The 62,837-nt window shown below is 62.8% G+C and overlaps 12 protein-coding genes across 19 annotated transcripts; 3 read left to right on the top strand and 9 right to left on the bottom strand.

Annotated features, from left to right (window-relative positions):
* Positions 1 to 4,270: 4,270 nt before the first annotated feature.
* On the bottom strand, positions 4,271 to 6,811 carry TOR4A (torsin family 4 member A). Its single transcript, XM_010998885.3, has 2 exons — positions 6,406 to 6,811; positions 4,271 to 5,678 (listed from the first exon to the last, which is right to left on the bottom strand). Exon 2 carries the CDS (start codon positions 5,639 to 5,641, stop codon positions 4,391 to 4,393), a length of 1,251 nt encoding a protein of 416 aa, XP_010997187.3. The 5' UTR covers positions 5,642 to 5,678; positions 6,406 to 6,811; the 3' UTR covers positions 4,271 to 4,390.
* Positions 6,812 to 9,572: 2,761 nt separating this feature from the next.
* On the bottom strand, positions 9,573 to 18,967 carry NELFB (negative elongation factor complex member B). Of its 2 annotated transcripts, none has more exons than XM_031451020.2 (13): positions 18,590 to 18,967; positions 18,121 to 18,284; positions 17,815 to 17,914; positions 17,191 to 17,421; positions 15,467 to 15,652; positions 14,678 to 14,790; positions 14,035 to 14,137; positions 13,753 to 13,848; positions 13,399 to 13,541; positions 13,214 to 13,320; positions 10,777 to 10,918; positions 10,545 to 10,653; positions 9,573 to 10,424 (listed from the first exon to the last, which is right to left on the bottom strand). In XM_031451020.2, exons 1-13 carry the CDS (start codon positions 18,722 to 18,724, stop codon positions 10,278 to 10,280), a joined length of 1,776 nt encoding a protein of 591 aa, XP_031306880.1. In that variant the 5' UTR covers positions 18,725 to 18,967; the 3' UTR covers positions 9,573 to 10,277. The 2 variants fall into 2 exon arrangements, with proteins under 2 accessions (XP_031306880.1, XP_031306881.1); XM_031451021.2 differs by having other exon boundaries at positions 18,623 to 18,966.
* Positions 18,968 to 20,875: 1,908 nt separating this feature from the next.
* Positions 20,876 to 22,277, bottom strand: STPG3 (sperm-tail PG-rich repeat containing 3). 2 transcript variants are annotated; one of them, XM_031451015.2, is made up of 6 exons: positions 22,171 to 22,277; positions 21,920 to 22,077; positions 21,657 to 21,791; positions 21,461 to 21,549; positions 21,107 to 21,380; positions 20,876 to 21,009 (listed from the first exon to the last, which is right to left on the bottom strand). In XM_031451015.2, the coding sequence occupies exons 1-6, from the start codon at positions 22,275 to 22,277 to the stop codon at positions 20,876 to 20,878; spliced, it is 897 nt and encodes a 298-aa protein (XP_031306875.1). The 2 variants fall into 2 exon arrangements, with proteins under 2 accessions (XP_031306875.1, XP_031306876.1); XM_031451016.2 differs by having other exon boundaries at positions 21,107 to 21,248.
* Positions 22,278 to 24,190: 1,913 nt separating this feature from the next.
* Positions 24,191 to 27,512, top strand: CIMIP2A (ciliary microtubule inner protein 2A). The gene is made up of 7 exons (XM_010998888.3): positions 24,191 to 24,303; positions 25,432 to 25,646; positions 25,726 to 25,988; positions 26,075 to 26,201; positions 26,425 to 26,519; positions 26,789 to 26,906; positions 27,284 to 27,512. Exons 1-7 carry the CDS (start codon positions 24,248 to 24,250, stop codon positions 27,370 to 27,372), a joined length of 963 nt encoding a protein of 320 aa, XP_010997190.3. The 5' UTR covers positions 24,191 to 24,247; the 3' UTR covers positions 27,373 to 27,512.
* On the bottom strand, positions 27,365 to 29,826 carry TUBB4B (tubulin beta 4B class IVb). The gene is made up of 4 exons (XM_031451012.2): positions 29,690 to 29,826; positions 29,306 to 29,414; positions 29,118 to 29,228; positions 27,365 to 28,582 (listed from the first exon to the last, which is right to left on the bottom strand). The coding sequence occupies exons 1-4, from the start codon at positions 29,744 to 29,746 to the stop codon at positions 27,522 to 27,524; spliced, it is 1,338 nt and encodes a 445-aa protein (XP_031306872.2). The 5' UTR covers positions 29,747 to 29,826; the 3' UTR covers positions 27,365 to 27,521.
* Positions 29,827 to 33,702: 3,876 nt separating this feature from the next.
* Positions 33,703 to 39,153, bottom strand: SLC34A3 (solute carrier family 34 member 3). Of its 3 annotated transcripts, none has more exons than XM_064490802.1 (13): positions 39,070 to 39,153; positions 38,302 to 38,425; positions 37,924 to 38,013; positions 37,418 to 37,546; positions 37,189 to 37,332; positions 37,004 to 37,115; positions 36,724 to 36,919; positions 36,456 to 36,545; positions 36,272 to 36,359; positions 35,976 to 36,143; positions 35,780 to 35,896; positions 35,581 to 35,705; positions 33,703 to 34,280 (listed from the first exon to the last, which is right to left on the bottom strand). In XM_064490802.1, exons 1-13 carry the CDS (start codon positions 39,151 to 39,153, stop codon positions 33,816 to 33,818), a joined length of 1,932 nt encoding a protein of 643 aa, XP_064346872.1. In that variant the 3' UTR covers positions 33,703 to 33,815. The 3 variants fall into 3 exon arrangements, with proteins under 3 accessions (XP_064346872.1, XP_064346874.1, XP_064346873.1); XM_064490804.1 differs by lacking the exon at positions 39,070 to 39,153 and adding an exon at positions 38,973 to 39,055; XM_064490803.1 differs by lacking the exon at positions 37,418 to 37,546.
* Positions 39,154 to 40,752: 1,599 nt separating this feature from the next.
* Positions 40,753 to 41,223, bottom strand: RNF224 (ring finger protein 224). Its single transcript, XM_031451017.2, has one exon. The coding sequence runs from the start codon at positions 41,221 to 41,223 to the stop codon at positions 40,753 to 40,755; it is 471 nt and encodes a 156-aa protein (XP_031306877.2).
* Positions 41,224 to 43,047: 1,824 nt separating this feature from the next.
* CYSRT1 (cysteine rich tail 1) lies at positions 43,048 to 44,527 on the bottom strand. Its single transcript, XM_031451018.2, has 2 exons — positions 44,306 to 44,527; positions 43,048 to 44,101 (listed from the first exon to the last, which is right to left on the bottom strand). Exon 2 carries the CDS (start codon positions 44,072 to 44,074, stop codon positions 43,685 to 43,687), a length of 390 nt encoding a protein of 129 aa, XP_031306878.2. The 5' UTR covers positions 44,075 to 44,101; positions 44,306 to 44,527; the 3' UTR covers positions 43,048 to 43,684.
* Positions 44,528 to 47,054: 2,527 nt separating this feature from the next.
* Positions 47,055 to 48,938, top strand: RNF208 (ring finger protein 208). Its single transcript, XM_064490801.1, has 2 exons — positions 47,055 to 47,259; positions 47,465 to 48,938. Exon 2 carries the CDS (start codon positions 47,982 to 47,984, stop codon positions 48,777 to 48,779), a length of 798 nt encoding a protein of 265 aa, XP_064346871.1. The 5' UTR covers positions 47,055 to 47,259; positions 47,465 to 47,981; the 3' UTR covers positions 48,780 to 48,938.
* Positions 48,939 to 49,527: 589 nt separating this feature from the next.
* Positions 49,528 to 51,716, bottom strand: LOC105105110 (uncharacterized). Its single transcript, XM_010998880.3, has one exon. It carries the CDS (start codon positions 51,247 to 51,249, stop codon positions 50,362 to 50,364), a length of 888 nt encoding a protein of 295 aa, XP_010997182.1. The 5' UTR covers positions 51,250 to 51,716; the 3' UTR covers positions 49,528 to 50,361.
* A 152-nt stretch (positions 51,717 to 51,868) lies between these two features.
* Positions 51,869 to 60,549, bottom strand: NDOR1 (NADPH dependent diflavin oxidoreductase 1). 4 transcript variants are annotated; one of them, XM_031451008.2, is made up of 14 exons: positions 60,282 to 60,549; positions 59,865 to 59,893; positions 55,850 to 55,947; positions 54,810 to 54,908; positions 54,645 to 54,734; positions 54,334 to 54,543; positions 53,932 to 54,053; positions 53,596 to 53,816; positions 53,394 to 53,501; positions 53,082 to 53,196; positions 52,858 to 53,004; positions 52,640 to 52,758; positions 52,466 to 52,560; positions 51,869 to 52,381 (listed from the first exon to the last, which is right to left on the bottom strand). In XM_031451008.2, the coding sequence occupies exons 2-14, from the start codon at positions 59,868 to 59,870 to the stop codon at positions 52,237 to 52,239; spliced, it is 1,575 nt and encodes a 524-aa protein (XP_031306868.1). In that variant the 5' UTR covers positions 59,871 to 59,893; positions 60,282 to 60,549; the 3' UTR covers positions 51,869 to 52,236. The 4 variants fall into 4 exon arrangements, with proteins under 4 accessions (XP_031306868.1, XP_031306865.1, XP_031306866.1 ...); XM_031451005.2 differs by having other exon boundaries at positions 59,865 to 59,942; positions 60,282 to 60,521; XM_031451006.2 differs by having other exon boundaries at positions 59,865 to 59,942; positions 60,105 to 60,520.
* Positions 60,550 to 60,648: 99 nt separating this feature from the next.
* On the top strand, positions 60,649 to 62,089 carry TMEM203 (transmembrane protein 203). The gene has a single exon (XM_011000015.3). The coding sequence runs from the start codon at positions 60,790 to 60,792 to the stop codon at positions 61,198 to 61,200; it is 411 nt and encodes a 136-aa protein (XP_010998317.1). The 5' UTR covers positions 60,649 to 60,789; the 3' UTR covers positions 61,201 to 62,089.
* The last annotated feature ends 748 nt before the right edge of the window (positions 62,090 to 62,837 follow it).

The raw sequence follows: 62,837 nt of genomic DNA, 5'->3' as shown, positions 1-62,837 counted from the left end.
CGACTTGGAGCTCAGGGGATGGAAAGTCTCTCAGCTGCCCAGGCGAGGATGTAAGAGGAGTCAGGTTCACGGGGAAGGTACAGCTCAGCGGTAGAGCACATGCTTAGCGTGAATGAGGTCCTGGGTTCCATTCCCTGTGCCTCCACTAAAAATAAATAAATAGATCTCCCTCCCCCAAATAATAAAAATAAAAAGATTGTTTTTAATTAAAAAAATTTTTTTAAGAGATGGGTTGGGTTAGGTTAGGTGCTCATGGCAAACTGCCAGCCAATCGGGGAGAAAAATCAAGCACTGGGCATTTGAGGGCACCACTGCAAAAAGAAGCAAGAAGTAAGGAAAAAGAAACATAGAAAGAGGAGGACAACTAAAAGGCACAAGACAAAGTTGCAAAATGAAGCTTAAAACGTGGATGAAAGGATTATAGAAACTTCAGCCGAAGTGGAAGTCAGGACAAGCCTGTAGGGGACACTCCTGCATCCACCATGCATGTCAATTACCCCAAACAGGAAGGGATCTCGCCTACATTCTGGACAGGAGAGCGCCTCTACTAACCATTCCGGAGGAGGAAGGGAACTTCTCTCTTCTTCTCCCAGGATGGCCCAACCTATCAGAGACCACAGTGGCCCAACCTTTGGGGTCCAAAGTATGGGCTCTTTGGTTGTCACAGCCCCTCCCCACCCCCCCTTTTCCCTATAAAAGCAAGTTCTTCCTCCCTGTTTTCTTGATTTCACTGTGGTCTGCCCCAGTTCATATATCCTGAACTATAGTTCCTCTGCTATTTCCAAATAAAGTCGCTTTTGCTGGTAAAATAACTAGCCATTATAGTATTCAAGTTGACATATATGGTGTCAGAAGTGGGATGTGAAGGGACCCTGGAACTGAGTGAGGGACCCACACCAAGCCCCTCAAGCTCATCACTTCTGTGAGTCTCTTCTTGTGGATTCCAAACTGCTCTGTTTGCATTTGAGCTCTCTGACTTTATTCAGGATCTGGAAAAGTTTTGTCCTTTCAGGGAAAAGGTTTCATCTTTTCTGGTTCAAGGCTTCATCCTCGGTGGGTACTCAGTTTTTTTCCGGGGCATGCATAGTGAGATTCTTTTAGGGGGAATCAATCTAACTAGAATCCAGTCATCTGTTTTATTTCTTTTGGAATCTGGGCTAGGACTCCAGCAACTTTCTTGACTTTCCAGGAGAACTTAGGGAAAAGAGATGCTCTGAGGGCAGCCCTCCCCCAGGGACTCTGGCCAGGTTCATGTTTAAAAGCTGTGGACCCTGACATGCTCATTTTTAACTAAGTGGGTCTAACAAATTAAAAGTAATTCAGAATTGCAATGGCCATTACGGGGAACTTCCGATCTTCCCAAATTCGTTTTTTCTTAGGACCTAATTGGAGGACTGTGCTGTAAAATTACACAGAATGAATGGTATATTTTCTTTGGTACCTGCAAGCTTCCAAACATGCACAAAAGTCTAAAATTGCATCTACTGAAAGTAACCAGGCCCTGGGAGAGCATTCCTTTTGCAGTGCGCTCCCGGGAGATGGAGACTCCAAACAGCACACTCCACAGCCTGAAGGTTCTGTGCACTGGAAAAGGCACCTCCAAGAGGACTCTTTCCACCCTCGGCAGAAGGGCCCTACTGGTCCTGTTGACTAAGCCTGTGTCACCAAACTCCAGGGAATGGAATCCGGGATCCAGTGTCACACGTAAAGGAGGCACCAAGCCCCACTGGACCTGCGCCCTGTCTGGCCACCTGAAGATAAAGCCTGTTAGGACCTGGAACAGAGGCTGTCTGGGGCCAGCAGCTTTCCCAAGATGCCCGGACCAGGCCTGTACATCTTGATTTCAATACTGTCCCTCAACTGGCTTCTTCCCTCCCTCCCACGGAAGCACAACACCCTCGCTCATATGTCCCAGGCCCTGGAGAAAGGGGGACCCTCTCTGACTGCTGGATTTGCCACCAGAAACCCTAGCCCGTCCAGGACAGCAAGGGCTCCTGGCTCACCCTGTGAGTAGTCCCACCGAGGTTCCAGATGCTGTTGTCTGTCCAGGTTGTTCTGTGGGCCTGCTTTATAGAGTTAGGGAGCCAAGTCCACCTAAATTTATTCTTTGCTCCAAGTTGACCCACCCCTGGGACAGAAAAACAAGTTCTTTTGAATATTTGCATGAAAAGCTCTGCGGAGTTGCCAATGCAAGTTGAGTGACCTGTGAACTTGCTGACACATCTGTCAGGTAGCTTCTTGTTGTGTAACAAAATCTCTGAGCCTTGCTAAGTGATGCCGGCACCTCTATGCCAATGAAGGAATCTGCAGGTACCATCACTCGTGTGGGGGCTTTATGTGCGTACACCCCCCGTCACACTTCCATATGTGGAAGGTCTGTGAGTGGCCCTTATGTTTGGGCAACCTGTTGCCTTGCTGGCCGGAGAGCACAGGGCAGTGTGCCCCGCCATATTCACTGTCCCGTTCTCCCTACATCACTGAACAGAAGCCTCATATGGATCCGTCCCATTAACCCTTTATAACTGCCTTGAGCGAGAACTTCTAGGAGGCATAAGCAGTCCTGGCTTTGCCTCCGTAGGGACAGCTTTCCCCCCAAGGGTGGGAGTGAGCGCCAGCGAACCAGGGATCAGGAGCCTAGGAGAGCCAGCTGACCCTGGAGCCCGCGCAGTTTCAGCTGGGCGACCGTCACTCCACATTCTGGTCACAGTGGTTTTGGGTAACCACGCAGCCTGTGATCACCTGCTTGCTGAGAGGTGTCTGCAATCGTAAACTCGTCTTGCTGCAAGTGGTTAGATGCCTCTGGGGAAGCAGAGACCCAGTTACATACACTAAAGGGCAAGCACACTGGCCACAGCAAACACCACCCGACATCCCACTGGCTGTTCAGCTGGGTACCTTCATCTCTGGCTCCTGGTTTAGAACCATCTTGCAAACTGGCCAAATCCCCCCACCTCACCCCCTGCCGCCCCCAGGGAGCCCTGGAGCTGAGAGGCATCTGGTCCTTCTGGGCAGGACGTGCCTCCTCCCCACCCTTCCTGTCCTGGACCCAGGAACTGGCCTGCCAGGCCAGCTGCTTCCTGTCCTGGGACAGACTCCAGGGGCAGGAGGGCTCACTCTCCCTCCCCCTCTGACAGACCTCAGACCCCCAGGTCAGCAGAACCACCAGGGAGAGAATGGGTGGTGGGGAGGAGCTCTAATTACACTGGCCCTCTGGGAACCAGCCTGCCAGTGGCTCTGTTGTCCTTGAGGTCCAGGGGAGGGGAGGGGTTGGGCTGAGTTCAGAGGCAGGGGGGCTAGAGCTCCTTGCTCAGCCCACTTCATCCTTGGGGTGTCCCCACTGCGACCGGCCCTCCCCTCAGCCCTCCCTTGGGATGTGTTGTTGCCCAGTTGTGGTGCTGGTGTTCCCCAAGCCCCCAGGCTGTGCCTTGTTCCTGGGTGGGTTGGTCCATGCTGACCAGTGTGCCCATCAGGCGACAACACTGAGGCCTCCCCGACCCTCTTGGGAGCCCATGCAGGAGGTGTCCCAAAACTTGGCACTCACCCTGCCCCAGGCAGTGGGCATGACGCCTGCAATCCTGCTTTGGGAGCCATGGACCTGCAGAGCGAGGGTGGGTGGAGGGGCTGCATGCCTGGAGAGGAGCCGGGACGGCAGGCCCCACTCAGGCCTGGGAAGCAGTGGCGGCCAGGGTTCTGCTTCCCTGCAGTTGAGTCTCCAGGATCCCTACTCAGATGCCGCCCCTCCAGTTCAGCACCTTGGAGCAAATTGGTGGTCAGGGCCCCCAACTTGGACCCATCTCCTGCTGCTGCCACCCTGAGAGGCCCCCTTCCAGAGGAGTCAGGATCCCACTGGATCAGCTCATTGGGTGGAGCCCTCACCTATCCCTTTGCCTGAGGCTGTGAGAAATCCAGGCAGATCCCCCATGATGCTTGCGGTGGAGAAGCATCTGAGACTTTAGGCCCCCAGGGTGAGCACGTGTGCGGAAGGTTGGGCTATGACCCTGTGAGTAGGTGTGTGTGTTGGCTGCCGCTGCATGACCACATCAGTGCTGCAGGGAACCAGCTGTGTGACCCTGGCGTCTGCACCCCCTCTGTGGTCACCCATCCTCTGTATCGTGGGGAAAGGCTGCCCACCTGCTAGAGTGCTTGCGATGTGGGACAGTGGGGCTGAACCGGCAGGTGGCCCCCTGGGGCTGTAGGGGGTTGGAACTGGAAGGAGCTCAGAGTTGACCCAGCCCACCAGCCTCCCCAGGTCCCAGTGTAACCAGCCAGGGGCCATGGACAGATTTATTAGGGGCCTCAGAAGCCTAGGGCAAATCCATAGGGTCCCCTCCCTCCTACTGCCACGCCCCGTCGTGCCTGCCGGCGTCCACTGCGTCCAGCTGCGCCTGGGCTACAAGAGGTTCACCGTGGCCACCACCTGCTTGCAGCCGGTAACGGCGAACTCGCGTCCAGCGACGCGGTGGTAGCTGAGTTGCGCGGCCAGGAGCTCGGCCCGGGCCTGGTCCGGAAAGAAGCCCTCCCCGGCCATCTCATCCCGGAAGCAGTTGACCACATCTCGCTTGTCCAGCAGCAGGAAGGGCACGATGGCTGCGGCCTGCCACAGCGGGTGCTCGCGGACCAGGAGTGCCCGCAGGCCGGCGCGCAGCTCCTCCTCCGCCTGGGCCGCCGCCGCTGCGGCCTGGGCACCGTGGGCGCCGTCTTGGCGCAGCGCCAGCGCGCGGGACGCGTTCTGCAGTACGAAGCGCGTGACCTCCGCGCCACCGGCACCGCTGAGAAGCACGTAGATAGCGTTGTGGAAGTGGTGCGACCGCTGCGGCTGCAGGAAGCCATGCAGCTCGTCCAGCAGCGCCGGCGGCAGGAACTCCACCTCGTCCAGCACCAGGAGCGGGGTCTTCTCCTCTGCCTCGGCCCGCGCCACCACGTCGGCCACGCGCCGCGCCAGCTCCTCGCGGCAGTCCTGCGCTGCGCGGCGCTGGGGGCAGTGGTGCCGCGCGTGGTACTGCAGCACGAGCGCGCCGTCCTCGAGCACCGCACGGAAGTGGCGCGCCAGGAGGCGGCCCACGTGGCTCTTGCCCACGCCGCTGGGCCCGTGCAGCGCCAGAAGCAGCGGGCGGCTGTGCACGTGCGTGGCCAGGTAGTCCCGCAGCAGCGCCACGATGCGCCCCACAGCCGCCGGCTGGCCGAACACGGCGCGCTGTAGCGCCTTCTCCAGCCCGTCGAGGTCATAGCGCAGCGCATTATCGTCCAGGTTCTCGATGGCGTTGAGAACCTGGAAGCCCACGATGGCCACGAGCAACAGCAGGCAGCGCTGTGCGCGGCTCCGGCTTTCCGCGTGCGGCCGGTACTTGCGCGAGGTCTCGGGGTAGAGCACCACGCGGCTGCGCCGGCGCCTCTTTCGCGGCGCCTTCGAGGGCAGCTCCGCTGGGCTGTCGAAGGTGAAGAACTGAGGCTGGTCCAGGTTCGCGCGCGGCGCCCCGGGCACGTAGCCCGGCCCCACGCCCGGCGGTGGGAGGCGCCGCTTGCGCAGGAGGCACACGCGGCGTCGCAGGCGGACCACGGCGCGCACCGGCGCTATCACGCTTGGGCCGGGGACGCCGGGGACCGCGTCCGGGGGCTCCGGGCTGGGCTGGCCGCGGTCCATTGCGCACGGGTGGCGCTCGGCATGCAGGTATTCCTTCCTGCAACGAGAAGACGGGGAGGGTCTCCAGACTTTCGCATGGCCGACTGGGATCCTTTCCCGTGGTCTCATCCCGCGGGGAGGCCCCCCGGAGTGCAGCCCACTGCCCCCAGGCCAGGGCCTGGTCCCCGCCTCGCTGGGCTGGAGGCTCGCCCCCTTGACCAGGAAGCCGCTCCCCGCGGGGCCCCAATGCAAATTGTTCGGGTCCTCCCATAAACAGCCTGGGGCCTTGAGGAAGTGACTGGGGGAAGGGGGTGCGCATCTTCTCGGGCGGCCGCCCTGACTTCCTGGAGGAGGAGTCGGTACCAACCGGGCGCCTATCAGGGGTGAAGCAGGGTCAAAGCCAGACCCCGCCCCTCGCCGCAGCTCCGACTGCCGGGCGCCAGGGGACTTCGGCCTCCCTAGAAGGGGGTCAGGGGAAGCAGAGGCCCAAGCACCCACGAACACTTGGGGGTGGGGGGGCGTTCTGGCTGGAACTTACGCTTTTGAGAATGGGCTCTAGCCCTGACCCCAAGCTGAGCCCAGGCTTCCAGCCCCCAAATTAGGATCCTCCCCACATCCCTCCAGTGAACACACTAATGGAGAGGGTGACAGGGAGCCCCTGAGAGACGGGTGGGGGTGGGGTGAAAAGACGGACAGAAAGGTAAGATCCGGACGAAGGATAAAGCTAGTGAGGAGACAGCTGGAGAAAGGTGCAATGGATGCCCCGGCCCCTGACACCCCCGTACCTGCAGCTGCGTCAGGTCAGGCCAGGCTCTTGCTGGCCCCCAGCCCCGCAGGGCAGCCCCCTGCCCACACCAGACACCGGGCCCTGCCACTCAGGAAGCAGAATGTCCAGGCTTCCTGGTGAGGGTCGAGGTGGGGTCAGGAGCCTCACTGGGTCAGCTCAAGCTTGGAGGGGTAGCGACACCTGCGGGTCCCTGGGGAGCGTCCGGAGCGGAGGAAGCTCTGGGGAGGTTTCCGCTTCTGTGCAAAGGAAGTGAGTCAGGGGTGCGGCACGGGCGGGACTTAGGCTGGACGGAGGCGCCAGAGGGGGAGGCCTGACGGGCTCTCCCAGGTCCCCTGGCCACGGCCATGGGTCACCTACCCTCTGCCCTGCAGCCCTCCCAGTCCTCCAGGCTCAGTCCAGGCCCAGGACACCCTGTGAGGCTGAGGGCCTCGCCTCCCCTAGGATCCCATGTGCCCTTGCACCCCAGTGTACCCTGCACGGACCCCCACCTCCCAGGGTATCTCCTTCACCTGACTCCCCACGGAGTCCACGGAGAAGAGGTGGGGCTAGGTGTGCAGGTTGACTGGCAGCAAGCGCAAAGAGGGCAGGTGGGGTTCTCCGCAGCTGGGGGTTCCCCCAACCCTCCCTGTTCCCCCTTTCCACACCCCACCCTGGGGGCCCACAGAGTGGGGCTTATTTCCTTCTCCTTTTCTACCAGGGCCTGGGGCTCCATCGGCCCCATCTCCCCCTTTCTCTTCCTCTGTACCCCAGCCTCGAGCCCCCCAAGGACAGGCAGCCCACACTGGGACAGAAGCTCTGGAACTTGGGAAGGACCCCCTCGTGTGGCCCAGGGCCCTGGCGGGAGTGCAAATTTGGAAAGAACTTGGGCCAAGAGTTTGCAGATGGAGGGTCTGGACCCTTCCCCGCCACCAGCTTCCTGTGGCCCTGCCCCCACTGCCATTCCTGCCTGCTTGATTGACCCTCAGCTCCTCTCCCTCCGGCCCAACCTGGAAGCCTCTCACCAAAGAGCAGGTCTGCCAGCCAGTAATGCCCCCAAATCAGTCCCGGCTCTGTGCCCAACTGTCCCGCTGGTGCTGGCAGTCCTGAGTACCCCCCAGATTCTACCCTGCCCGTGGCCCCCATCCTCCTGGCATCCCTATGCTTCATCCTCCACACCTTTGCCCACAGGAGTCCCTCTGCCCAGCGAATCTCTCTCCTCTCTCTCAGCTTTCCTCCACCTCCCTGCATGACCCACATCAGGCAAATGGTCATGGGCTCGGGGGTGCCTGTGCTCCCCAAAATATAGAATTCATGGCTTCTTGTCGGCACGTGGGAGTTCCTGTCTGTCCATCTGCCCACTGCCCTGGGGCAGGATCACCACACAGAAACCACTGCTTCTCTGCATCCTCCTCTCCAGCTGGGGGCCTGGCTCCCTGGGACTCGCTGCCCTTCACTGTGCAGGCACTTATGAATACCTCATCCCCCAGTAGCCTGGAGGTGCTTTCAGCCCATACCCAGGCCTTCCAGGGACCAGGACAGAAAAACATCTGTCCAGGCCCCTGCTGGTGCCCCATGGCTCTCAAGCTTCCTATAATGTCCATGTCTTCTGACACAGGGCAGACCCCAGGGGGGACCTTGAAGGCATTGCTGGGGTTGGGGACGGGGGATCAGTCCTAGCTCTGATTGATCAGCAGTTGCTTCTGCCGAACCCTCTAGGGTCCAGAGCCCCATCGCTGCGGGGAAGAGGGGGCTTGTACGCAGGGTGTAGCAGTAGTCAAAAAAGTCCTTCCTCGGAGGGCCTACCCTCAGTGGGGTCAAGGGTGAACCTGAGGTCTGTGCTGAGGCCTTGCCTCCTCTGTGCTTTCTCCCCCGTCTCCAGCGGTGAAGGGGGCCCCAGGACCCCACCTCTCCCTGCTGAAGGACTAATCCCACCCACCCCATGCTCTACTCTGGGGGGCCTCCCGTCACACCCTCATCCAGCGCGGGCCCCGTGATCCAGCCCCAGCCCCGAATTCAGGTCCACGTCTTCAACTTCTTCTCTGTAGCCTCTTCACCTCGCTGCCCACACTGCCAACCCCAACAGCCCATTGGGGCTCCAAGGCTCCCAAACTGCTGGCCTGGAGGTGGACAGGTTCCCCCACCACACACAGGCCCCTCCCCTTACCGAATCCCCAGCGTGGTCGCTCTCTTCCTCAGACCAGACCTCCCTCATTTCCCCACGGCTGCTGGGGTCGCTGTCTGGTCTCAGGATTCCCACCTCACAGCCTCCCAGGGCCCCTGGGCTCAGCTGCCTCCTACCCCCGTCCCTCCCAGGGCTCTCCGTTGCCCATGACTGAAGCCCCCACCCCATCCTTGCAGCTCATACCCTCCACCCAACAAGCCCCCACCCACTGGGGCCTCCAGTCCCTGTTCCCTTCATCTGGGCTGGAGGAGCCTGGCTGCACTGACTGGTCTTTGTCCCGACTGTGAGCCTCAGGTGGGTCACGCGGGTCCCTGTCCATCCACTCACTCGCTCCTCCCACAGCCAAGTTCCTTCCTTGTCCTCTCTCCTTGGCCCCGGCTCCACCCAGTCCTGCCCCCCAGCCTGGGACCTGGCTCCCTGCTTCCTAGAGGAAAAAAGCAGCAGCTGGAAGGGGACCTTCAGCGTCTGTACCCCCAGATCTGCCTTCCCTGCTCCCGGGAAGCCCCGTGGGCCCTGGCACCGCCTGCTCCCACCCACTCCGTGACACTCCAGCCACCCCACCACCCTGTCTACTTTTCACTCACTGGGTCATTGCCACCAAACACAAACGTGTTTCTCCCATACCGGTTCCTGTGGCCCCCAACACCCATGCCCCCAGGTCCCTACTTTCCCCAGTCTTCGTCTCTACCGGGGTCTCCAATCATTCCCTCCTTCTGTCCTTCCACCTGCAGAGCTGTGCCTGTCAAGGTCACGGTGACCTCCACGCAGCCTGACCTCCAGTATTGTCACCACTGACGATGGGAGCTAGGGCCCACCCAGCGCCAAATGAGTCCAGTCTCGTGGCCCCAAGTGCAGCCAGGCCCAAGCCTCACCACCCACGGCTGCTGTCCTGGGCAGGGCTGGGCATCCTGACGGTGCCCACAAAGACAGAAAAGCCAGGAGAGCGGCCACCCAGCCTGCACTGCTGCCAGCCTCGGGCATGCATGTAAACAGCTCACTGTGGATTTACCAAAATGCCTTTTATTTACGTAAGTAAAAGTCTCACTATGTGCAACAGCCGAGACCCTGCAGCCGAGCAAGAAGGAGCAAGCCCAGCGCAGCAGGGTGGGGCCTCCCTCTGCCATGCCTGCTACACGGGGTTGTCACCGGGGAGGCGCTCCTGCAAGAGGGCAGGGCTGGACTTCACCTGTGGCACCTGGCCAGCAACCACATGATCCTGTCGATCTGTGTCAACCCTGCCCACCCGCCTTCACTGCCCGCCTTCACCGCCTCTGGCCTGGGACCCTGCCCTCTCCCCTTGGAAAACGGGTGGCTTTTTTCTAATTTCAACTATTGCCCTTGTCTGACCAGCAACAGCAGAAACCACACCGCAAGGCAGGAAAAAACAGAAGCTCCCGTGGCTCGGATGCCCAGGGCCAGGTGGGGTGTGGCAGACACAGAGCAGGGCCTGCGGCACCACGGAGCCGGCCAGGGGCTCACAGCAGCAGGGACACAGGTCACAGTCACACAGAAGGCACACACTTCCTGGGACCCAGTTCTAGGAGAGGCTGAGGCGCAGAGCAGGGGTGCCCTGCCCACAGGACGGCCCCGGGGGTCTAGCTCAGCCCACCCACTGTGCTGTGAACCGTCCTCTGCCTCTAGGAGAGCCGGGTCCTGGCTCTCACTGGTCCAGGGGCCCCACCCACCCCTGAGCAGCCCCAGGCGGAGCCTCAGAGCACAGCTGGGGCAGACACGGTGGGGAGAGGTAGCTCCAGGGCTGGGGCCTCTGGGGCCTGGGCTGGGCTAGGCTTCCGATGGTCCAGCTGCTCCAGCTTCTCACCGAGCTGGGAATAAAGTTCCTTCACCGCCTCTCCGCTCTGTAGGAAAAGCGCAGGGTTCTGGGGCCGCCCAGGCCGCTTGGTGCATGCGCCCAGATGACACACACATGGGCAGGGTCGGGCCAGCAACAGGGGTGCGGGCTGGAGAGGGGCACTCACCTGGCCCGTGGGCTCCAGCGCCTTCTGCAGGGCTTCCAGCTTGGACGGGGCCACCCGGTGGTGCAGGTGGATGAGGAGCCTCAGCACGTGCCGCTGCACGTTCTCTTTCCTGGAAGAGGCCGTGCGGGGCTGGGCTGCAGGTGCTCACAGAACCACCCACCCTCCCCAACCGTGCCTGGCACTCTGACCCCACCGCCCTGGCTGCCATGGATGTGAATCAAGAGGACGGTACCTCGGGGAGGCGGTGAGGAGGAAGCCGTCGAAGAGGCTGCTGCAGAAGTCCTCCAGGGCGAATTCGTCAGCCAGCAGCGCCAGGTTCCCCGTGAGCAGATGCAAAAAGATGTCACTGAACGCCAGGTCACCAAAGGTCTCCACTGCAAACATGGCAGGCGTCGGCCCAGCCCGGCCTGCCATCCACACACCGCGCCCGGCCCGGGCCCTGGGAATCGTGACAAGATGGCAAAGCAGCACCAGCTTCTGAGGATGGGGGGGCGGACATGGGCCTGGGCGCCAGCAGTGGTGCAGGGCGACAGCACGGGGGTGGGGGAGGGCGTGAGATCCCATCACACACAGCCCTGCCCTGTGGCCAGGGGACCGAGGACTGAGTGGCCTCCAGCAGAGGGAAACCTGAGCAGACCAGTAATTACAGAAAAACAGAGAAGTGCTGTGGGCCGGCCCAGCAAGCCCACCAGACCGCCGCCCGTGCTGGTTGAGAGGAGAGAACAGAGAAAGATGGGCCTTCTTTTTTGAATCTGCACCATCAAAACTCAAAAGAGATAGCCAGAGTAACTACTGAGGAGTCGCACTGGTCACCAGGGACAGGGCTGCCTGTGTGCACAGCCGGCAGGCCGTGTGGGCACACACACCCAGGCAGGTGGCTGTGGCAGCTGCTACAGAACCGCCAACAGGGGACTCTGACCAAGGATCTGAGACGTCCCCTGAGCCCACAGTGCACCCAACGCCGGGCGGGGCCGCGGCACCACGGGGTGTGCCCCACCGCTTAGCTGGCCAGTCCTGGCTGGCCTCACAGTCACCAAGGGATGCCACCACCAAAGTCCCGCCTGGAGAACAAATGCCCCGGTTCAGCCAACAAACCCCAAGTAGCCCTACAGACCGCGAGAGACCCGAGGCAGCCAGGAGAAGCAAGGTGGAGGGGGCCCTCGTCTGAACCCTGATTTGAACAAGCCATCTGCACAAAGATGCTATGACAGTCCTGGGAGCATGGCCACCTCCGGAACCTAGACCCAGAATAAGCTCAGCCGCGGTCGTGGTAGGTTAGAGCATCCATCTTTAGTCGAGATGCCGGCTGGGGCCATCACCGAGGGGACGGTGGCATCTGTGGACCCCACAGAGGTGGGCGATGGGCACTGGGCCTCGCTGCCCCGTGCTCTTTACTTCTGACTTTACCCAAAATCCCCAAAATAAAGACAAAAAATGAAGAGAATGTAAAGCCTGACACCTGTCCTTCCCAGAATGTACTAATAACACAGAGAAACAAGAGCGCCCTCCCTGAATGCGGAGACCTGCAGCCCAGCCCGCCGGCGGCAGCGCGTGCCTGGTGGACACCGATGCTCCTCTCACAGGACACCCCGTTCCCACGGACACAATTCAACAAGACGTGTGCAAACATTTGAAACCGAATAGGAAGGATGAGGCAAATCAAGGTTCCTTTCGACTGCACCCCCGGAAGCCTCCAAAAACAGACACGCTCTAGCCAGAGAGGCGCCCACGCCTGACCCAGAGCCTGCGAACGCGCCACCTAAGCAGGAGGGCGGGGGCCAGTCCTGCACAGCCCGGCTGGGCCCCCAGGCCGCGCAGGGGCCTTGGGTGAGGAGGTGGGAGGGCCAGAGTCAGAGAGAGACCCGAGGACGGGAGAAGCGGGAGGCTGGAGGAGACAGGGAAACGGGACCCTCCCTGGAGTCTCCAGGAGAAGCCAGCCTGCCCGCACCTTGACTTTAGCCCTGGGAGAGTCCTTGCAGACTTCTGACCTCCAGCACCACAAGAATAAGTTCGTGTTGTTCAGTTAGATGGCGGCTGGGCAAATTAACACCCACAAATACAGCATCCTCCACACAGGTAAGTCAGGAAACAGCACGTGCACCACCGTCAGACACATTGATGATTCAGAAGCACCCTTAGCAAGTAACGCGTGAGACCTTTACGCAAAAAAAAGCCACAACATCCCAGAGAAAATCTGTGAGGAGGCCCTGGACCTGCTGTGTGGCGGGCAGGCTGGGTGCTCCCAGAAGCTCCTACCCCGACTCAACCTGCAGCTGACTCTTGAAGGGATCCACTCAGACCCCTCCCTCTTCCTCCTAGCGTGTGGCAACACCTCTGCCCCCACCCGGCTCGGCCAGAGGTTCCCAGGGAAGCGGCCTCCTCACCACCTTGCTGGCGGGGCTCTCTCGATTGTCTGAGGACTTGAGGGACTCCACCCCCCTCACCAGTTAGGAAAAGGTTATGGTGGCTCTTCCACAAATGTGGACTGTGATGAGAAGAGGGTGCCTGTGGAAGGGCACCGCTGAGTTCCTGCCGCTTTTGTACCCGAATAAGCACCGGGGACAAAGACCTAGCGCGGGAGGCAGGCAGTGGGCAGAGGGCAGGCAGGACGAAGGCGCTGCCCACAGACTCCCGGAACCCCGCAGACGCCCCGAGCCCCGCAGACTCACCCAGCCCCGGCAGCAGGCGGAGGAGCGCGTTCTTGTTCCTCTGCTTAGTGATGTGCAGCACGTAGTACAGCCCCACCTCGCAGGCCATGCGCTGCTCCTGCAGGAACCTGCCCCCCACCCCACACCTGTCAGCCCTGGGGAGCACCACTGCCACCCCCCCGCCCAGTGGCGCCCGGAGCCCGTACTTAGTGAAACTCTCTGGGAGCGTGTTTGGGTATGTGACCGGAGCTTTCTCCTCAGCCGGGAGCTTCTGATCCACGTTGAAGGTGTGGTCGTCCACCACGAAGGACATCAGCGTGGGCAAGAACCTGGTGATGAGCTCCACCTCCTGGGGCGGAGGCCAGAGAGCTCTGTCCTGCACCGTCCCTGGGCCTCGCCCCCTTCCTCCATCGGCCTGCCTGCCCCTACCCCGGTGTGGGCCTGGGGGCAGGGCCTCCTTCCCAGCCCCCGCAAGCGCCACCCTCCTCCTCCTCCTCCTCCTCTTCCGCTGCCGGTGGGGCTGAGAAGGCAGCAGGAAGGACCCCCGCTGGTCCTGTTACCAGTCTGGGCTCCTTGAAGACCTGGCTGTCGATCATGTCCCACGCCCCCTGGCCCAGCGCCAGCAGCCGAAGCAGCAGCAGCAGGTCAGGGCTGTCCTGCAGGGACACGGGCCTCAGCAAGCGCTCACCTGAGCCTCCCTTACCCGGGACTTCCGCTCTCTCACAGGCTCCACCTGCCCTCTGCTGGTCAGACGTGTGCCCACCCAGGCCAGCGCAGACCTGGATGCCTGGGGTTCGCACCCACATCCACCAGAGCCGGGGTGCAGCCAGCGGGGCACTCACCCTGGGCAGCGTCTCCTGGCCGACCAGCTCCTGCAGGTGCCTGACGGTGCTCAGGGACAGGGTGTTGATGGCAAAGGGGTCACACAGGATCATGGACAGGTCCCTGTGAGGATGAACCCGGCGTGAGCAAGGGGAGCCCCGACCCGGGGAGACGGCCCTCCCACGCGGACTAAGCCACCTGACCCCAGGCTGCTTTCAAACGGCTCGCAGCCCTCAGCTGACTCGGGAAGCTGGAAGTCAGACGTGCTTTTAAACCCTGAGGTCCCGTTTTGTCTGGGGAACGTGACCTGGCTCCACAGACTCAGCCAGGTGCCCTCATGGACGACTCCAGGGAGAAGCAGTCGGAGACGGGCCAAGCAGAGCCCACTCGGGGAGGGCCGTCTGGGAGCCGGGCCCCCGGAGGACCCGCCCCTCAGCCCGCAGGCAGCCCCACATCACTGCAGATACCGGAGCCCCAGCCCAGGCACTCAGCTTGCCCGAGACCGCAACAGCCTCGACCCCAGCAGCCACGTCCCTCAGGCGGTTTTCCTAAAGACATGCCAGAAGAAACAGCCCACTCCCGACTGCAGACACAGCATTCTCGACCGGAAGCCTGTGGACAGGACCCTGGGGGGCTGGGACACCACACCAGGCCAACCCTTACCCCAGGACTTGCTCCTGTCCCTTCTTCACCCCGTCAAGAAACCCCTGCAGCTCTCGGGCCCTCTTGCTGTCCACGAACCGCTCTCGGATGCAAGCGTCCAGGCACCAGGTGAACTGTGGAGAGAAAGCGCAGTCAGGACGTGCCGGAGACCGTGGCCTCCAGGCAGCACTCACCCTCACCTCCTCGCCCAGGTGCCACCGCTGCCTGAGCCTTGAGGAAGCCTCGGGACCCACCCCTTCACGTGGCCCAGGCCCGGCCTGCACCAGGAAAGGGTGGCACAAAGGAAACTGGCCCAGGGCCTGAATCCCTACAGGTCAGGCGGTACAAGAAAGAAGCAAGATACATGTTTTGTTCTAAGGGCCTCTCCAGGGACCCCACTGTGGGGAAGGGCAGTGCGGTCTCAGAGTGACACCACCTCTGGCCCCACTGTGTCCATGTTGGGACAAGGGCAGTGCAGAAAGCCCTGCTCCTGGAACATGGAGCTCGCTGGTGAGCAGCCCCGGGGGCCCTGGGGCAGGGAAAGGCCAGAGGCCCCGGAAAGACCACAGGAGGCAGAGCAAGGGTCCAGGAGCGGCCGCAGGGCCTGCCCTGGCTGGAGTGGAGGCAGAGGGGGAGCGGGCGAGGGAGGGAGACGTAGGGCAGCTGGCTCCGGGTCAGGCGCTCAGAGGACACCGCAGGTGGGCAGAGGCAGTGGAGGGGTCGGTGCAGGCAGGTGGCCAGGCAGGCAGCGGTCAGAGCCCAGGTGCTAGGACCGTAGTGTCCGAGGGAGAGGGGCAGGCAGGCCCCCACCTTGTGGCAGGGGTCCACGGAGCAGATGTCGCCGACATCCAGGTCGTGCAGGGACATGAGCAGCTCGGCCCGCAGGGTGCAGTAGTGCACGTTGCGTGTGCGCAGAAAGAGGGTGCGCAGGAACTGCAGCACCATGTCGTACAGCTTCACGTTCTTGCCCACCATCTGCGTCAGCTTCTGCACCACCTGTGGGGAGACAACCCAGCCCGCCTCGTCCCACTACATGTCTGGTGCTAAGGCTCCCCTCTGACAGGACACTGGCCCACGGGGGTGGGGCATCCCTGGTCTTCATGGAGGTGAACTCCACAGCAGGCCCCCAGATCCCCAGCATAGCTGCCCAGGGGGCCGACCCCACCACGAGGTCGACGATGGGGAAATTCGGTCAACGAGCATGTGCAGTGCCACCAGGTGAGGCCCAGCTGTGGCCACCCACGCCTGCCTCCTCTCAGGCCCCCGGCCCGCCTCCAGCACCACACCCCGCCCCTCTTGGGTAGCTCCTGCCACGCTGCAGCAGCCCACAGGAGGGGCTCCCCTCGGGGCTCAGCGGCCGTGCAGATGCACAGGGTGAGACACTAAGGAGGCCCAATAGGCTGGACATAACGAGGGGAGCAGTCAGCAGCCCACCTGGAGGACCCCTGCTGAGGACCCACAAGCAGGCCTCAGGAACCCCGACGAGCAGAGCAGCTCAGAGCACAACCCGAGTCCAGGCACCGAGTCCCAGCACCTCTAACACCGACGACAGGAATGCACCAGCCTGACCCGCCGGGCTCGCCTCACATCCGACAGGAGGGTGCGAAGCTCAGGCAGAGGACCAGGGCCCCGCAGCCGACCCACCCCTGCCACTGCTCCCTCCCCAACCCCTACCGAAGGAAGGACCCAGCCCCCAAGAGGGACCTTGGCCTGGAGGGGAGAGTGAAGCAGGGGCAGGGCCAAATCCCACAACCCTGAGACAAGGGGAAGGCAAGCAGGAAGGGCTCAGACACACTCAGCGGCCTGATCAGGAAGTGGTGCTGCAACCACTGGCCCAACACCTGAGAAGACCCTGGGTCAGAGCCCACCTCGCACCACCCGCACAGGAGACCCTGGGTGGGAAGGCTGACTGTGAGAGGCCACAGCAGAACAGCAAATGCTGCTCGGCCCACGTCTGGACTCTTGCCATTGCCTCCTCCTGGGTTGAGGGGCATCCTGGAACCAAGCCAGGGACCCCCACTTCACCAGGAAAAGTCAGAGTGTCCACAGTGGCCTCCAGACCTCCACCTCCCCCGGCCCCCTCCCCAGACACCCTCACCTGCCCACCTCAACGCCTCTGCTCACAACACCCCCCAACCGGGCCCTTCTTCCTCAAACCCCAAGACACCACCCCTACCTGGCCCACCCTGCTCCACCGCTGGAGCTCCGAGACCCACACGTGACACCAGACTGCAAGTACCCGGGCAGGCGCCCTGACCTTGGGTTACTGAAGGGTCCAGACACCTGTGGCAGTGGGTCAGCGCTCAAGAGACACGTGTTGAAGAAGGAATGACTCAAACGCAAGAACAGACAATTCCAGAGACCTTAACCAAAAAGGCCTGGTGGGCAGTGGAGTACAGAAGTACATAAGGATACCAAGACCTGCAGGGTAGTGGGCGGGACTTCACAAGCCCCTCCTGCAGCCACAGGTCAGAGCCCACCCTTCCAGGGGTGGAGGAAGCCCACCCCCAACACACAGTCCCCGGGGGCCTCACCTCGCCCTGGCGCCTGGTCTTGGGGGAAGGACTGAAGAAGTTGTGCAGGACAGAGAGCTCCGTGCTGAAGAGAGCACTCTCCTTCTCCACGATGTACTGCTTCAGCAGCGGGGAGACCTCGTCACCAAAGAGTGCCTGGTTGTCTTGCCAGATCTGCCGCTTCACCTCCACAGCGCAGGCCCGGTACAGATCCTTGTCCGCCATCACCAGCTTCAACTTCTTCTCAGGAACCTACACGACCCCACAGGCCACCTGTGAGCAGTGCCTGCCACCAGGGTCCCCCTCAAGACGAGTCAAAAGCCCTCAGTGCCCCACAGCAGAGACCTCATTCAGCCCAGCCCCACCAACAGGGACACCTGTGGCTGGCCCCTCAGGCCCCAGCAGGTAGAGCAGCCACGCTGACCACACAGCTTTTTCCCAGAAAGGACTCCACGTGCCAAGCTCCAGGCTCTGCGAGGCTCCTCCGGGAGAAGTGAGCACAGAGAACACGCTCTGAGGCTACCCCTCCTCGGGCGGCCAGCTCAGAGAACCTCCCCGTCCCAAGCAGACGCCCAGCTAAGCGTGTGCTTGACCTCCACCAAGCAAGCGCCATGCAGGGAGGCCCCGGGTTGGGAGGGCCTTTACCTTAGGCAAGTGTTTCATGACGCACATCACCACTGGCTGCAGGGATGGCATCTTCACCAAAGAAAAGCTCTTCTCCAGAAGGTCTTCCAGTTTCTTGTACCTGGAAAGACTCGCACTCCTGAGGGACTAGCACAGGACCAAGTCATCGCAGCTGCCTGCCTGTCCCCAGACAGATGACGTCCTCAGGAGGAACAATTAGGGGAGAGGCCCTTCTTGAGTAGGGTATGTGTAGCCACGGGGACAGTGAGTCCTGCTGATGTAGACCCCAAGCTGGTAAGGGGCTGCACATCTTACCTGCCCACTTACCTTTCTTCAGCCTTCCCCTCTGAAGCAATGGCTGACACCCGCTCCAGCAGCTTGTCCCGCAGCTCGTCAAACACAGACTGGTGGAACTCCAGCCGGGGGGTCCCGTGCAGGTCCAAGAAGGGCAAGGCGGACTGCAGGGAGGGCAGCAACACGCCATTCTCTGTCTGAGGAAGCAAAGGGTCAATGTGAGGTCGACTTGGCTTCCTCCCGCGACAAGAGAAACCTCGGAGGCAGCCACCTCTGGCCAAGCACGTGGATGCCCTGAGTACACAAGGAGGCAGGTGCAAGGAACGTCCCCGCTGTTCCCAGCAGCGCTGGTTTTAACTGCAAAAACTGGAAACCACTCAGATGCCCGTCGACGGGGTCCTAGCTCAGGACACCTGGTTCCTCCATCCCGGGGAACAGATGCGCTACCAGGACGGAGAGAAATCTGCCCATTCCTCACGACCCCGCCCCGCGCCGGACTCACGCCAAGACGGCCGGCCCCTCCACCCGGCTCCACCTGGAACTGCTCGATGGCCTTGAGCGGCTCCGTGCAGTTGGTCAGCGTCTCCTTCAGGTCCTCGCCGTTGGCCACGCCCAGGTCCTGCAGCCCCGCGAACATGGCCGAGGCCCCGGCCCCCCCCCGACTCGGCGCCCCATCCCCTCCGCGCTCCACCGGCGCCGCAGGGCCCCCAGCTGCCCGCTCGCCCGGGCCTCGTGGTCCGCCCGAGCTCCGCTCCCCGGCGCCCTCCAGCTCGGCCTGGTCCCGGCCGCAGCGCGGCTCCGCTCGGACCGCAGCAGCCCACTTCCGCCCCGCACAGCCGGGTCCGCCCGCCAGCCGGCTCCACGGAAACAACAACGCCGCCGCCGCCGCCGCCGCCGCCGCCGCCGCCGCCGCCGCCGCCGCCGCCGCGCAGAGGCTCCCGGGAGCTGCGCCGGGCCGGCGCCTGGCAGAGGCCGAGCGCCAAGACGGCGCCGGGATGTCGCACAGGCCGTCGACGAAACCCCGCCCCGCACGCCGGGCCACGCCCTCCTGCGCGGCCACGCCCAGCCTCACGGCAGCCGCGGCCTCCGACCTGTGCCTCTCGTTTGGCGGAGAACCCGGGTGGGCGGGAGCAGGAGGGTAGGATCCTGTAGGTCCCTGCTTTGTCCTTTGCAGTGCAACGAGCTCCTATAGGGGCGGTGGGCACTGCCTGCTCTGTACTCTCTGTGGGCTCCCCATCGCCAAGTGTGCGAGTCCTTGGACCACCCCTCCCGCCCCTCGAGGCTCAGGTCTCTGCAGCTCTCCCTCCCTCCATCTCACCTACTTCCATCCCACCAGCCCTGTGTCCCCTGCAAGCCTGGCCACAGCAAACATTACACCCTCTCCCCTTTCAAGTGCCTTGGCTTCTGAGGTTTGTTCTGCTAGAAATTCCCTTTCTGCTTCCCGGTAAAGTAGCTCATCCTTGAAAACCCATTCCTCCACTGCTTTCTCCAGGAGGCCCTCCTTCCTCCGGGATTGCTCCATCCTTCCTGCTGCTCCCACTCCTGGCTTTGAGCCTTAGGGGTTGCTGGTGGTGCAACTGGGAGCAAGGCTCCTGGTCCCCCTACCCTGGGCCAAACTCCTAAGGCCAGAGCTTCCACAGCTCTGTCTCTGTTGCCCGCTGGCCAAGCTGGTCGGCTCAGGGCCCAGTGACAATAGTCTGCAGTCCCACTGCTCTGATTTCTGGGAGTGCTGGGACTCAACCCCCAGCTGGCTCAGCCCCAGAGGAGGTCACAGGTGCACGGCGCTTAGACTCCCTTGTCCCTGGCTTCCCTGCAGAAAGGGATGATGCCAACACCATGGGAAAAGCTCTTGCAGTCCTTTTTGAAGGGGTTGAGCTCTGGCAGAGGAGGCAGAGGAGGGGGCCTGGCCCGGGGCTGGGGTGGCACAGGGAGGACGCCTGGAGAATTTGATGCAGTGATAGGAGCCACCACAAGCTGCAGGGGAGGCCCCTGCATGGAGGCAGTCTTGGGGCCAGCCCCTGGGTGGGAGGGCAGGTCAATGGTGATAAGGCTGCTGCTGTGGGCAGGGGCAAGGCCCCAGTGGGTAAAGTCCCGGGGAGTCAACTGCCTGCAGCTTGGCCTGTATGGCCCTGGATGAATCACAGGGTCTTTGGGCAAGTGCTGGGAGAAGAGGGGCCAGGCCCTAATGAGCTGGTCCTCTGGGCCCTACCTCGTGGCTGGGCAGGTTGACCTCAAGGTGGCAACTCAGGGAGTCTGTCCACCCGCCCCCCCATCTCCACCCCAACGGTCAGTTCCTCGAATCAGCAAGCAGCCTGACTGTTGGGTAGATTGGCAGCTAGGCCTCTCCCATGGGTGGCACGGCTAGGTAAGAGTGTCCTGCACTGCCCACAAGGCCCCTCCCATCCTGTCCCAGACCAGGAAGTCTCAGGTTGCCACCCCAGCCACCCTAGAGAGAGGGCACTGAAGGGGAAGTTAAGGGAGACCCGTGGCCAAGGAAAGCCAGACATGATAGGTCAGTAGCAGGACAGCTCACTGGGCAAGGGACAGTGGCCAAGATATAGTGTGATTCGGAAGAACGAACAGCATCCCTACATAGCAAGGGGGTGGGCAGGTGGGGGGCTTCAGGCTGGGCTTCCTCATCCACAGCCCACAGAAGGGTCAACTGGTCAGAAGGGGGTTGGGGGTACCCAGAGGGTCAGAAGGCCAGGCTGTGGACACTGAGTTCCAGAGGAAGGCCTGATCAGGCCCCCAGGGAGGCAGGGGTCTCGTGATCACTGGGGTGGCGGCTCTATATGGCGCAGAAGGGGCCAGTGTCATGGCGCTTGGGTCTTCGCACGCCTTGGATGAGCACTCCGGGCACGGAGGGGAAGCGTGAGTTGTAGCAGTCCTCCACATGGTAGGCAGCCGGGCCAGGGGTGCACGCTGCAGAGAGAGACGGTGGGAGCCCGCCATGCCACGGGTCCCTGCTTTCCCAGGGCCCAGCCCGACCCCATCGAACCCCAGCCCCCTGCCTCCTTACAGGAGCTGACACAGGAGGCAAGCAGCGGTGAACGGCTCATGGAGAAAGCTGGCGGGCATGGACTCTTCAGGCGGCACCCGGGCAGGATGTCATAGGTGTTGGGGCTGGGGCCGGTCTTGCCAGCCGGGGCTGGCAGAAGGGCCTGAAGTGGGGGCTGGGGCAGCATCCTCAGGTGGGCTCGGGCCTCGGGTGTCCTTGAGGCAGGGCGGCCCCCAAAGCTGGAGGCCCGGCAGGCATGCAGGCTGGGCTGCTGGTAGTCAGCGGGTGATGGCCACTGCAGGGAGAAGTTGCCGCAGGCCCGCCCTCAGAGGACCTGCCCCTGCCGCCCTAGGACCTGCCAGGCCAGCCCCCAACCTTTTCCTCTCGGTTAAAGTTGGCTTTCAGTGTGAAGGGGCTTTCGCTCTGGAACCACACCGTCTGCCACGCCCTGCGGCTGCTGCCTTCTGCAGAGGGGACAGCATCACTAGGGGAGGCTGGTGGCAAGGGTGCCACCCCTGGGGCGAGGGGTCAGGGCGGGGTGTGGGGGAGGGCGCATGGAGTGGACACGCACCGTGAGTAGGGTGCTTGCGGCCGATGCTGAAGTGGGGGTGTGGGGAGGACTCTCGGATTGAAGCATCTGGCACCTGGTACTTGGTGGGGCCAGGGACGTCCAGGTCAATCATGATGGGGGGGCGTCGCTCCAGCACTGGCAGGAAGCAAGCTCTGTGCCTGGGTCCTCCTAGGGAGCAGCCCCCCAGCCCTGCCTACCCTTGCCTGCCTCCCCAGACCAGTCGGGGGTTGGGGGGGGTTGGGGGAGCAGGAACCCTCACTCACACAGCTCCCTCAGGCTCTGGGTGCAGATGGGATCCTGGAGGGGGCCTGTTTGCATCCTGAGGCCTGCCGGGAATTCCTGTATCCCTAGGGGACGCATCTCATCCAAGGTGGCCCCTGGCTCCTGCTCCAGGCCCGACAAGAGCACAGCAGCATTGGGTCTGCAAGAGAGACAGCCAGCCACCATCCACCCAGCCTGATGGCCACCCCATTCGGGCTGACCCCCCAGCCCACCAAGCACCCTGGGAAGTTACGGGGAAGGCACAAGGGGCTTCTGCCTCAGGGGGCCGTGGGTCCAGTGTTTGCCTCCATTGATGTAAAAATTTGCCAGGAATTTCACAGACTTCTGGTCAAAATTCATTGTCAGGGTCTCTGGCTCCCTTCCCCAGAAATGTCACATGGCTCTGTGACCTCACTGGCTGGTCCTGCCAACGCCCTGTTGCCTGGGGGAGCAGCATTGTCCAGCCCTGGCGGGGCCCCTCCCCCGACCTCCCAGGTGGGTTGCCCTGGGATCAGCCTTGCCAGAGGCTCCCCAACGTGACCCTGTGACCCCTGGCTTGGCCTCCTTTCTTCCCCTCCCCCATTCTTGTCCTCGCCCTTCCCCACTCCTGGACTGGGTCTCCTCGGGGGCTGGGGTCCACTCTCTTAGGGCTTCTGGGAGGACTGAGGCCCTGGCAGGGGGTGGAGAAGGCAGCAGGTGCTGTGGGATGCCTAGCCATGCAAGGCCAGCAGAAGGTGGGAGAGGGGTTGGTGGAGCAGTCCCTGGAGACTCCCCAGAGGAGGAGGAGCCCCTGCTGGAAACCCAGCCCTGGAAAAAGCAAACCAACAGAGGGTGGGTCTGAGTGGCCTGAGCTGACCCCAGAGGCAGCCCAGGCATGGCGGAGGCGTGGCGGCCTGTCTTCTCGGGGCACAGAGGCTGGGAGGCATCATCAACAGTTGGCGCTGCTAGGGCTGAAGTGCAAAGGAACAACGAGGCTGAGCGAGTGAGAGTCCACCTGGGCACCGGGGCCCTCGTGGTGCCCTCCAGAACTGACCAGCCTGCCAGCCCCTCCCAGGCAGGGCCCGGCCAAGAACGTCTCATCCTTCGCACCCCTGTCTCTTCTCCAGACCTTTCCATCCACACTGAACCTGTCTGGCCTCAGGATGGACAGACTGATAGAGACTTGTTTGAGGAAACACACATTTTATCAGGGTGAGGGGCTCCCAGCCTGTCACTGGACATGAGTAGCTGGATTTCTCCCTAGATGACACGCACATCCGTCTCCAGCTAAATGTGGATCATCTCCTCGGCTGGACACGTTGAGTGGAAGCAGTGGATCAAAGCACGTGTGGTCTTGGATGCACTTGACCTGAGTCCCAAATTACAGGTGGTTTTCACGCTGGCATGGAGCATTAGAAATCGCCCACATCCACACCTCATCAGTGTTTATTTGACTGAGGCTCAGCCTTATGTCCGTATGTTCGCTGACGGGGCTCTTCCTTAAGACTTTCACGCTACATGTGCATTTTCCTGTTGGGGTGTTAATTTTTCATATGTTTGTTTTATAAGGTTGTTTCTACTGATATCATATCTGCACATAACATTTGTTGCAGACTTTTTGCCCAGGCTGTCATCTGCTGTGCAGGGTGGTTTAAGCTGTGTTTTGACGTGTACTTGAACCTGCTGATCTTTTCCTTTATGACATTTTTCTTCGTTTTTATGGTCCTCCCTATACAAAAAAAAAAAAAAAAAAAAGGAGAAAGAAAGAAAGAGGGAGGGAGGGAGGGAAGGAGGAAGGAAGGAAGGAAGATGGAAAGAAAAATCGAGAGTTTGTTTAAAATGGAAAATAGAGCCCAGCTCCAGGGGAAAGACCTCCAGGACAGGGTCCCGGCAGCTCTCTAGCTCAGGAACCTCACTGCTGAGACTTGTGACAGTGCCTCCCAAGCTTCCAGGTTCTCTCATCTGAGGAGGGGCTTAGGGTGGGACAAGGGCTGTTTTCCAGTTGGCTCTTGCCCTCCCATGGGTAGTAAGAGTCCAGAGCTCCAGGCCCAGCCCTGCCCCTGGCTTCCTTGCAGGGCCGACTCAGATGCAACTACAGTTCTAATTTTCCAAGATGTAGGTCCTCAGTGTGCCATGTCCCCAGCCTGTGCCCTGTCTGGGCCTCACTGTCCCAGCCGTGAAATGGGAGTGCTCACAGGGTTTAGGAAGGGGCCTGGCTCAGGTGCTGCCCAACAATGCAGGGCCTCTTCACAATGGTTGCCAGGCAACGGGGACTCCTCTCTGGGAGGAGCCAGCCGCACAGGCCGGGGCAGGAGAGGGGCTGGAGCCAGCCAAGGCAGAGCTGAGGCAAGATGACAGCCATGCAGAAACACAGCCTCTTCTCGCCAGAACCTCACTATATCCCTGGGTAAGCCCCAGAACGCTGGAGCAAGGCTGGGGTCGCCAAGGATGGGGCAGCAGGGCTGGGGCCTAAAGGCTCAAGGCCGGCTGTGAGGGGAGCCCCAGAGCTGGTCTCCGGGGAGCTGAGACCAGAAGGTGGGGAGCTTGAGCAGGAGCCGGCCTGTGGACCTGGGAGGCCGGTGAGTGGGGGTGAGGCCGAGGCCGGGGCCTGGAGCAGGTGTGAAGGGCCCAGGCCCCCTCTCCTGCCCGTACCAGGGAGCCAGGCTGTCTGTCAAGAGCAGAAACTGGGGACGGCCCGATAGCAGGAGTCTGGCTGTCAATGCTGGGCTCTGGCGTCGTGGAGGGCCCTGCATTTTAAAGACGAGATAAGCGCCCAGTAAACTGACGGCACAGGCGCCAGGCTGCGTCGCTAGGTGTCCCTCACATCCAGCGTGGGCCTGGCCCACAGCATGTGCCCGCCCCGGCACACAGCCAGATCCACGTGAAAGGAAAAGGCCAGGAAGAAACTGGGCCCAACTCCTGGGGGAGGTGACACCGAAGAGCCTCTTACTTTCACGTCTCAGCCTTGCTAGTCTCGCAAACTGACAGACCTGCACTCACTTGAGTCATTTTTAGAAAGAAAACAATTCACACCCCTTGGGTGCCACCCCCCCCCTCACTGGCCGCCCCTCGGGCTTAGCCCTGATACTTAATGACACTCAACTTCCACCAGCAGCCCGCCCACCAGCCTCTGCCTCTGGGCCAAATGCCCTCCAGGCCTCCCTGGTGGGACCAGCACGTGTACAGTCAGCCCCATGTGCCTCAGCCCCAGACTCAGACCCTATCACCATCCCTGCAATGCTTTGAGCGGGCAGAACAGCCCATCCTCTCATCTTTAAGCCCCTCGTTGTTGGAAGATGGCTGGGTGCTGGGGAGATGGCGCCCCAATAGTGGTGATGACAGCCGGGCTCCCTTCCTGGGGGCCAGGCCCGTTCCTGGTGCTCAGCGTGTGCTGCTGTTCAAGCCTCAGGAGCCCCAGGAGGCAAGTGCTACTGTGACCCCCATTCTGCAGGTGAGGTCGAGTATCTTGCTCTGGCCAGCACACTGGATCCAGGGACCTGCTCCCAGGGGCCCTGCTCCCCCTCTCCCTCCACAGCTACGCGGGCTTCTATCCGCAGCTGCGCTACCAGGTGGGGAATACCTACGGGCGCACCACGGCACGGCTGCTCACGGACCCCAGTGTGCGAAAGAGCCCCTGCTCCGTGCTGTCCCCCACAGCCAAGCCCAAGTTCATCGAGGACTTCGGCAAGTCCAAGCCGCCTTGGATGCCCTGCCGTGAACTGACCGAGCCCTATGTCCCCGACTACACCGGTAAGCCGCCCGCACCCGGGCCCTGCCCCTCCCGGGCCGCCCTCCTGCCCACTCGCTCACAGCGAACCTGTCCGTACAGGTCTGAAGCTCTACAAGAACTTTGAGATCCTGGGCCGGTTCTCACCCCATGAAGTGGATGCCCAGGGGTCACTGGGGGTAGAAAATGTATCCAGGCAAGTCCCACTGCCTGCAGGCATCATGCCTTACCCGCCCTACCTGCCATGCCCGCCGGGCAGGAAGGGGGACTCCAGAGACTTTGGACACCCAGGCCTGCGGCTAGCACTGGAGGAAGAGGGCTGGAAGAGCACCACTCCTGCCCAAGAGGCGCCCGGGCAGTACCAGGTAATTGGGAGGTGCACTGAGATAGAGCCTCACCCTAGCCAGGCCTAGGTGGGGCTGGGGCGGTGACCTGCCCCTCCCCATTCCAGCTCTACCACTGCAGGAGGGACGAGTATCCACCCCCAGCCCACCAGGAGGAGACACTGGACGTGGGCAGGTTCCACAGGCTGCCCCAGCTGGACCACCCCAATCTGATCCAACGCAAGGCCATATCAGGTGGGTGCCGGGGGCCCAGGCAGGACCAGGAGAACAAGTGAGGAGGGCTGCTGGGAGGCCCTTCCAGCTCCCCAGGGGAGCTCCTGCGGCCCATTCCCTCAGTCAGCAACGTTCGGGAAGGGAGAGGGGTCCAGGCAGAGCTCCCTGACACCCCTGGAAGCAGGTGCGTGTGCCCAGGGGAAGACGGGCAACAGGGCGGGACCCTGAACACCTCCTCCCCCAGGATATGCTGGCTTTGTCCCGCGGCTTGCCTGGGTGACGGGGATGAATTACCGTGATGGAGTCACACAGGCTATGGACGAATTCGACAAGAACCAGGTAGGCTTGTGGACATCATCCCTGGGCCTGCTCCCCAGGGTTCAGCCCAGCTTGCGTGGCAGTCTCCATGCCTCTGAGCGGGCAGGTACAGAGACAGAGCTCAGGAGGCTTTCCAGAGGAACCCCCTGGAAGGGTGGCTCTGCCAGGCCCAAAGAGACTGCCCTCCCCATCCTTCTGACCAAGCCCAACTCCTTACACCCACCAGAACACTACTCACTGGTTACCAGCTGGGAAAGGCAGCACACAGCAGCACATGCCTCTTTCCCCAGTTCCTGTTCAGAAATCCCATCTGCACTCTGGGGGAGAGGCTGCCCAGAATGCACTGGCCCAGCACCACCGTCTACAGCAGCCAGGGCCTGATACCTTTCTACATGGGGTTCATTCCATGTGAGTACCGTGGGCTTCTCATCCACCACCCAGACAAGGTCATGGTGATGGCCACTTCGGGGAGGGGTGGTGGCTGGGCCCCCTTACCTATGCTGCATCAAAGGTCCATGGCCAGCCAGGTGACCACAGGGTCCCCTTGGGGTAGGACTACTCCTAACACTGAGTCCTAGACAGAGGTCAGCCACCTCCAGACCGTGGGGACCCCCCAGGTTTACCGTGCACAGGCTGGGCCCGCCATCAGGAGGCAGGTGCGTGGGGCAGCTCCAAATCCCAAGGCACCTGCATGTTCACAGGCTGTGCTAAGCCCTTTAGCAGCCACCCGCACGCTCCCCTGAGCACCCTGCAGCCTGGCTCAGCTGCGGCCCCACCCCCTGCAGCCATGCAGGACAACTACGCGCTGACATTTGGCAACAGCACCCGCAGGGCCTATCAGAAGGAGCTGGAGAGGCGACGCCAGACACTATGAAAACGCTTTAATGGTGGTGTCTGTACAGCATGTGATGTCAAGACAGGAAGAACAAATACACACACAAGGAGACAAGGCTATCAGAGAACAGGTTGTGAGTGAATAAAGAGTTCACACGGCTTCCACGCTTTACCGGCTACCAGACAGCTTTAGGCCACCTCCTCCTCTGCCTCCTCCTCAAACTCGCCCTCCTCCTCGGCCGTGGCGTCCTGGTACTGTTGGTACTCGGACACCAGGTCGTTCATGTTGCTCTCGGCCTCGGTGAACTCCATCTCGTCCATGCCCTCGCCCGTGTACCAGTGCAGGAAGGCCTTGCGCCGGAACATGGCCGTGAACTGCTCGGAGATGCGCTTGAACAGCTCCTGGATGGCTGTGCTGTTGCCAATGAAGGTGGCGGACATCTTGAGCCCCCGAGGCGGGATGTCGCACACGGCTGTCTTCACGTTGTTGGGGATCCACTCCACGAAGTAGCTGCTGTTCTTGTTCTGCACGTTCAGCATCTGCTCGTCCACCTCCTTCATGGACATGCGGCCCCGGAAGACGGCGGCCACGGTCAGGTAGCGGCCGTGGCGCGGGTCACAGGCGGCCATCATGTTCTTGGCATCGAACATCTGCTGGGTGAGCTCAGGCACTGTCAGTGCCCGGTACTGTTGGCTACCCCGGCTGGTCAGCGGGGCAAAGCCGGGCATGAAGAAATGCAGGCGGGGGAAAGGGACCATGTTGACAGCCAGCTTTCGCAGGTCAGCATTGAGCTGGCCCGGGAAGCGCAGGCAGGTGGTGACCCCACTCATGGTGGCTGACACCAGGTGGTTGAGGTCACCGTAGGTAGGCGTAGTCAGCTTCAGGGTGCGGAAGCAGATGTCATACAGGGCCTCGTTATCTATGCAATAGGTCTCATCTGTGTTTTCTACGAGTTGGTGGACTGACAGGGTGGCGTTGTAGGGCTCCACCACGGTGTCTGACACCTTGGGTGAGGGCACCACGCTGAAGGTGTTCATGATGCGGTCGGGGTACTCCTCTCGGATCTTGCTGATGAGGAGGGTCCCCATCCCGGACCCAGTCCCCCCACCCAGGGAGTGGGTCAGCTGGAAGCCCTGCAGGCAGTCACAGCTCTCCGCCTCCTTCCTCACAACATCCAGCACGGAGTCAACAAGCTCCGCCCCTTCTGTGTAGTGCCCCTTAGCCCAGTTGTTCCCGGCACCACTCTGACCTGCAAAAGAGGGCAACTGGTCACTCCTTGGCCGAGCATGCGGTCACCCGTGCCAAAAAGGCCAAATAACACAAGGTGAGGTGACACACAGAACTCACCCTGCAAGTAGAACAGACAGGCCCCCAAACTGGTAAGGCAGCATCCTACCCCACTAAAAAGCAAGCGGTCAAGCTAAAACAGCTGAACCATCAGCCCAGTGGCTCCCCTGGGAAGCCTCGGCCCATTCCCAAGAGCAGATGAGCTGCCACCGGCTCCAACTCGGCCTTCACTGCAGGAAGATTACATCTGTCTGCTCCTCCCCTGTGTGCGGACAGCTGGGCCTTCCCCCTAAAGCCGCTTTAGGCGAGGGGATTGAGTGACTCGAGAAGGGAGAAGAGCGTCCTGGAGCATAGCTGCTGACGGGGTGGGTGGGGGGGACAGGGGGGACAGAGTGGATCAGGACCTCGGCTCTGCGGTCCTTAAGGTGGCGACCTTGGCACCCCTTGACCTTTGAGTCGTCCTATCAAGCCGCCACCCATCCCCATCCGCGGCTCACCGAAGACGAAGTTGTCCGGCCTGAAAATCTGCCCGAAGGGCCCCGAGCGCACAGAGTCCATGGTGCCGGGCTCCAGATCCACGAGCACAGCTCGGGGCACGTACTTGCCACCTGGAGAGCGGGAGAGCGTCAGTCAGCGAGGGGAGGGCCGCGGGGCGGCAGGGGGCGCGAAGGGGCGGGGGTCTCACCGGTGGCCTCGTTGTAGTACACGTTGATCCGCTCCAGCTGCAGATCGCTGTCCCCATGGTAGGTGCCGGTAGGATCGATGCCATGCTCGTCGCTGATCACCTCCCAAAACTGCGGGAGACGCGGGCGGGCCGGGGCCGGGGCTGAGTCACACCGGAGGTGCCCGGAGCCGGCCCCGCCCCGGACGGCGCGGCCCTCCCCTCCCCCGCCGCCGCCCGGCCATCCCCGCGGGCCCGCGCCGCCGCCCCCGCCCCGACCCGGGCCGCGGCGCGGTGCGGGGCCGCAATGCGGGGGCGCCGCCCGCTCACTGCCGCCATCTTTCCCGCCGCCCGCCCGCCCACCTGCCCCGCCCGGAGGACCCCGCGGGCCCCGACACCCCCGCTCACCTTGGCGCCGATCTGGTTGCCGCACTGGCCTGCCTGCAGGTGCACGATCTCCCTCATGGCGGCGGCGGCGGCGTGGGTGGCAGCGGAGGCAGAAAGTCGGAGGCGAAGGCCTACGAGCTGGCGCGCAGAGTGCTACAACCGACGCACCGCCGGTGCTTATATACCCACCGGGCCCGCCCCCGCCACCCTCGTATTGGGCTGCCAGAGTGAGGCTGGTAAGCGGCCTCGTTTGACTGGCTCCAGCCCTGTCAATCGAGCCGCCTAACGCCCGCCCTTCCGAAGCCTTTTGCTCTTGATTGGACAGCAGCGGCCTTTGCTCTCCCAATCAAAATCCCCCCTCGCTTTGCGGTGCTCTGTCCATTGGGTGTTTCAAATGATTGATTTGTCCTTTCATTGGCTGGTTTCGGAGGGCACGCCGACAGGCTGGTGCTATTGGCTGCGCGGGGCCAGCGTCCTGGTAACCGCCGCAGTGCCTTGGGGACCCGCGCGGGCGGGGCCGTAGGCTCTGGGCGCGGGCGGGGGCCGGGCAGCGGAGGAGGGAGGGCCGGCCCGAGGGCCGGGAAAGGCAGGCGGGGCCGTTCCCCGTGGGCGAGCGCGCAGACCCGGTCCCCGCCGTGCGCCTTCTCGAGGGCTGCGCGGCGCACTTTGCGGGGTGTCCGAGCCGTGGAGGGGTGCGGGGCCGTTCACAGCAGGAACGCACAGGGCTCAGGGGCCAAGGGGCGGCGGCGCCGGGGCGGGCGTGTCGGTGGAGTCGAGGCCCTCTCCGCAGGGTGGCGGAAGCCTCGCTGCCCCCTGCTCCCCTCCTTGATCCGCACGCCCGCTCCCGTCGCGGGCAGGTGAGGGAGCGTGCGGGGCCTATCCTCCGAGCGGGGGAGGGGGGTGGAGGAGGGGAGAGGTGGGCGCGGGTGGGGAGAGGAGGGCAGGGCTGGGCGAGGGCCCTGCCCTGCCCGGCAGCCGCTTGTTGTGGAGATGACGCTGGCGCCGCGCCCATCACCTTGGTGCCTTGGCCCCAGGAGCGCACAGAGCTGCGTGGAAACGAGGGCGGCGCCCAGCCCTCTGGGCAGCCACGGATCAGGACACCTGGGTGGACAAATGCTTTTACCTCTCCTTGATTTTAGTTTGGGGAGTGGGAGAACTCGTAAAGGAGAAACAGTTAAATTACATGTAGTCACACCTTTAATCAATCATTTTAAAAACAGTACATTTTTGGTATATCTTCATAATAACTTAAAAATAATGAATTATGCTCTTGGGTCTGCCCTGGACAGTCTCCCTTGCCATGGCCACTGGGGCTTATGTAGATTCTGGCTTTCTCAGTGAGCTTCTTACCCTCCTTTGCTACACAGCCCGAGGGTGTTGGGTGGGGGCAATGCTTGGCAATTTATTTCCCTCTGGAGAGGACGTGTTCCCTGCTTCACCATATAATCCATAACACCACAGCACCGTGGCAGACTGCGGTGGACAGTGTAGTACGGTATACCTAATGGGTGGGTGAAATCCTTGGGACAAGCAACATGCTGGCATAGAGATTCATCTTCACGTCCCCTCAGAAAGGTCTGCAGCTGCCTTGTGGGGATTGCAGTACTGACCCAGAGGGTGAGTCAGCACCTCGAAGTGCTGGTCGGTCCCAGCAGGGCCTAGGGTACCAGCCCCCTCCCTTACACCCTTCCAGGAAGGTAGGCCCCAGGCCATGGCAAGTGGGATGTGCAGGGTCACTGCCTGGCACCCTGGGTCCTCACAGTGCCCTGCAAAGTAGCTCAGCTGCCCAAGCAGCAGTCTGCAAGGCCCTGGCACTGCAGCAGGGAGGCTTGGGCCTGGTAGCATGGTCTTGTCACAAATCCACAAATCACTGAGCGAAGGAGCAGCTCAGACTTTTCTCCAAGGGAGCTGGCACGAGCCTGGTGAGGTTGTCTTTGAAATGTGTATCAAAGCCTTCCTTCTTCTCCTCCCACTCCTGCCTGAGACCCCCACTGGAAAAGACCTCTGCTTCCTGTGATGGGTGGGCTGGGAGTTCCCTGTGGCATCCCCACTTTACAAGTAACAAAATAGAGATTATGTGGTGACACAGTGTGGAAAGGTGGACCTGCGTGGGGCAGGGGGGTCTGTGGCCTGGTGGGATGCCAGGCAGAGAGGGCCAGACACACAGGGAAGCCTGGGCTGGGGCAGTGGGAGTGCTGGGCACCTGGCCCTCCCGCCCCAGCCTGCAGCTGCTGGAGGCATCCACAAGGACACTGTTTACCGGTGGCCATGGTCCCAGCGGGAGGGTGCCTTACTGCCAGGCAGACTGTCGTTTGCGGCCTCAAAGGACCCAGGAGTCAGCCTTTGTGGGCGGCCTCACTCGCTCCCGGAAGGAGAGGTGCATGGGGCACTTTCTTCCCCTCTCCCCGCCTTCCCACTGAGGAGAGGGGGAGCTCCCAATATGTCCCCATGGAAGTAGCCAGGCCCAGCCCCTCCTCAGGGAACTTTCATGGGAGTGAGGCTTATGTCAGAACCACAGGAGCGTCCTGAGGTCACAAAAGTGGGGGGGAAGCCAAAAAGGGGTACATGAGCCTTCCCCAGGGGTCTTCCTCCCACGAGGCCCCTCGTGGCTCTCAGAACAGGTGGCTACCTCCTTCTGAGGCCAGAATGTGCCTCAGGTTCAGGAGACTTAGTAGCTTGTTGGCGGGCTGGGGTAGAGGAAACTGAGAGGGGTGGGGGGACATGGGGGCGCTGAGAGAACCCGAGAAGTGAAAGAACATGATCGTGGGCAGTAACTGGTTCTGGGGTCCCCTGGTCTCATCTTCCTGGCCGTTCACACCCATTCCCCCACTGGGTCTGGCGAGGCAAACCTGGGGGGGAGGCTGGGAAGGAAAGTGCCCCATCAGGGCAGCATCTCTGGACAGGAAGGAGGTGCCTGGCGGCCCCAGCAAACTAAGACATGGGGCAAATCAGACCCTGAGCGGGGTCAGCCCCTGTGCTTGCGGGTCTGCGCCTGCGCACCCCTCTCAGTGCACAAGTTCGAGGTGCAGGTTGAACGCGCTTCTGTCCCCGGGGTGCCGTGGGGTTGGGCTGGGGTTGTGGGCAGCCCTGGGCTGGAGAGGTGTCCGGTTACCAGCTGGCTGTCACACAAGCCTTCCTGTGTGGAAACCCAGCTCACTGAGAGGGGGGAACGGGGCCCGGGAGCGGCCCCCTCTCCACGCAGGCCACCGCCAGGTGGGCACGCGGACCAGAGTCCTTTGCTTGCCTCCCGGTGGAAGTGTTTTACACAGGTAAGGGCCTCTAGGGCGAGGGCTGCCAGGAGTCTCTGGCAGGACCGGCTTCCTGCTAGGTCTGGGTGGGGAACACTGAGCACCTGCTTTGCCCAGGCCCGCAGGGTGATGCCCCTGGGAGCCGGCCAGCTGCAGGCCTGCAGGCCGGTGGACCCCGGAAACTGCTTGCTGGCTTGCCCCCATCCCCCCCACCCCCACAGCCCTGCGCTCTGCAGCCCTGTAGGGGGAGAGAGAGGGAGGTAGAAGGGTGGTGGGGAGGAGTAGGGCGCCTTGGTTCCAGCAGGCTGTTACCCGTCCCCTCCCCCAATCCCCCACGCACCTGCAGGACTCTGGCCCCGCTGCAGCCACATGACTTCCTCCAGGCAGGCTGCTGACAGTGGCGCGGGACCACACAGAAGCTGCCCACGCGACCTTGGGGTGGCGGTGGGTGGAAGCCAGCCACCTTTCCTTCCTACACCCACAGGAAAAGCCCCGGCCACCTCCAGACTCCCTGGACCCCCAGCTTCTTGCTGTGGCAAGTCCGCTGCTTAGGGCCTTCTGTCCCTGGTGGCCGCTGAGAAGATCAGAGTTACAGCTTGGGGCTTCAGGGTCAGCTGTGTACCCGCAACTCCAGGGGCGGCCAGCTCCCTCCTGGGCTCAACGCCCTCACCACGTGTCCACTAGGGGTCAGCATGGGTGCGGCCTCACCCCAGCTCCCTGCAAAGGCAGGAGGGCACGGGTGGCCCTGACTAGCCCTGGGTTATGGAAGGGAAGACCACCCACACCTGGGTGCTGCCTTGTTTATTTGCAAAGAGGGTGATCCAGGCGACTCACAAGTCTGCAGTGACTGGGATCACCCAGGGCACCCAGAGGTCAGCTGAGTGAAGGGTGCCCACCCCTCACAACTGCTGGGAGGCCAGGATCTCGGGGTTCTCGTAGCAGTGGGCCTCCTTGGCCGTGGCCTCAGGGGGGCTGCAGGCCTTGCAGGGGCAGCAGTGGCTGACCAGGCGGTCCCACGGCTCCAGAGAATGGAGCCAGAGGGGCAGCCAGGCCCAGGAGCGCAGGCATCGGGGCAGCCAGGCTGGCCGGCGTTGCTGCAGGATGGTGACCAGGATGACGAGGAGCACCAGCACCACCAGAGGCCCCCCAACTGCGGCCAGCACTGTGCCCCCTGCCAGGGAGAGCCCGAAGGCGGCCAGTGGCAGCAGCAAGAAGCTCAGCAGCAGGTAGGCGACGGCCACCCAGCGGTAGCGGGCGGTCAGGTCCCCGAAGCTCTTGGCCAGCGGGATGGGCAGCCGCAGGATGGGCACCATGTACCACAACAGGATGCCAGCCAGGTTGAAGAAGAAGTGGATGAGTGCCACCTGGAGGGTGGGAGGGCAGGCAGAGGTCAGGAGTCTGGGCCCAGGGTGCCGGGCCCCCCCTTCCTGGCAGAAAGGGAGCTAAGTCCAGAGTCTGTCTGGGTTCCTGCTTGTTCACCAGGACAGCCACCCAGGAGGGCAGATTCTGGCCACGTGTGGTGGGCATGCTCCTCCCGCAGCCCCTACACACTTGAGGGTGGGGAGCCGTGTGTGTCGTCTCCATGAGGTAAGTACATCACTTATGACCCCGTGGATTTGACTTTCCCCTGAGCTGGCTCAGCTGTCAATGCCTTGTCCACAGCCACCCTGCTCATTCTCATCCCGGAGTGGGCTTGGCTACCCAGCCCCGGGCTCTGTCCTGGCTCCTGTGGGGAGGAGTTGCAGGGCCACACATGGAGGGAACACATCTCCTGCCAGGGGTTGCCAGAGAAGGCGTGGAGTCCATGTTGTGGGTGCAGTCTGGAGGGCTTCCTGGAGGGGGTGGAGCAGGGCCCTGCACTGGGAGCTTCTGAACAGACAGAGGCAGAGCCAAGGCAGAAGAGTCAGTGGGAGTTGGGAAGGGCTGGGGCTTCTCCCGTGGGCAGCAGCCCAGAGAGATCCAGGTTGTCAGGAGCTGCACCTGTTTGGGTACCAGGGCAGAGGCAGTGGATGGGGGAAGTTCGAGTCAGAGCAGTGGACCACCCACCGAGGGGGTGATTTGGAAAGAATGAGCAGGACTCTGTGGGGCTGGTGCAGAGTTGGGGGCTAGAGGGGGGTGTCCTAGAGGCAGGATTGTGATGCCGCCAGGGTTTCTGGAGTGCCCAGCATAGGTGGGGCGGTCCCTCCCAGGAGGAGGATGAGCGGTCCAGGTAGGGATCTGTTGGGTTAAGGCCAATGAGGGTGGGAGCATCCTGAAGGTGGTGGCACAGAGGGGCTGGAGGGCCCCCAGGAACAGAGGGCCTCAAAGGAACACAGCCAGGAGTACGCAGTGGTCCTTGGGGGAGAAGCTGGGGAGGAGCTGCCAGAGAGCAAGGGGGGAGAAGGCAGCCCGGGACTACACTATCGTGGACATGTTTAAGTTGCAGAGGAAGAGGAGATGGTCTGGGGTCCCCAGAGATGCCCACGGGTCCCCTGGGGTCTGAGGAGGTTTAAGTGGGCAGCCAGTGGTGGGTCCCAGAAGAGTTTGAGCCTGAGACCCCAAGGCAGGCCTTCCACCCCCAGAGCACAGGGCTGGACAGGAGAGAACTGAACCTGCGGGGAAGCCCCAGGCCTCTGTTGGGAGTGGGAGGGGCCGGGGGAATGGCCGGGGTGAGGGGGCCGGTACCTGGACGGCGCTGAGCAGCATGTCCGCAGGGCTGGCCAGGGCGGCCAGCAGGGCCGTGGTGGTGGTGCCGATGTTAGAGCCCAGGAGGAGGGGGTACGCACGCTCCAGGCTGATCACCCCGAGCCCTGGAGGAGCCGGGGTCACATCGGGCCCCGGATCCCCGCCCCCAGGGCCAGGCGCCGCCCGCCCGCGCGCTCACCCATAAGCGGCACGATGGCGGCCGTGAAGACGCTGCTGCTCTGCAGCACGAAGGTCAGGCCGGCACCCACGAGGATGGCCATGTAGCCGCCGAGCCAGCTGAACGGGAAGGGGAAGTCTGGGGAGAGGAGCCAGTCACCCGCAGCCCGGCCTCCTCGGCCCCGCTCCTGCCCGCCCGGCTTTGAGCCCCGGCGCACCAGCGTTGACGACCGTCCTCACGGCCTGGGCGACACGCCCGCGCAGCACGGAGTTGAGCAGCTTGACGATAAGGACGAGGCAGGTGCAGAGCACGAGCAGGGAGGCGGCCAGCAGGATGAAGCCCACGGCCAGGTCCGTGAGCGCGGCGCCCACGAACAGGTGGTGGCCTGGGGGCAGGGCCGGGTGGGTGAGCAGCGGCTGGCGCGCGGGGCGGGGCGGGGCGGGGCGGGGCGGGGCGGGGCGGGGCGGGGCGGGGCGGGGCGGGGCGGGGCGGGGCGCGGGCACCAGGCCTCACAGGGCAGCCGCTCGTCGGCGGCAGAGCTGTTCCTCTCTGCGCAGGGGCTGAAAGCGGCCGCTCTGCAGTGGCTGCTGTTCCCCACAGTCTGGGAAGACGACGGACGTTGGGCTCAGGGCGGGCTCAGAGTGGCCAGGCCTGGCTGATTGAGCGGGTCGGAGGTGGGGGGTCAAAGGCACCTCACCGTCTGCCCCCTGGTGCGGCACCATCGCTTAATGAGGCTGCTGTTGGTGGCGTTGCCTGTGGCGCTGCCGGTAATCACATCAGGGTCCAGCTGGGGAACAGAGGCGTCTACCTGGCCTTGGGTCCTCAGGACTCACCTGAGGCTCAGATGCCCGCAGCCCAGCCCGCTGTGCGCGCTCGACCCCCGCCCAAAGCAGGGCCCAGGCAACGCCTCCATCCCCCACGTGCCTGGGCACGTGGGCCCTGCCCAGAGCAGCAACCGGGCTCACCTGCACGATGAGGTGTGTGAGTGGCTGTGTCAGCACCTTGAGGATGTCGGGGGCGTGGCCCCCAGGCTGCAGGCTGGTGGCGCCCAGGGCCAGCGCGCTGAGCCTCTCCAGTGGGGCCATGGCGCCCTCCAGCGGCAGCAGGATCAGCACCGTCAGCCAGTTGAAGATGCCGTGCACGGCGGAGCCACCGAAGGCCCTGAGTTCACATGGAGTGGCCCGGTCGGAGGCCTCGGCCACAGCCGCGCCTGCAGCCCCTGGCCCTGCCCTTCCCCCGACTCACCTCCGAAACTCATCCCGGTCCCCTGACTGTGCCATCGAGACAAGAGTGCTGGTGATGGATGTACCCACGTTGACGCCCATGACGATGGGCACAGATGCCCGGACGGTCAGCACTGCGGGGGTGCCACGTCAGCCTCCCACACCCCACCCAGCCACCACCATCCCGGGAGGGGAGGGGGCACTCACGCTTGGAGGCCACCATGCTGACCACGATGGAGGAGGACGTGCTGGAGCTCTGCACGAGGACCGTGACCAGCACGCCGATGACCAGTCCAGCCACGGGATTGGACAGCACCATGTTGTCCTTGAAGATGTCTCCAGCTGCTTTGCCTGCACCAGGGAGAGAGGTGCACTGAGGCTGGGGAGGGCTGGCTGCCTGCCCCGCCCGCCCCCAGCAGCCTGGCCGGCCACTCACTGCCCAGGAGCTGGAAGGCAGAGCTGAGGATGTCCAGGGAGCAGACGAAGAGGTAGAGGCTGCCCAGGAGCCCACATGCCTTGAGGAAGCTGACGGCTGCCTGGACCACCCTGCCGGCCACGCTGAGCTCTGAAGACGCAGGGAAGGGCTGTCCTCTACCAATCCCAGCCTGCCCTCCCCAGCACCCTCCAGGTCCCTTGCTCCTCTGCCCCCCAGGATAGGGCCCGAGTCCCCCTCCTCTGTTCCTTGGGAGAGTGGCCCAGCGACAGCCCCTCAGGGCCTCCCGGAAGCCTGGCTGCCAGCAGCAGGAGGAAGAGGAGCAGAGTGGGCGGGGCATGGCAGTTGAGCTGTGGGACAAGGTCCCCCTGCAGTGGTCTGCATGGTGGGTTTCCCATGGCCTGTGGGGGAAACCGCCTCCTTGCTTTCTTCCCAAGAACCCTCTCCTTGCTCAGACCCTGGTAAGTCAGAGCCTCTTTCGGCCAGTTACCCAGCATTTTCAGACCTACCTTTCCAGGACTGGCCAGTGTCCTTCAGCTGAGGGAGGGCCCAGGGGTCCGTGTCCCCCTCTTCCGAGATGGGGGCAGAACCGGAGTTCCCTGCAGGGGTTGGGGTCAGGGAGGGCCAGGGACCTAGCTGTTTCCTGGAGACCTTCAGGTGGGGGAACTGCGGCATAGGGGCTTGGGATGAGGGACCAAAGCAGGAAGCGGGAAGGGGAGAGGGGTCCACCAACTGGTCTGGCCCTGACCGGAGTTGTCATGAGCCCCCATGGGCTCTCATGAAAACAGGCTGGAGCCCCTCTCCCGGCTTACCCAGAGCCATGGTTTAGGGGCCAGGTGAGTGGGCAGGGAGGCAGGCCGAGCTGGGGACTCTGGGGCTCCTGGTACCTGCATTTCCCAGACTCCGGTCCACCAGTCCAACTGTGTCCAGAGTAGGGGTGGGGACCTGGCCATCAGTGAGGGAATTCGGCATGGATTTCAGGCAGGGACAGACCCAGGCCCAGGTCCAGATCTGCTGGGGAAAGGGCAGGTCAGACAGCTCTTCCCCCTCCCCACCAGGCTCTAGGGTACCTCACTGCTGTTCTCCTGTCCCACTCACTGTTGGCCTCGGTGACCTTCCCCTTTCTCCATCCACAGGGGGATGGCTACATTGCCTCAAGTGGCTGTCAGGCAGGCCTGGTCCAGCTTAGGGGGGCAGAGGTGAGGGAGCCCTAGATTTACTGCTGGTTCTGGCTGGAAGGAGGCCTGGTGGGCAGCCCTGGTGTGGGCCGGAAGTGGCTGGGAGCCGGGGGCCTCTCCTATCAAGGGTCACGGAGGCCACTGCCGATGGTTGCCGCAGAAGCTTTAGCATTTGACACCCGATGGCAACGTCTCTGCCTGGTGAGGGCCCTTTGCCCGCTGATGGGTGCAGGACAAGGGGCTCAGGAGCCCCCAGCCATTCCTCAGGGCTCCCCCTTCAGCCTGCTGGACCTGGAGCCCCCGTCCAGCCCCTACCTTGACTCCCAGGCCCCGGGGCCCAGGTCCCCCTCCCTCCTGCTGCCCCTAAGCTGGTCTCTCACCCTCAGCACCTGGAGGCTCAGAGGGGAGCCGCAGCCCTGGGCCTGGAGGTCACCCAGCCCTGACCCCAGGGGCCCCCCTGGCTCTAGAAGCTCCTACCTGTGTGGGTAGTGAGGGGCACCTTCGGGGAGGAGACTCAGGGTAGGAGCAGCTGCAGGTCAAAGATCCGCTGGGCGCACACATGACCCGCTGTGTACTGAGCCCCATTAATGTTTACCCAGGAGCTGAGGCCCCCGAGGGGTACCATCGAAGCTCCAGGTGTCTGCCTCATCCAGGTCCCGCTGTCACCCAGGGTGTTGCAGGGCTGAGCAACTGGCCCTTCCTGCTGGACCTCCACAAGCAGACGCCTCTGTGGTACTACTGGACACTGCATGCTGCCTGCCAAGGCCTGGCAGGATGCTGGCCTGGGGACCCCTGAGGAAGTCTGCCCTGAGCCTTGCAGACCTTATTGTGGTCTTCCTGCCCCGGTCAGATGGCACCAAGTGGGTGGGGAGGGCGGGCCTTTCCATGTGACCCGGGAGGGCACCAGCCCCGGAGGTCATCCAGTTCAGGTCTGGGTTTGGGCAGGGCTGGCCCTGGCAGAGCTCCCAACAGGCTCATCCCCAGTGGTGGCCAGCAAGGGTCACATTCATGGGTGCCGTGCCTCTGTCTGCCAGTGGGAGGGCGAGGCCCCTCCCCAGGCCTCATTGCTGCCCAGCCCACTGCCGGACCCCACCTGGACCAGAAGGCTTGGCCCAACCTGTTCTCTCCCCGGCTGACACCTGACTGGCCCTCTTGCTTGTGGGATGCCCCCTATTGCGGTCAGTCCCCTTCCTGCCCCTGCTGGAGCTGGGCACCCCCGTCTCAGGCCTAGTCTTCCAAACACCTTGCTGGCTGCCCACCGACCGCTGTGCCCAGAGGACTTTGACCCCTGGAAGGAGGTTTCTGAGTGTCCTCTCAGCACATTCTCTTTTCCGTGTCTCCCATCCTGCCACCCACTGCCCTGGCCCAGCCCAGCAGCCCTCCCAGGGCTCCTGAGTGACAGCTCCTTCCTGTGTGGGGGCGGGGCTGTTGCAGCCGGGTTGGTGGGTGTCTGCATCCGTAGTCTCCGGCACCTGCTCTGCTCCCCTTGAACGGTCTGCATGGTGGCCACTGGGAGGTAGAAGGAAGCCGAGAGCCCAGCGTGGGGGTGGGTGGCAGCTCTGAGCAGTGCCATCTCGGGCCTGTCCCCACCTCACTGGGCCTGGAGCTCCTTGGACACCTTTTACAGCGGTGACTGTGCCTGCAGACGACCCTCCTGAACCAGCGTCCGGCACACGGTGGGAGCTCAGTGAGCTCAGCCGAGTGAATGAACTTCACAGGGCTGCCTCACAGGCCAGAGGTGAAGGAAGTGGCCCTCCCTCCGCTGCCAGCTCACACCTCTGGGACATTTCGTTGAGGAGGGAAACTGCTCCAACATGACCAGGACTAGCCTTTTCTGGGCCCTGGCCCTCCGACCTGCAGCCCAGACCCCAGGGACTGGCCATCAGACCCTTTCAGGAGCCATGCTCTGCACTTGGTCCAGGCGAGACTCTGACGGCAGTGCCCCACCCTCTGCTGCACACAGGGGCCTGGGAATCCTGGCTGGGATTCCAGCCTCTGCAGAGTCTCCTGGTACTCTGGGCACAGCTACAGGCCTTAGGCTGTGGCCCCCGAGGGGTGGCACCCAGGACACTCTGCTCCCAGGCTGCTCCCGGCTGCCCGTGCCGCAGTCAGAGGTTCTGAGGCAGGCCTGGCGCAGGCAGCAGCTCCCCTGCCGGGAGCTCAGACCTCAGGACTGCCCAGGGGGGCCCAGCAGAGGCTGCTGCAGCTCCCGCAGCAGCATCTAGGCCGGGGGAAGTGGGGCTGGGGGCCCAAGCTGGGGCAGAGCCCGGCCGGCTGCTGAGTGATGGCAGTGCTGCCTTTGAGGGGTGTGGGTGGCTGGGGTTCCATGCGAGATGGCTCCCACTCCGCCTTGACGGCCAGGAAGGCTGCCAGGTCGAGGTCCAGCATGGCCACCCCTCCGCGGGGCGTGGGTGTGCTCTGGCGGCACTGAGGGCAGGGGATCCAGCGCTGCTCGTGGGCTGGCGTGTCAAGCCGCCGCACACACGCCTGGCAGAAGGTATGGCCACAGTAGAGGCGGCGTGGCAGGTGCCCAGCGAGGTCATAGGCCGAGTAGCAGATGATGCAGTCACCTCGTGGGGTCCCTGCGGCTGTGCCCTCTTCAGTGGCCCAGGGACCCTCTGGCTGCAGCATCCTGGGGGAGGCATGCAGGAGAGATGCAGTTCCCCCTCCCTGCCTCTGCAAGTGCCCTACATGGTTTGGGCCTCAGCACTGGGAGCTCACCCTAGAGAACAGGAGCCCAGGCCTCCACAGACCTGGAGGCTGAGTGGTGGCCACTGGGGCTAGCAGACGCCAGGATCTGGGTGCAGCCTGGGTTCCCGTGGCTGCTGGCTGGGCAGCATCCTGGCCTGCTGTTCGCACCATCTCCGGCCCCCACCCACCCACCCCAGCCTGCCTGAGCCCCAGGCCTCTCTTACCTGCATCCGCTCTGCTGGGTGCCTATGCCCAGCCAGAGGGTGGCCAGGGTGGGGTGGAGGGGACCCAGGGTGCCCTGCGGCTCCCTCCTTGGGGCTCGCGTTACTGGTTGAGCACAGACCGGTCAGCAGGGAGGCAGGTGGTGGCTGCGGGCAGACATGGGCTCCCCTTTCAGCCACAAAGAGCTTGCAACTAGATCCATCGGCACCACCAACTCAGCAGGAGATAAGGTGCCCCCTATTCCAACCGCCCCGCCCGTCTACGCTCAGACCCCGCTCCACTAACCCCTCACCCAGGCCTCAGTGTCGCCCCTCAACACTGCCCATTTTCTCGCCTTGTCCAAAACCCGCGCACTCATGCTCACTCGTGTCCCATTAACCCCTACCCCCAACAATGGGAGAGCTTTTTGGCTTTCTGTTCAAGCTCTTAATTCAGGCATCACTTTCTCCAGGAAGCCTGCCAGGACTCCCACCAGTTCAGCGCCCTGAGGGGTCCTGCTGCTCCGTGGCTCAATCACTTTGTGCATGTCCCTGTGGACTTGTCCCAGTGCCTTTGTCCCTGCCTGGGCTGGGCCTGTTGTGTTCCCATTATGGGGCAGTGGCCAGCCCCACAAGGCTCCAAGGAGGCCTTCAGGCACTGGTGTGGAGATCCCCGCTCACACACACACAGACCACCCAGAAACTCCCTGAGAGGGAGGGCACCATAGGAAGCCCTGGACGCCCCCATCAGAGGCTGCCTGCCCCTAGCATCCACCTGACCAAAGCCCCTGGGCCAGTCCAGTTACAAGGACTGTGTGCACAGGATAATAGGGTGTGTGGGGAGGGGTTGGGACGGGGTCAGGACCTCCAGGACCCTCTCTGCCCGGCTAGGGAAGGCCAGGGGTCAGAGGGGCCCTCTCTTTATTCCTAGCACCCCAGCAGTCTGTCCCCAGCCTCCTGGACTGGTCAGATGGGTTTTTGTGGCTGGCCTGAGTAGGGCAATCTTCTTGTAGGGGCCAGCCATAGGGCAGGGGCTTGGATCCTGGCATACCTGTGTCCCTTTGCAGTCAGGCCACTGATGTGTCTGCCCACACCTGAGACCGGTCCTGCCATGTGGCCAGTCACCAGGGGTCAGAGGAGGGCCAGCACCAGGACCAGTCCTTCCTGCAAGGCCAGCTCAGCTTCCTCCTCCAGCTTTCTCCGCCTGGCCCCAAAAATGTAAGGGTGCCCAGAGCCGCCCCCCCACCGCTCACACTCCACACCAGCATCCTCGCCTCACCCCGGTGCCGAGCTGCTCAGCTCCTCCCACGTCCCCTGACACAGTTGTGCTACGCTGCTTGGACAGGTGGGAGGCGGGTCTGGTCCCACATCTTTGCCCACTCACCCACCCCGCCAGGAAGCCCGGGCCCCAAAGGCAGGACAGCAGGGAGTCACACACAGCAGTTGTTCAGAAATTGGATGTTTTGAGGGAAACCAGAAAAATGCCCAGCTGAGGTAGGGCAGTGACTCACAGGTGGGCAGGGCTTGGTGCTGGCCGCCTGGGCACCCCTCCCAGAAACCTGCCAGTGCTGGTCCCTCCCACCACTTGGCCGCCACCCTGGTCCTCTTCCTGGAGGCTTCTCCTGGGCTCTACCCACCCAGGACCACGCACAGCATCCTTCTGCTGTCTGACCCACTGACTGACCTGTCTCCCAGGCTCAGCCTTGGCCCGGGGAATGCAGTGCAGCTCAAACCCAGGCCTGTCCAGCTTTTCTCAGGGCAGACCTGAGACCTGCAGTGCAGGTTAGGTGGTCAGGAGACAATGGCTTCCCCACCCCCAAATGTCCCGTAGAGGCTGGCAGCCCATGATGTCTAGCCTGGGAACCCTCCCAAAAGGGGCAGCAGCAAGGGAGAAGAGTCGCCGAAACAAAGCTCACTCTGCTTTATTGCCTGGGCCCTGGGCCTTGAAGGGGTAGTCAAGAGTGTCCCCAGGGCTGCCACTGCAGCCGGCACTCAGGGCTCTGTTTTGGGGGCATGAGCTGAGATGTTAGCCTTCTTGGCAAGTAGGTGCCCCTGGCCAGGGTGGGGTGCGGCCAATGCCCATGACTGTCCCAGTGGCTGTCCCAACAGTCTGGGCACCACTGTGGTCGTCTGAGCAGAGGCCAGCCCGGCTGCTGTGCCAGGGGTCCAGCGGCAGGCCCCACGGCCTGGCGGGGGCCAGGCTAGGAGACGACGCAGCAGCAGCTGTGGCAGCGGCAGAAGCGGGGGCAGTGGCAGCAGGAGCAGCAGGGACAGCAGCAGCAGTGGTGAGCGATGTCATCGCCGCGCCCAACTGGCGGCAGGTCCGCATATGTCAGTCCTGCTGGGCGCTGCCCACTGCTGTAGGGGTTGCCGGGTGGCTGCCAGGCCTGCTGGCCCTGGATGGAGGTGGCCCCCTTGGGCCCTGGGGCCTCCTTGGCGGGTTCCAGGGTGCAGGGCCCCAGAGGCACAGGCTGCGACTCTGAGGAGAATGGAGCCGCCTCCAGCTGCTGCCCCAGGTCAGGCCTCAGGTGAGCCCGCGGGATGCTGATGTGGGCATACGGGTTCTTGACCATCATGTCGTGGGGGTCCATGGCCCAGCCTGGCAGGGGTGGCAGAGGCTGTGGAAATGCCAAGAGTGTTCAAGGCCTGTGTGTCAGTGCACGTGCAAGGAGGCGAGTGTCTCCCAGCTGTGCCCCAGGGGTCCTCTGCCTTCCCTGAGAGGCAGTGCCTTGCGATGGAGCTGGGTTGGGGTGGGGGAGGCTGGAAGATGCAGCTAAGCTGGTCCTGGGTGGGTCGGGGGAGCCCCTCAGCTCAGGACTCACCTGAAGTGGTGATGGTAGCAAGGAGTCCTCTTGTCCTCTGGGCCAGGTCCCAGTGTCTGTGAGCTGAGGGACTGGCTGCTGCCTTTTCCCTACTGGGGAGGGGCGGGGCCATGGGCGGGGCTCCCAGACGGGGTTCCCAAGATCCCAGGAGGCCCAGCTCTTCCAGCACAGTGCCCACCCACCCTTCCTTTTTCAGATGGGTGGTGGCCAAGGCCTGGGCTCTGAGGGACATTGCCATTCGGGGTGACTCAGACTCAACGCATCTGGGGCATGTCCTGGCCCTCCTGGATTGCAGGTCACTGGGGTCAGGCCCGCGGAGGTCAGGCCCGCAGAGTCCAGGCCTGCAGGTTGTCTGGGGTCCCCGGGCAACACTCACACACCTCAAAGCCCCTGCTTTGAAGCAGAAGGAAGAGGTGCCCACTGTCACTCACAGCTTCGACCTCGCAGGCAGAGATCAAGGTGTTTGTGAACAGACTGCGCGGAGCTTTGCTGTTTTTTAACTGATAAAAAATGTTTGATTTACTTACTTTTGCCAATAAAACGTACTTAAGATTGGCGACATGGGCTTCATACACAAGTGACGCTTCTAGCTCATACAAGAAACTACGGTTTCCCTTTGCGGTCGGCTCGTGGGCCCCAAGTCCCTCCTCAGCATCCCCGTCCTTGGCCCTTGCACCCCCTCCCACCTTCATTTGTAAGGTGGCACATAGCGTGCGCCATACAGGGTCGCTGTAGACGGGGGTGACAGTGGATGTGAGCACGTGAGTTTGGGCCTGGCACTGGTAAGCTCCCTCTGGGGCGACCGGGGCAGTGGGGTGCGGCCTGGACCCACACCCCTAACCCGCGGAGCTCGCGGGGGAACCCCCAGGAAGGGTGGGATCAAACCAGACGGGGCCCAGAGGCCAGGTGATCAGAGTGGCCTGTGTGGGGCCGGTCAGACCGGTCTGGACACAAGTTCTACCGATGGGGCACCGGATACGGGGCGAAATGGGCCAGGAGACCCGGACTTAGAAGGAAGGCGACAGAGGCCCACTGCGCAGGCGCCGGAAACCCCGCCCACCACCTCTACAGACTCTGCTCCTCGCTGAGAGGCGGAGGCTGGCGCATGCGCAAAACAGATCGGGCTGGGGGTGAAGGAGGCTGGTGGGAACTTTATTCCCCAGAAGTCTCCGCGCTCGACGGTTGCCCCAAAGATCCGGTTCGGGGTCAGCTGGCCTCAGACCGTCCGGGATGGGCTTGGGCCGCCCAGCTCTGAAACGCCCGGATCGGGAGGCTTGCATTGGGCTGGACCTCATCCCTAGGGGCGGGGCCGCGGTCAGGGAGTAGGGCCTGGTGGCCGGTGCCACTTTGAATGCGTTCCCAGAGTGTGCATGAGATGAGCAAAGCCCTTGGCCGAGGCTGGACCCCCGGCCCTCCGCTGTCCGGGGCTGCCTCGGTTGCCCTATCTTCCTGCCAGGGCCCCATAAGGCCCTCGCCGCCCCTCCCACAGGCACCTGCTCTCCCTGAATGGCGGAGTAAACTGAGGCACAGGCCTGAGGTTGCAAAGAGCCGCAAATTCAAACGCTATGGGCGAGGGCTACCTCTCCAGCCCAAGTGGGCCCCTTCATCAGGAACACTGATCTCTCTGGGCTCTGCCGCTCTGCAGGACTGGGAGCTAGGTCTCTAGCCAGGTGCAGTTTGGACTGTACAGAGGAGAGGAGCTGTGGCCAGAAGAGGCTGGGGCTGTTCAGAGTCAGGTGCAGGGCCCAGTGCCAGTCAGAGGAGTGCCAGCATGCCACATGGTGGCCCTGGCAGGTCAGGAAAAGGCACTCTAGAGGCCCCTGCAGCCCTGGCCCCCTGCCCTGTAGTTGCCAGCATGTTCTCCCTCTCACTTGAGGGCTCCTCACAGGCAGAGGGTATATCCCAAGGGAGCTGGGGAGGCTGGCCTGAGGAGGAAGCAGAAAGGAATGGGGCCTCTCTGCTGGGTGGGGTCAGGTTAGCACACAATTGTGTGACAACCCAGCACTTGCTGCCCTGACGAGATGCCAGAAAGGGCCACCCCACCCTGTGTAGGTACGTGACCTCTGTGAGCTGGCCGACGGTGGCCTGACCGACTGTCTGACCTTCTGCAGACCTCTCACACCACCCATCTGTCCAGCTGCCCTGCCCTGGGAGCTTGCTCCCAACCACTGTTACTCCCTCGATGCCACCCCTGCTCATGCTCATACGGTCACATTGCCCTCTTGGAGCCTGCCAGCGCTGGAAACACCCCGGTGCACCTGTGAGCCAGAAAGCCCCGGAAGCATTCCCACTGGTGGCCAAGTGGAAAGACAAGCAGAGACCGTGACTCTCTGGCGGGACACAAGGCAGTCCCAGGGTGGGGTCCTGGGAACCAGCTTTCCTGGGACCACCCCTGGACTCTCTTCTTCCCTTCCTCCCTCTGGCACTGTGAGACCTCAGAGCAGGATTTCCCCTCCAGAACTGGGGTGGGGGTCTTGACCAGGACCCAGGGTCAGCCAGGCAGGGACGGGGTTAGGGAGACTAGAGGTGGGGACGCCGCGGGGGTCCTGACTCGCACGCTGCCAGCGGGGGTGTGGGGAGGGGGAGGGCGACCCCGAGAGCCGGCGCCAGGCCCGCGGTGGATCGAGGGGCGGCTGAGAGACTGGCCCCGCCCCGCGGACCCCGCGCGGGTCCCCAGACAGGGGGTGGCGCTGCGGGCGCGGGCGGGCGCCGCGCGCACTGCGGTCCCCGCGCCTCCGCCGCAGAGCGCGCCACGCTCCGCACGCACCTGCCGCCGCCGCGCCGAGCCCCGTGCCCCGCGCCCCCGTGAGCCGCCGCGGCCACGCCATCGCCCGAGGTCGCCGCCTGAGCCTCCGGAGCCGCCGGGCCAAGGCGCGGGCGCCGCATCCGGGCCTGCCTTTTGAGACAACCTCTGCGGCGGCGGCGCGCGGCCGGGGGACGCCAGGCTGGGGCAGGTGAGTGCGGGCGGGGCGGGACAGCGCGGGGTCGCCACTCGCCGGCCCCCACTCCTGGGCAGAGGTCGGGCTTGGGGGGCGGGGGTTGGGGAGGGGGCTGGGTTCGGAGTCCAGCGAGGGTCAGGGTCAGAGGTCGGGCGCCCTGTCTTTTGTGCAGGATGAGGGTGGGCCTGGGCGCTGCCCTCACGCTGTCTCTCACCTGCAGCTCAGGCCTCGTCCAGGCCTCTCCTCTGCTCCCACCGCCGCCCGGTTTCCTCCGCAACCAGGGCTCAGGCTAGCTGCCTTCCCTGGGCGCCCTGTCCTGGAGCCATGGGGCCCACCTAGCCCCTGCCTGCCCGGATGTCCCGGCCCCGGGACTGCTGATCTCGGCTGCAGGGGGACCCCCCCCAACGCCCCCTCGCCAGCCTCGGCAACTGGAGACCCTGGGTGAGCCCCTGGGCCCGACTGCCAGCCCAGGGCAGCCTCCCACGCCCCCCTGCCCCTGCTCCTCTCCCCCTCCCCCGCCCCTTTCTCCTCCTTCTAGGACTGGACCAGAGAAGCCACTGTGGCCACTGGGGGGGGCCCTTCCCCCCAAGTTCTTGCCAGCCACCCCCAGGAGTCCACAGGGCGGCCAGGGTCCCCACCAGGCCTGGCGGGACCAGGATGCTGCCCCCTCCCCTCCCCCTCGGCCCCACCCAACTCTCCCATCCACCCGAACACCCAGTCTGACTGGAGACAGCCGGATGCCGGCTGACCCTGGGCCAGAGGCGGGCAGTGGCTGGCCAGGGTTCCTCATGTCCTGCCTGAAGGGCCCCCATGTCATCCTCAAGATGGAGGCCATGAAGATCGTCCACCCTGAGAAGTTCCCCGAGCTGCAGGCGGCCGCCCCCTGCTTCCCACCTGCACCCCGGCCCACCCCGGCTCTGGCACCCAAGCGAGCCTGGCCCTCAGACACAGAGATCATCGTCAACCAGGCATGTGGGGGGGACATGCCTGCCTTGGAAGGGGCACCCTGTACCCCACCCCTGCCACGTCGGTCCCGCAAGGGCAGTGCGGAGCTGGGCTTCCCCCGAGTGGCACCCGCGGACGAGGTCATCGTGAATCAGTATGTGATTCGGCCTGGCCCTGCTGCCTCAGGGGCCCCGGCAGCAGCGGCACCAGCCGCGGGTGAGCCTCTCGAGTGCCCCACCTGCGGCCACACGTACAACGTCACTCAGCGGCGGCCCCGCGTGCTGTCTTGCCTGCACTCTGTGTGTGAGCAGTGCCTGCAGATTCTCTACGAGTCTTGCCCCAAGTACAAGTTCATCTCCTGTCCCACCTGCCGCCGTGAGACTGTGCTGTTCACTGACTACGGCCTGGCTGCGCTGGCTGTCAACACGTCCATCCTGAGCCGCCTGCCACCTGAGGCGCTGACCGCCCCATCCGGTGGCCAGTGGGGGGGCGAGCCTGAGGGCAGTTGCTACCAGACCTTCCGGCAGTACTGTGGGGCCGCGTGCACCTGCCACGTGCGGAACCCGCTGTCTGCCTGTTCCATCATGTAGTGCCCACTCACCCACCGCCCACCGGTCCTCGCTCGCTGCTTCTTCAGGGATCTGGCCCTGCCCTGTTGCCCGCTGACCCCTTGCCCACCACAGCTTCTGGCCCCCACCTGCGTGGCATTGTCGCCGCAGCCAACTTTGCCATTAAAACTCTTTGCCAAAGTTTGCACCTTGCTCCCTGGACTGAAGCCTTGGTCTGTGCACGGGCCTGGGCCAGGGTGGGTACCCAGGGCTACCGCCCAGACAGGGTCCCCGCTGGAGCAGCCAGAGGAAGGCCCAGTGCTGCTTGGGGGTAGGCCTGCTCTGCTCGCTGGGGGCCAGGCTGGGCCAGGCGTGCTGCTTGGGAGGGCTGGGCCTGACTGTGTGCGTGTGTGCGTGAAGGCCCTGTGCATCTGCACAGAGCCAGCTGCTTGTATGCACCAGGCAGGACTGTGTGGGCAGGTGCGCAAAGCAGGCCCAGCCAGGCAAAGGGAGGCCATCTCCTCTGTACTGCCCGCTGAACGTGAGTGCAGCCCATAGGCAGACAGCTCCATCCAGCCGGCTCCTGGTGACCGCCTGGCCCTCTGAGGTGGTGTGAGAAGGGCCTACGGGCCAGTCTGAGCCGAGGCTGGGACACAGGCTGGCTGCAGTCACCGTCAGATGTGAGGCCCCCAGGGCCCTGGGTCTGGCACTCAGACAACCTGGATTTGGGGAAGGGGCTCTGTCGCCTGGTTGGTGGAGGCAGGGTGATGACGATAAGGACTCAGGACACTGTCAGGAGCAGCTGTTTATTGACAGCATCTCTTGTGCCGGGCATAGGGCTCGGCGTGCCACCACCGAGCCCACGAGGGGGGTGCTGTGACTGCGTCTGTCCCTCAAATAAAGGCCCCAGGCTCAGCCATGGGGGGCTGTAGGGGAGTGAGGGTGCCTTCGGCCCCAGGGCCCGCCCTGGTCCCTTGTGGCTGAGGGGCATGTACTGCCACTCCCCTCCACCCCTGGGGCTGCTCAGGGCCGCCACTTGGACCCCAGCCCGGCGGCAGAGGAGGCCCTTTGTGGGCCGGGCCTGTGCAGCAGGGGCCCTCCCCTCGGCTACCCTGACCTTGGAACACACACTTGACTCTCATCTGGAACGTGGGCTGGTGCCTGCCGAGGGCCCCACCCATTCCGAGCACTTGACCCAGGCCTCTGTTCATTTTTGTGTCCGCGGTGTCTGTGCCCCTCTTGCAGACAGGCCAGGCTGGAGAGCGGGGACAGCCCAGTGTCAGCATGGGGCCTGTTCCTCGAAGGGCACTTTGGGCCCTGGTCACAGACCTCCTCTGGTGCTGTCCTTAGGCACCACTGGCTAGCGTCTGGGCAGCAGGGCAGTGTGGAGTCTCCGGCTGGGTCAGAGGCTTCCGGGTGGCCCTGGGTCCGAGCCTTGGGTCTGGGTTGAAAGTTAGTGCCCTGATCGACCTTGGGTTCTTCAGCCTGGTCATCAGGCCTCAGCGCACAATGCTCCCCAGGCCCCACGGCTCCAGGGGCTGGGCCAGTCTGGGCCTCCCATCCGTTGGTGGCCACGGCTACCTCAAGCCCAGGCCGTGCTGGTGGCAGACCTGGCGGGCTCTTCTCAGCGGCCGGAGCCGTCCAGCAGCACGAAGAGCAGCCCCAGCAGCATGAGCGGCGTGAAGATGAGCAGCAGCCCCAGCAACTCGAGGGCTAGCAAGCCCAGCAGCGCCATGCGGCGGGCGCAGGGCCCTCGTTCCCGCAGGGCCCAGAGCCAGGCACCCAGGCAGGGCGGGCAGGGCAGGAAGGGCAGGCAGCCTCGGCCGCCTAGGGGCCTCGTCAGGAAGCGCAGCTGGTAGCGGTGCTCTAGGCAGGCCCAGGGCCCGGGGCCCTGGAGGAGGGGCCCGAGGGGAGCAGCGGGTGCGGGGCGCTGGGGCCCGTCGGCCTGCAGCAGCTCCTCCTGCAGCCGGCAGATCTCCCACTCAAGCATGGGTGTTTTCTGGCGACACAGCGGGCAGCGCACCCGGCCCAGGTCGGCACTGGGGGCCGCGCCCAGCAGCCGGTGCAGGCAGCCTGCACACAGGTTGTGACCGCAGTTCAGCAGGGCCAGCTGGTGCTCGCCGGACCGGTAGGGCTCTGTGCAGACGGGACACTCCTCCTCCTCCCCCTGCTCCCCGGCCTGCTCCTCCTTGTCTTCGTCCCCGTCCTCTGTGGGGGCCCAGGGGCAGTCTATGACTGCTGCCCCCAGCAGGGGTTCACTGTCCAGAATCCTGGCACCATGGAGGTTCGCAGGGGCCCTGCTGTCTGACCCGTCGTCTGCCAGCACCTGGCACAGTGAATCCAGGTGCTCAGGGCCCAGAGAGGCCGAAGGCGGACCGGTGAGCCCAGAGCTGAGGTCAGTGGGGCCATGAGTGGGGGCCCTAGGGCACAGTTCAGGGGTGGCAGCCCCAGGGCAGGAGTCAGGATGGGTGGGCGGGGACTCCAGGGCTGCGATGGGGGTGGGTAGGGCCATGAAGTTCAGTGTGGCCCTCTGGGGCAGGGTCTGGCACTGACCTTACAGCAATGGCTGCCTCCTCCTGGCTTCGGGCCTCACTCAACGTGAACTTCACTTAGTCCCCAGCTCCTGGGCCAGCTCCTAGGCCCTACGTTCCGTCCCCAACAGGATCTGCCCCAGCCCCGCCCCAGGTTTGGGGATCTGTGTGTCAGGGAGTGACTGCCAGCCAGCCAGCCAGCCAGCCAGCCAGCCAGATTCTAGGTGGAGGCAGGGTGCGTAGGCCCGCCCAACTTCTTCAACAAAAATTCCCCTCCCAGGGGCGGGGACTCCACTCCCACTGGCACCCCATCTTGGGCCACGCCCCTCCCGGCCCAGGGCCCAGGGCCTCTGTTTTGGGGCCCGTGGGTTGGAGCACCCTGGCCTGGTGCCTCAGGCCTCCCGCTGCTTGGCTGTAGGGGCCAGAGCGGAGCCTGTATAAGGTGGGCAAACAGCTGGACCCCAGCACGTCAGAATCAGGCACCAAAGCGCCTGGCTGAGCGGCAGTATACTTGTGCCCACCCTGGGTGGGCTATTCCCATGCAGTGAGCTGTGGGCCCACCTCCCACCTGAGGACCCTGACAACACTAGGAGGAGCAGGTGGGAAGCAGCCACCCAGAGGCCATCATTTATTGTGGGGTCTGTCCTGGAACAGGGCGACGAAGGGGTGTGCTGCTGGGGGCCTCCTCTGGCCGCTCAGGTCCTAAGCTCTGGGTGGGGTGGTGCAGCCCAGGGCGCCAACCTGACCAGGACCCAGGAACCCTAGAAGTAGGGGAGGGGCAGACTTGGAGCCATGGAGTAGGGGTAGGCTGGGTGGTGGACAGGTAGCAGGGTCAGGGTGAGGGTGGGAGCTGAGTCAGCTGTAGTGCAGGTGGTCTGTGCAGAAGAGCTGACAGTCCTCCGGCTGGGATCAGACGGGGCCCCCCTGAGACCAGTGGCGGGAGTGGCCACGGCCAGCAGGACGACTCCTCAGGCCCACGTCTCCATCTGGAAACGCAGTGTCCGCTGGAGCCGGGCCAGGTAGGCGGCCGTGTCAGGGCCAGAGAGTCCGCCCTCCTCCTGGATGATGGACATCAGGGCGTCTGACACATCTGCCGGCATGTACTTGGCGTTGCTGGAGGGACAGGCAGGATAGGGCTCAGTGTGACCGGGTCCCGGGAGGACAGATTCCCACCCACAACCCACAGCCAGGACTCACCCAGCCAGGTAGAAGTGGGCCCCCTGGCGGTCCAGTAGCTCCCACACCAGCGGCCCCAGCTCCCGGAGCCGGTGCTGCACGTACACCTTCTGCTCCTGTGGGGCAGGGGGTGGGGAAGTGAGTCTGTGATCCTCCTGCGACCCCTCCCCCTGCCCCCACCCCCTACACCCCAACCTGCTCCCGGGAGAAGGCTGTGACAAGAGTCAGGCAGCCCTGCTTCTCCAGCTCCTTCCACTCGGCCTCCCAGTAGAAGTCTTGGTCCCGCCGGCGGCAGCCAAAAAACAAGATGTTTCCTGGGGAAGCATGGGACGGGGTTGAGGGGGCCCTCGAGCCTGGACTTGGGTCCTCAGGGCTCAGCCGGGCCTCCTCCCCACCCCAGATTGTGCGCTCACCAGTCTGACCCCGGGCCACACGCTCCTGGATGGCAGCTCGGAAGGGGGCCACACCAGTGCCAGGCCCTACCATGATCACAGGTATGTCTGGCGTCTGCGGGAACGTCAGGCCTCCAGGCTGCACCCACAGGGGCACCCGGACAGGTCCTTTTGGGGGAGGGAGGTGGCATGAAGAGCTTGGAGGCGCAGGGCCCAGCCCCAGACCTGCAGAGAGCTAGGGTCACCTTGCCCAGGGTCCAGGGATGCCAGCCAGGAGGAGCAGAGGCCCCGGCGGGGCTCCTTGAGGCGTGTCTGGTACTGCACCACGGCCACGAGGATCTGCAGCCTCGAGGGGTGAGCCTGGGGGAGGGGACAGTGGGTGCCCTACCCCATTGGGCTCCCCCTGCCTGCTGCCCTGGCTTCACGCTCCAGGCACTTCACTCAGGCAGGGTCCCCGGGAGACACTGAGGGTTGTGGGCAGCTCACTGCCTGCACGCTGGGTCCTGCCACCCAACAGGGATGCCCCAGCCCCAGCTCCCCGGAGGCCAGCTCCTCACCAGCTGAGAGGAGGCAACAGAGAAGGCCCGTGGCCGGATTGGGGGGATGAGGTCCAACAGGTAGTCTGGGGGGATGGCGCCAGCCGTGTGTGGGAAGTCGCACAGCACCTGGGCAGAGACAGCCTCAGGAGGGCTGCGGCCAACATGGCTGCACGCAGCTATGGCCCAGAGCCCAGGCCCGCCCGCCAGCCCCTGTCCACACCTCGAGGATGTTCCTGCGGGGCCGGGTGCAGTAGCTGTGCAGCTCCTCGTGGCCTTGGGCAGAGCTGAACTCTAGCAGCTTCTCCCGCTCCCGCTCGTGGGGGGACAGACAGGCCAGGAGCTCAAAGAAGGAGCGGCGGGGCACGCTGGTGATGTCCAAGTACCGGGACACGAGGCACTGCACGGAGCAGGGCTGGGGCAGCCACTTGGGGCAGGGGACATCTGCAGCAGGGAACGGAGGCCGTGGGGGCCAGGGACATGGGTGAAGGAAACAAGGTGGGCGGGGGACATGGGGGAAGGCAGAGAGGGGGCAAGGGTGGCGGCGGCTGGGGCTCACCTGGCTCCCGGGGCTGCAGAGTGAAGTGCTGGTCAGGTTCCAGGCCCAGCACCTGGCAGAACTGCCGGATGTGGCTGGCCGCGTTCTCAGGTTGGATCAGCACCACGTCCCCGGCCGCAAAGCTGTGTGGGAAAGCAGCCAGAGGGCGTGGGAAGGACACCGAGGGCTTGGGGAGGGCCTGCTTGTGGGAGGAGGGCGCTGAGAGCTCTGGAGAAACTGCAGAGGAGGGAAGCAAGTGTTGGGGGGGGCGGGATGACAGTGGGGGGGTCCTCCCATCCCTGGCCTCTGTCTCCCCTCTCTGCCCTGCTGAGTACCTGCTTTGGGAGAGGATCTGCTAAACCCCGGACCACAGTCCCCCTTGCCTCGGCTGTGCCCTCCACAGGCCCCAGGACAGACCCTCACCTGAGCCCAGAGCCTGCGATGTCGAACTCGATCAGCCGAACATCCTGGAAGTGCGAGGGTCCTGTGACCCTCTGGTTGGCGACCATGGGTGCCAGGAACGGCTGTAGCTCTGAAGGGGGTCCCTGAGGGTCTGTCCTGGCCACACGCAGCTCCTCAGAGCAAGTCCTGGGGGCCTCCTGAAGGAACTGCAGGGTGAACTTGGAGGGCCAGCTGTGAGGAGGGCGGACACCTGTCAGACCTGGAGGAGTGGCACCTCGGGAGCCCCTGAGGCCAGGCCCAGCTTGCAGCGCTGACCCATGGCTCACACTTACGGGACTCCAGGTGGGTCAAGGGGCACAGGGTATGGCCCCAGCACCTTCTCCCACAGGTTGTGCAGCCAGGGGTCGATGGTGGCATCCGGCCTGCAGAAAGCATGAACACGCCAGTCTGGGGACCCTGTTCACGGCGGGTCTGTGGGAGGGCGTACCCACACTCACCCCAGCTCATGCTGGTCATCGCCCAGGCAGACAGGCAGGAGGGCGCTGCCTCCGAGCTGCAGCAGCCGTCGGTACAGTTTCTTGGCCACAAAGTTGAACCTATGACGAGATGGAGGACGGTGTTGGCCTGGGCGCCCGGCTGGGGCGGAAGGAAAGTGCCTAGCTGGCTGCACGTGGTGGGGGGTCCTATGTCTTCCTGGGGTCACTCCCTGAATGACAGCTCCTCCTGGGGACACTGTCAGCAAGAGGGCCTCCTACCCCTCCCGTGGGTGCGCGCACCAGCGGGGACGATGGATGTCTCCATTACGCACAGAATAGAGTTCCAAAACGCCCCACAGGCGAGGGTCAGGATGCCACCCATTTTCTGTCCCGTTCATCTTGGTGCCCTCAGGCCTCATGCTGCGTCTGCCCCCTCCCTCAGCCTGTGCTTGGGAGACTTAATGCCCCGAGAACACAGAGTCCTCAGAATTTCTCTGGGAAATAACGCACGATACGATCTCTGCTTAGGACACAGGTGTGTCATGAAAATGTTAAAAGGAAAAAAGAAACACAAAGGCGGGCAGTTATGTGGCCATGCCCAGGGAACTGGGGGTGGGGGCTTCCAGGACCTGGGGTCTCTAGTGGCCACTGCCTGTTCACACGTCACTGTGTGTTCTCTGTGCCCTCTGTGAGCCCAAGTATCTCGGGAAAGGCTTTTATAAAAGAAGGGGGAGAGCCAGGTGGGCCTTTGTTGCCCTCAGTCACATACTGACAGGTAACACTGGCTGAGATCCTGGACGTCCCGTCCCAGACATCACCTCCTGCCCTGGAAGGTATGGCCCAAAGCCAGGCCCCCTCACTGCTGCCCTGCCAGCTTCCTGTGTGTGCCGCAGGGCCTCTGGCCGTGGAGGAGGTGCCCACCAGGGAGTGTCTGTGGGACTAGGACACGTGGCCAGGGTCACATCCCAAAATCTAGGGGGAGCCCTGGGGGTGCCAGGACACCTTGTCCCTGAGCCTGAGCACAGGCCCCGCTGGCCAGCAGCTGGCCTGCCCCCACTCACCTGGCATAAGAGGAGTCCCCGAGGCCCAGGACGGCGAAGTCCATGTGGCAGAGGGAGGCCGCCGGCAGGCTCCTCCGGAAGATGAACCTCCAGAAGTTCTAGAGCCAGAAGACACCACGTTCCAGGCTGGCTCTGTGCCGCCAGGGCCCAGGCAGGGAGAGGGGCTGCCTCCTGGACCATCCCAGGGCACCGCTCTCCTGCTCCTGAGTGGCTTTGTCATTAAACAGGACTTTTTTTTTATTCTATCACAGTGGAAAGAAACTTGGAAAAAGGCAGAAGTTGGCAAAGGAGAAGCGAGCTGCCCCAGAGCCACCAGCACAGAACCGGGCGCCACTCTGTCCTGGGCAGAGGGCGCCAGGAGGAGGCTGCAGGCTGCAGGGCCTTCACCAGCCAGGCCACCGTGGCCTGTGCTCCGCCTCCCTCCGAGGGAACACCTGCCCTGAGGCAGCTCCCCCAGGGCCTGAGCAGCTCTCAGCTGCCAGCCTTCCACGACCTCTGGCCTGACAGGTCAGCCACCGAGGCCCGTCTTTGGTCCTCACTTCCCCCCAATCAGCGGAATTTTCTCTCCTTTGGAACTCCTCTCCCAGGCCCTAAGCTACCATCAGGCTACTCTGGACGCGCTCTCCACCCCCAGGGCTCCCGCTTGACCCGGGTGCTGGCTGAGGTCCACACCTGTCCCCTCTCCCAGGGAAACCCCACCTCCATGCGTCTAGCCATCCCAGGGGACCTGACACCAGACCCCCCAAGGTCCAAGCCCTCTCCTTCCCTGACCATAGGGTCATGCACTGGGCGGCCCCTGCTGCAGCGTGTCTCATTCCACACCCTGCCCTGGCCTCCCTGAGGGCCTACAGAGGCGCTTCTGAAATACAGCCCCACTTCGCCTTCGGCCTGTGGGCATCTGAGCCCTGAGACGCTGGCCCCTGCGTTCGGTCCCGACTTCGCCTCATAGCCCACCTCCCTTAGGCCTCCTGCCTCACTGGACAGAGGCCCGGTCGGCACGACTCCGGCCACCGGCCGTTGACTGCACCCTGGGCTCCTCAAGACCTTGGTGCACAGGCCACTGCTGGGGACCATGCCCACTCTGCCTCCCGAGACTCCCTGCTCACTCCTGCTGAGACCCTGTTTCCTGAGGGCTGCAGAGCCCCTCCAGGACGCCTCCTGAGAAGGGATCTTATGTCTGAAGATGCCTGGACCCTCCCTGCACACTGACCAGCAGACCGCTGGGGCACACATTAGGCTGAAGTCATCTTCCTCAAGAACCCAAGGCTTGCTCCGAGCTGGTCCAGATGGGCGGTGCTGCTAAGAAGCCAGTATCCCTCTGTGCCCTGCTCTGTCCTCCACCAGCCACCTGGGCACTCTCTGTCCCCAACAGCTGAAGCCCACATTCGACGTGAGTCACTGGGAGCTCTGCTCACGGCAGGCCCTTCCTGGGCACACGGCGGGCTCTCGGGCTGCAGACCCCTCTGTCCTTCAGTTTTGCTACTTTCCTTGATAATTCTCTCCCTGCTCCTCTTCCTGTTTTCAGGCTATGGAAGGGTCCTGGAACTCTGGTATCATGTTTCTTGTTTCCTACTTTTTTGTTACACTTTCTGGGAGAATTTCTCAACATCATCTTCTGATCTGTTATTTTAAATGGTGTTTCCTCTGCTCCAACTCATCCAAGTCTTGTGTTTTTATCCCAAGACCTCTCTCCCTTCACACGTGGAATCCTGCCTACTCTGCCTCCGCTCCTCTGGGTTCTGCTGTGTTTCTCTTGGTCTCTGTCTTTCCCAGGGGTCTTTCCTTGAAGAGTGTGTGGTGGTTCTTTGTGGCCTTTCTGCTGAAGAAGCTGAAGGGAGACTCCAAGTTCGGACCTGTCACCACTGGGTTTCATGGCTGGGAGATGGGGCAGGCCTCTGGCTGCCTGGGAGGACACGCCTGGCCGGTGTTCTGAGGGCCATGACAAGGAGGCTGGGGGCTTCCTGTTCAGTGTGTGCCCAGTCCGAGCCTGGCTTTCAGCAGGAACTGTGCCCCTGAGCCCCTGGTCTGCAGCCTCTTGAAGGAGCCTCTGATCCATGCTGTGTGGGGGAGGGCCCCCACCCTGATCACCTCCATGGGGGTCCAGCCCCACACTCTACTCTGCTTTAGCCACCCTCGACCGGGGTGACTGTCACTACCTTTGTGCTGTTGGCTTCTGATGTCAAGTCTGCACCTCTGCCCTGACTGCCCAGCCCGCTGACCTGATGGAGGTCTTCACACCCCACCTGCCCCCATGCCCTGCGTCCTGGGCATCTACCATCCTCCTGCCTGTGATCTCCCCAGACTTGCCTCCTCTCCTGTCCCTCTTCCTGTCTACAGAGACCCCTCCTGCCTGTGCAGGGTCTCCCACCTCATCCCCACTCTGGTTCCATTCATTTATCTGCTTCCCTTCCCCTAACCACCACTTAAACCCACCTGAGTTCCTCTGTCTCATAAATACCTTCTATTTAACACCCTAGCCCCATTCACAGCCAGTACCTTTTTTGAACTGTTTAATGTGTACATGTTCTTCAAAGCTTCTCTTCTGAGGTCACAGTTCCTTTTGCTAATAAACCCCACCAAGCCTCTTAGGACATGTCTTACTTTGTTCCCATCCTCTCGAAACAGTCACCTCTCTGCCCTTGACCTTGGAGATGGTGTGCTTCGCCTTCCTACCGCTGGGCTGCTTTCCTCCCTTCAGGGCTTTTCCCCGCCTTCCACGCCCCGAGTGGTTAGGATGGCCTGTCCTGGGGGAGGGAGGAGCTTCCTTTGTCACACCTCCATATTTTGGTCACTGCAACATCTCCCTCCACCCAGGATCCTCACCGGAGCTCCAGACCCACACTGTGCATCTCCACCTGGACCACTTCTAGGCACCTCACCCTCCTTACTCTTATTTCTGTGCACAGAACTACCCCCCAACCCCAGTACCTGAGCCCAAATTCCTGTCTTGAATCCACCTCCTTTCTCATCTCAGAGATGGGATTCCATGTCCTAGCAATTCTACCGTCTCCTTCTTCTTCTTCCTTTTTTTTTTTAATTGAAGTGTAGTCAGTTACAGCGTGTCAATTTCTGGTGGCAATTCTACTTTCTTAATGTCTCTGGAATGTGTCCGCTTTTCTCTGCTCTGCCACAATCCTGGCTCGCAACGCCAGGCTCTTGACTGCATTGTGTACCCCCCTGGTGTTGCTCTTGCTCTCCTACAACCTGTTCCCCCACTGCAGACAAGTGCTGATTCTGCTAGAACTTACGAACATGACTGTGTCACTCCATGGATTCTGGGGGCCTTCCTTTCAAGTCCATCTGCCTCGCTGTGGCGGCAGGGCTCCTTGGGATGGGGCCTGACTTCCTGCCTATCTTCTCCCCTCCAATCTCAATTCACTCCTAGGCTCGACCATCCTCAGTGACCTTCTGTTCTTCCCAGAGGCTGCTCCCTCTTTCCTGGTCCCTGGCAAGCCCCCACTTATCCTTCAGGACTTAACCTACACTCCTTTCTTCCAGAAAGCTCTCCCTGAAGCCCCAGATTGGGCTAGACAGCCCTTATTAATGCTCCCCTAACACACAACACTTTCCCCAGCAGCAAGTATTTCCTGGCGTTGTAACTGCCTGTTAAACTCTTGCTTTTACTATATTTTGGGCTCCACAAGGATTGTTATGTGATTACTGCATTCATAGCTGGATTCCTAGCACTAGATTACGCTTAAAATACAGTATGTGCTCAAAAGATGGTCAAAGAATTGAAGAATGTCCCCTAAAGGTCAAACAGTTTTGAAATACACACAAGACCCATACCAGATTTATATATAGGCCTGAAAAAATAGGAAAGCTTAAAATGGTGGCCTGGGAAGAGTTTATTAGGGAGGACAACCAGGGCCCCCAGCTCCACCCAAAGATATCCTCCCAAATCCACAGTTAATGTGCAGCAGCCACAGGAGGGCATCTATTTGTGCTTCTTCCTAGGCAATGAAAATGGGGATCTGAGCTCCCGAGAGAGATAGCCACCTCAGGTCAGCCTTACCTTCATGTTGTCAGGGGGGTCTCCTTGGCCTGTAGTTGCACAAACAAATATCACCAGGGGCTCATTAATCAGATTCACCTCAACAGAAAAACACACATGTAAGGCCTCAGGCTGTAACGGCCAGGCATCCCCCCAGCAGCCTGGCTCCCTCTCCTTCACATAGGGTGACGGGGCAAAGGGACTCCGCGCACACCCGCGAGCGCCGGGATGCCTTCTCTCTTTCAGGCTCCACCCGCCTACCTTGCCCCCTCCTCCATGTGCTACGCTGTCCGCTGTTCCCACCTTCCCCGTCCCCTAAATCCGCCGTAATGGAAGGGCCTGCTCTCAGACAAAACGCGGCTCCCTGAGGTCGAGGACTTTAAGGGCCGGCGGCCCGGGTCTGCTCGGTCTCCCCTCCGAGGCCCAGGGAGCCCTCACCACCGGGTAGGAGTCCAGGGCCTGCACCCGGCAGCCGAGCCGCCGGCGCCGAGCCTCGCGGCCCAGCCTCTCCGATACATCCTGGGCTGTGCCTGTCTGGCTGCCGAAGAGCACCAGAAGTCGCGGGCTCGGCATCGGGGCTCGCCCCAGAGAGCCCTGCATTCAGGGACCCTCCCAGCAAGCAACTCCCACAGGCCCCGGCGGCCGGCCCCGGCTCCGACTTCCGACTTCCGGCATCGACCGGAAGTGACGCCTTTGGGCCGCGCCCGGCGGGGCATGGCGTCCGAACAAGGCGGGCGTCCGCTGGCGGCCAGTGCTGGGTCCCGGGCCGGGGCCGGGGGATCGGCGGCGCGCCGGGGCCGAAGGCCGGGGCAGGCGAGGTCGCTCCCTGCCTCTCGCACGCCGCGGCTGCGACGGCGGCAGGTGCCAGTGAGGCCCGTGGGGAGTGGAGGCGCAGCCCGGCGGGTGGGACGCTCGGCCGGGCCCTGGCCCGCGCTCAACCGGCGCGATGCTTTTCTCGCTCCGGGAGCTGGTGCAGTGGCTGGGCTTCGCTACCTTCGAGATCTTTGTGCACCTGCTGGCCCTGTTGGTGTTCTCCGTGCTGCTGGCCCTGCGTGTGGACGGCCTGGCTCCCGGCCTCTCCTGGTGGAACGTGTTCGTGCCCTTCTTCGCTGCTGACGGGCTCAGTACCTACTTCACTACTATCGTCTCCGTGCGCCTCTTCCAGGACGGAGAGAAGCGTCTGGCCGTGCTCCGCCTTTTCTGGGTCCTCACGGTTCTTAGCCTCAAGTTTGTCTTCGAGATGTTGTTGTGCCAGAAGCTGGTGGAGCAGACTCGGGAGCTCTGGTTCGGCCTGATCACGTCTCCGGTTTTCATTCTCCTACAGCTGCTCATGATTCGCGCCTGCCGGGTCAACTAGCCTCGCAGAGGACATGCTGGACCCCAACCTGAGGACCCACTTCTGCCACATCAGAGGAGAAGTCTGGGTCTGAAAGCCAGCTTGTGCCCTGCTGAGCGCCCAGTTTTCTCTATACAAATCATATCTCAAATTGTTTCCTCAGCAGGGCTAAAAAGAGCAGCCTTGATCTTTAAAATGTATTCTCTCTTATTTCATGCTTTGAATAGCTAATCCTGGATTGAGATCCTAAGAAGGGCCCCAGGCCAGACAGTCCTGAACTCATCTGACAGTTGGAAACTGCATACAAGTAAAATGTCCTGATGGACTCTTGAGTATTTTCATGGATCCTGGGAAAGTACCCCCATGCAAAGGCTGCAAAGCTGGACTCGGGGGGTCCTCTGGCCAGCAGCACTGACCTGAGAGCTAACTAACCCCATCCCTTCAGACAAGACTTCCTTAGATGCTTGAGCTCTAAAAAGTTGTAAACCAGCTTGTGTCTTCTCCTCTGTGCTACTGGGGAGGAGGGCCCTTTCTTCATTCCAACCCAGGCAGACAGGAATATGTTGAATAAGCATGATTGGGACCCTACCTGGAGAACTGTCGCTGGAGAAAAGAACTTGTTTTCATGGTGCTGCTCGGCTTCCTGTCCCAGCAGTTTGCAGTATCGCAACTTTTCCACCACCTTGTGGCCGGCGCTGTTAGTGCACCTGAGACAGATGTAGGCCTCCTTAAGGGACCAGAGAGGAACAGGTGCTCTGATGCTCACAGGACTTGAGACCTACAAATGAGAAGTTTGCAAATGACTTCAGCCCACGTTAGTCAGCCTGAGGTCTTTGGTCTGATGCCAGGCAGGTGCCAAATGAGAACATTTGCTGAGATAAAAATAAAATAAGAGAATGTTTTGCTGAAATGCATAGTGTTTGCCTGACCTCTTGAGGGTGAAACACAATGAATGCTGAGATGCCCCCTGCTCTGTCGTGGCGCTGGTTACAGAGCTGAGGTTGTAAGGAGGGCTGGAACTTGGCTAGAGTTTCATGGGCAGATGGGGGGCAGTTCCCCCAGAGAATCCTGGCTTCCTGCCTGGGGAGCCAGGGTGATGACAACATGGGGGAGGCCTGTGTTGAGAACCTGCCAAGTAGTTTGTGTGATATTGGAATCTTGGCTCTTAGCAGTGTGGTCTTTGTGGGCCTTACTGATCTGCAGAGCAGGGGTCAGCAAACTGTGGCCTAGTGCCTGTTTTTGTACTGCCCATCAGCTAACGAAGATGTTTACATTTTCCAAGGTTTGTAAGAGCAAAGAAGAATCTGACAGCGACCGAGGGGCTGCGGTGCACAGGGTCTCAGTCTTGGCTCTGCTTGACAGCGACCCGTGGCCTGTGGTGCACAGGGCCTCAGTCTCAGCGCTGTTTAACAGTGACTCGGGGCCTGGTGCACAAGGTCATCTGACAGCGACCTGGGGGCCTGGTGCACAGGGTCATCTGACAGCCACCTGGGGCCTGGTGCACAGGGCCTCTCAGTCTCGGCGCTGCCTGCCTTTTAGGTTGGATCGTTCTTTGTTGGGGGAGGGGGAGGAGGGGTGCTGTCCTGAGCACTGTGGAAGGTTTAGCGGCATCCCTGGCCTCCACTCACTAGATGCCAGTAGTACCCTTCACTTAATGA

This window comes from Camelus dromedarius, chromosome 10 (assembly GCF_036321535.1).
Source record: "Camelus dromedarius isolate mCamDro1 chromosome 10, mCamDro1.pat, whole genome shotgun sequence".
NCBI classification, from domain to species: domain Eukaryota; kingdom Metazoa; phylum Chordata; class Mammalia; order Artiodactyla; family Camelidae; genus Camelus; species Camelus dromedarius.
The sequence above is the reverse complement of the archived record's forward strand: the minus strand, read 5'-3'. Positions and strand labels throughout refer to the sequence as shown.

Coding starts and splice junctions, on each gene's coding strand:
- TOR4A (XM_010998885.3), bottom strand. CDS start 5,641: ATGGACCGCGGCCAGCCCAGCCCGGAGCCCCCGGACGCGGTCCCCGGC.
- NELFB (XM_031451020.2), bottom strand. CDS start 18,724: ATGTTCGCGGGGCTGCAGGACCTGGGCGTGGCCAACGGCGAGGACCTG. Junction 18,285..18,589: donor GAGGGGCCGGCCGTCTTGGC/GTGAGTCCGGCG, acceptor TTGCTTCCTCAG/ACAGAGAATGGCGTGTTGCT. Junction 10,654..10,776: donor CTCCTCACCGCCTCCCCGAG/GTACCGTCCTCT, acceptor GGCCTCTTCCAG/GAAAGAGAACGTGCAGCGGC.
- STPG3 (XM_031451015.2), bottom strand. CDS start 22,277: ATGAATTTTGACCAGAAGTCTGTGAAATTCCTGGCAAATTTTTACATC. Junction 22,078..22,170: donor AAGCCCCTTGTGCCTTCCCC/GTAACTTCCCAG, acceptor TCTCTCTTGCAG/ACCCAATGCTGCTGTGCTCT. Junction 21,792..21,919: donor CCAGAGCCTGAGGGAGCTGT/GTGAGTGAGGGT, acceptor GCTTCCTGCCAG/TGCTGGAGCGACGCCCCCCC.
- CIMIP2A (XM_010998888.3), top strand. CDS start 24,248: ATGACAGCCATGCAGAAACACAGCCTCTTCTCGCCAGAACCTCACTAT. Junction 25,989..26,074: donor AGGCGCCCGGGCAGTACCAG/GTAATTGGGAGG, acceptor TCCCCATTCCAG/CTCTACCACTGCAGGAGGGA. Junction 26,202..26,424: donor CCAACGCAAGGCCATATCAG/GTGGGTGCCGGG, acceptor CTCCTCCCCCAG/GATATGCTGGCTTTGTCCCG.
- TUBB4B (XM_031451012.2), bottom strand. CDS start 29,746: ATGAGGGAGATCGTGCACCTGCAGGCAGGCCAGTGCGGCAACCAGATC. Junction 29,229..29,305: donor GTACTACAACGAGGCCACCG/GTGAGACCCCCG, acceptor CCCGCTCTCCAG/GTGGCAAGTACGTGCCCCGA. Junction 28,583..29,117: donor GCCGGACAACTTCGTCTTCG/GTGAGCCGCGGA, acceptor CCTCTTTTGCAG/GTCAGAGTGGTGCCGGGAAC.
- SLC34A3 (XM_064490802.1), bottom strand. CDS start 39,153: ATGTGTGCGCCCAGCGGATCTTTGACCTGCAGCTGCTCCTACCCTGAG. Junction 36,920..37,003: donor GACCGGGATGAGTTTCGGAG/GTGAGTCGGGGG, acceptor ATGTGAACTCAG/GGCCTTCGGTGGCTCCGCCG. Junction 35,897..35,975: donor GAGGACGGTCGTCAACGCTG/GTGCGCCGGGGC, acceptor TCCTCTCCCCAG/ACTTCCCCTTCCCGTTCAGC.
- RNF224 (XM_031451017.2), bottom strand. CDS start 41,223: ATGCTGCAGCCAGAGGGTCCCTGGGCCACTGAAGAGGGCACAGCCGCA.
- CYSRT1 (XM_031451018.2), bottom strand. CDS start 44,074: ATGGACCCCCACGACATGATGGTCAAGAACCCGTATGCCCACATCAGC.
- RNF208 (XM_064490801.1), top strand. CDS start 47,982: ATGCCGGCTGACCCTGGGCCAGAGGCGGGCAGTGGCTGGCCAGGGTTC.
- LOC105105110 (XM_010998880.3), bottom strand. CDS start 51,249: ATGGCCCTACCCACCCCCATCGCAGCCCTGGAGTCCCCGCCCACCCAT.
- NDOR1 (XM_031451005.2), bottom strand. CDS start 60,443: ATGCAGGGCTCTCTGGGGCGAGCCCCGATGCCGAGCCCGCGACTTCTG. Junction 55,948..59,864: donor ACCCCCCTGACAACATGAAG/GTAAGGCTGACC, acceptor TTCTGGCTCTAG/AACTTCTGGAGGTTCATCTT. Junction 53,197..53,393: donor CTGTTGCCTCCTCTCAGCTG/GTGAGGAGCTGG, acceptor CCCCTCCCCCAG/GCTCACCCCTCGAGGCTGCA.
- TMEM203 (XM_011000015.3), top strand. CDS start 60,790: ATGCTTTTCTCGCTCCGGGAGCTGGTGCAGTGGCTGGGCTTCGCTACC.